The sequence below is a fragment of the Solanum pennellii genome, chromosome 6, assembly GCF_001406875.1.
Source record: "Solanum pennellii chromosome 6, SPENNV200".
Lineage (NCBI taxonomy): Eukaryota > Viridiplantae > Streptophyta > Magnoliopsida > Solanales > Solanaceae > Solanum > Solanum pennellii.
The window spans coordinates 738,669-799,138 of NC_028642.1; the positions used below are offsets into that span (position 1 = coordinate 738,669).

At 32.5% G+C, this 60,470-nt stretch overlaps 3 protein-coding genes and 2 long non-coding RNA genes across 18 annotated transcripts; all 5 read right to left on the reverse strand.

Moving 5' to 3' along the window:
- Positions 1-7,197: 7,197 nt before the first annotated feature.
- On the reverse strand, positions 7,198-9,790 carry LOC107022653 (zinc transporter 2). The gene is made up of 3 exons (XM_015223250.2): positions 9,367-9,790; positions 8,877-9,107; positions 7,198-7,742 (listed from the first exon to the last, which is right to left on the reverse strand). The coding sequence occupies exons 1-3, from the start codon at positions 9,752-9,754 to the stop codon at positions 7,351-7,353; spliced, it is 1,011 nt and encodes a 336-aa protein (XP_015078736.1). The 5' UTR covers positions 9,755-9,790; the 3' UTR covers positions 7,198-7,350.
- Positions 9,791-19,915: 10,125 nt separating this feature from the next.
- On the reverse strand, positions 19,916-26,252 carry LOC107021742 (E3 ubiquitin-protein ligase SDIR1-like). 4 transcript variants are annotated; one of them, XM_027917543.1, is made up of 11 exons: positions 26,039-26,252; positions 25,756-25,861; positions 24,053-24,200; positions 22,998-23,081; positions 22,262-22,316; positions 22,117-22,166; positions 21,785-22,013; positions 21,552-21,633; positions 21,099-21,159; positions 20,560-20,679; positions 19,916-20,253 (listed from the first exon to the last, which is right to left on the reverse strand). In XM_027917543.1, exons 4-11 carry the CDS (start codon positions 23,007-23,009, stop codon positions 20,185-20,187), a joined length of 678 nt encoding a protein of 225 aa, XP_027773344.1. In that variant the 5' UTR covers positions 23,010-23,081; positions 24,053-24,200; positions 25,756-25,861; positions 26,039-26,252; the 3' UTR covers positions 19,916-20,184. The 4 variants fall into 4 exon arrangements, with proteins under 4 accessions (XP_027773344.1, XP_015077934.1, XP_015077935.1 ...); XM_015222448.2 differs by having other exon boundaries at positions 24,053-24,237; XM_015222449.2 differs by having other exon boundaries at positions 24,053-24,237; positions 25,756-25,870.
- Positions 26,253-30,792: 4,540 nt separating this feature from the next.
- LOC107023855 lies at positions 30,793-48,836 on the reverse strand. Of its 10 annotated transcripts, none has more exons than XR_003578943.1 (8): positions 48,610-48,836; positions 46,912-47,051; positions 46,704-46,801; positions 46,317-46,486; positions 44,752-44,936; positions 43,694-43,777; positions 42,960-43,014; positions 41,978-42,864 (listed from the first exon to the last, which is right to left on the reverse strand). It is a non-coding gene; the product is annotated as an uncharacterized LOC107023855 (long non-coding RNA). The 10 variants fall into 10 exon arrangements; XR_003578944.1 differs by having other exon boundaries at positions 46,317-46,489; XR_003578937.1 differs by lacking the exons at positions 46,704-46,801; positions 46,912-47,051 and adding an exon at positions 30,793-32,549 and having other exon boundaries at positions 42,082-42,864.
- On the reverse strand, positions 34,351-39,850 carry LOC107023853. Of its 2 annotated transcripts, none has more exons than XR_001457253.2 (6): positions 39,627-39,850; positions 38,811-39,160; positions 37,326-37,495; positions 36,424-36,608; positions 35,366-35,449; positions 34,351-34,580 (listed from the first exon to the last, which is right to left on the reverse strand). It is a non-coding gene; the product is annotated as an uncharacterized LOC107023853 (long non-coding RNA). The 2 variants fall into 2 exon arrangements; XR_001457252.2 differs by having other exon boundaries at positions 37,326-37,498.
- Positions 48,837-56,654: 7,818 nt separating the features above from the next.
- Positions 56,655-58,537, reverse strand: LOC107023813 (E3 ubiquitin-protein ligase RDUF2). The gene has a single exon (XM_015224623.2). The coding sequence runs from the start codon at positions 58,250-58,252 to the stop codon at positions 57,095-57,097; it is 1,158 nt and encodes a 385-aa protein (XP_015080109.1). The 5' UTR covers positions 58,253-58,537; the 3' UTR covers positions 56,655-57,094.
- Positions 58,538-60,470: the final 1,933 nt, after the last annotated feature.

Here is a 60,470-nt window from a genome sequence, read left to right on the forward strand (position 1 = left end):
CCCCCCCCCCCCCCATTTTGCTTCTTGTTTCATATAAGTTCATTAGAGCATAGGAGTGGATCAAGAATATCTAATAGCAACTCGATAGGAATCAGACGAGAAAGATAGAGTCATTATCATTCTAATCGTTATCAGAAGACCTGAAGTGAAGGTGTGGTTTACTTTCATTGAAGGTCATAACACAAATGGAGTATTACATGGATGAGAAATGGAAACTATCAAAAGAAGATCCTAACAATAATTCTTATAATTCATCCTCTAAGTCATCTCTAAGGAGGAGTTATTCACAACATTGTCCCATAAGTTCAGATCCTCCTCTCCCAAGGAGTTATTCACAAAAGACAAGTTCTTCTTCCAAGTCAAGGCTATCAAAGAGTTCATCCCAAAGGTCTTCAAATTTCAAAAGCAAGTGTAGTACCATGGCTAAGGAACAAAAGGCAAAGTTTTATATAGTAAAGAGGTGCATCGCGATGCTTGTACGATGGAACAAACATGACAAGCATGGAGATTCATGAGAGCAAATGTACTTAATTTTAGCGATTGAACTTCTCTCAACGATCCTTATAAGGTCAATCGTGAATAGCTAGCCCTATTCGCGATACCTTTAGTTGTCACAAAAAAAAGTCTCATTTCTTGTAGTGAGCGATAATAATAGTCATTATATATAGTTTGTACAAGGAAGAGACTTTAGTTTCTCCTAATTTTCCTTCTACTTTGCATTTGGATTAGATTGTCACTTGAACAAGGAGTACCACATTGCAAATTTATTTTTAAAAAATTGTAATATATGATAATAGTATTAAGTTATTTGAATTATTGAACTCTGCTAAAAACCATGTCACATGGTGTAACTGGAAAATAAGTTGTTATTGTCTGGCCCCTCTTCCAAAAAGATTCCTTTTTTGCAATTGGAACTACCAATTATAAGAGACATGACAAAACTATATCTGCCTTGGAATGGTCACCATTTGTCCCCTTAGAATCAAGTAAAAGGTGGCATCATATGTGCATGATAACAAAATCACACCCCATCTCCAAATAATTGAATTGGAAACTGGAAATTACCTTACTCCTCCTATCTTAATTAAATTATCCATATATCTTACAATATAATATTTATTTTATTTATTATGAGTCATCGAGTTGTTAATAACTTTTGATCTGTCTGCATTGACATAAAATACCTAAAAAAAAAAGTTATTATAAATGACACAAGAAATAAATTTACTTTACAAATAATTGTGTAAATTTCAGAAATTAAATTCTGAATTACTTGGACTTAAAGGTTTGCTTGGAATAGCATATAGACCATGTCACAACCCACACCATCGTAAGTGACATTCATACTAAATCACCCAGTGGGAGAACCAACAACCAACTCCAACTAAACCCAACATGCCATTTATCAAAATGAGTTTATCATACAAAGTAGTAAATCTAAACAACTAAATAATTGAGTCGCATAAACTCAACAATCAAAAAACATTTGCAAAAATAACAACCCTTAAGAATTTAAAGTCATAGTACCAAAACTCTAATATCTAAAATAAAGGGGATGCAATCTTGAAGTTTTAAACAATAACTAATAGTCTTTAAGAGTGTCTTAGTTAAAAAAAGATGGACTAAAAGAGAAGAGGAAATCATAGCGTGAAAGAATAGCTTATCTTTGAATTCAATGTTAATTAACATTTTTTAACTGAGGTCACATATCAGTCGTCGAAAAATGCCTTGTACGCAATAAGGAAAGAATACGTGCAGTATCAGTATAGAATTACCATGTACTGATTGACTCATATGACTAGTCCAATATATAATAAGTTACCACAATACACTAACACAGAACATCACATATTACAACACTCACCAATTCATATAGACTCTCAATCATAATATCCTGAAAAAATAATACATGGATGCATATTCCACATTATCACAAAAACAAATGTATGGTCCTCTCATGGAACTATAAACACATAGTTAACCCTCTCATGGAACTATAAACACATAATCGGTCCTCTCATGGAACCGTAAACACATAAATGATCCTCTCATGGACTCTACACTCAAAATATTAGTGCACTGGTATGGTACCTGAGTCAACAACTATGAATGTACCGGCGTGGTACCCGAACCAATCAAAATTGGTAAACATATCAGGCGTGGTTTCTGCCCAACCATTAGTATTGAAGTACTGGCATGATACCCGACTAATCATCAATCACAAACAACATGCACAATCATATATACAACGAACAATACCACTTGAAAGTCATAAGTCACATAAATAGATTCATTGCATGGGATAATAACATGATGGCATTTCATATATATGATTCCCTATATTTTTTCCCTAACATGAATTGCACGGTAATAATATAAAGCAGTAGACATACATATATACATAAACCAAAAACATACAACCATCACCTACCTTGAATTAAGCCCCTTGAAAACTCTAAAGAACTCGAGCCTTTTCATTTTGAAGTGTCTTGGCTTCTTCTTGATCTAAAACAATAAATAATGCAATAATTAATCAAAAATGACCTAAACATTACCCGATTTTTAACCGAAATCTAACCCCCCAAACCGATTCATGATCATCATCCTCAACTTAGAGCTCTTTTCACCATGAAATCATGTGAAAACCCTTCCTCAAGAGTAATATCCTAAATTATAAGGCTTAAGAATCAAATTACAACATTGGAGAGTAACAACTTACCTTTACCGATGAATTTTGTGGAAAAATGAGTAGAATCTCCCTAAATTAATTCTCTCAAATCCCAAGAACAAAGTGTAGAAATTAAGAGGTTTTTAGATTGAATCTGCATAAAATCGCATTTACCCCACTATCACTGAATTAACATCGCTTTAACGCCTGAACACACATGCCATAATAGAATTCTTCCACGATAAAGAACTATGTGAAGTACTGCAACTATGGGAATTCCTAAAAAGTGTCTTTTTTCACAACACACATACTTCCATTGACATCCTAATTACTTATGCCTTTCATGCCAAGGTTATTTCTTAAATTCTACTTACCTGAATTCAATTTCGTAAAGTTCTATGAGTTCCTCAATGACTTAGCTACAATAAATATCAACCATGTCTAGACACTATACCTTACCCATTCACGGATAATCCTAGACCACCGCCTAGATCAGATACTGTCTGAAGTTGGCCTATCCTAAAATTTAAGTCATTATCCGAAAAAATTCTGGCTCAAATTCTTTCACCATTGGCCTACTCATAATGATAAAGGTAGATCATTACAAATCAATGAGAATCAAGACATCACCATTTAAATGAAGTATTTATAGTCTTCGAAAACACTTATTGTTAAGAGTTAAATAAAAAAATATAATTAATTTTATCTAGAATTTCAAATGAAAAATTAATTTTAGATAACCATAATTTTAAAAATCACGATAGTAATGTTGAATAGGAATTATCACTCTTATTACCGAAGGATCCACTATATTTCACTCTTAACTAATGGTACCATGACCTCAAATAAATCTTAGAAAAGACAGACGCACCCTACAAGTTTCAAACAAGTCATCTTTGCGAGGCAAATGATACTTATTCCTCATGGTAACCTTATTCAATTGTCGATAATTTATACGTATCTTCATATTATTATTCTTCTTCTTTACAAATAAGATATGAGCACCCGTAGGAGAAGCACTAGGACGAGTAAATTGCTTATCAAACAATTCTTGAAACTAACTCTTAAGACCTTTCAACTCTATCAGAGCCATGCAATAAGGAAGAATATAGATTGAACGAGTGCTTAGATCTAAGTCAATACAAAAGTTTATCTACCTATCCAGAGGCATACTAGGAAGATCTATAGGAAACACCTATATAACCATGGAGATAGATTCAATGAAAGGAGACTCTGCATTAATCTGTTGAATATGAGCCAAATAGGCCAAACACCCTACCTTACTAGTTTGCTAGCCCGAAGGAGAAATATGATCCTTAATGGCTTAGGTTTGTACACCTGTTCCCGCTCTAATTTTTCCGCCCACAATCTCTAGAGTTACTATTTTAGCATTACAATTTAACAAAAAAAAATAAAATGAAAAACTAAGTCATACCCAAGATCACATCTAAGTCGTTCATATCTACTATGACTAAATCTAATCTATTCGGGTCTGTAGGCCCATAATTACAGCTAACTCTCCAATAGGGTAGCAATATATATTAGGGCATCAAGGGTATCACAAATCAAATCAAATCCTAAAACAAATGTTACAGATATATAAAAATAAGTGTAACCTGGGTCAATAACGCATTAGTCATCCAGTCACAAATTAGAATAATACAAACTGTGTGGCATATTGAGATTGGGCATGAAACTTAGCTGAGTTAGCCAGACACAATCATGTTACGCTGTTCAAGAGCCATACAATTATAATATTCCTATATCTCAAGGTTCGAGGCACATATTTCTCCAAGAACAAGGCATGAAACTGTGCCCCAAGACAAGGAGGCAAGGAAGGTCAATGGACGACATTCCACATAAGCTATTAACCACTATTAACCACATACAATTATAATTATAATCATGTTTACATCATTATATTTTGATTCATTCTATTGTAGTTAGATAATAAGATAAAAACAAATTAGACTATAACTTTGTGGTTTAATATCATTCTCAAAAATGTTTGATATCATTTTGTCAAAGCTAATGAGTATCTTAAAGAACTCTCACAAAATTAAAAAAATTCAACTTTACTATACTATTCAAAATCCAGTCTTCTTTTTAACGTAAGATCCAAAGTTGGACCATAGGAATATTTCTTTCACAATTTATTTTCAAATTTAATACAACATAGAGATTGAGCAACTAATCCTCTTATAAACTTCAATAATTATCCCACTAACAAGCAGAAATGAAATCTAAATCAGGAATACGGAGGAATGCTAAATCAGCTCTTTCTTTTCAATATTTTTACTATTCCATTGTAAAATAAAATCAAAATAATTTAGGAACATGTAAGTTATAATTTACTCCGTGAATCAGAACCATTAGGCAAAATGATACTATACTAGACACAAGATGAGATAAATGAAACACATTCTAAGTAAAGAAAATATGAGATGTTAAAGAAATACCTAATTTATATAATTTTTTGGGACGGATTGTTATGTTGCCGGATTGTGCTACTCCAAAATTTTGATTTATTTAGTGTGGGGCCGCTTCAGTTGTCGGATTGGGACCATCAATGTTAATCTTCAAAGTGTAAAAAAACTTAGAAGCAATGAAAGTGAAAGAGACAAGGAGAAGGTGAAAAGGTAAAGTAATTTTCTATAAAGTGGAAGAAAAAGTTCCACTTTATAGAATGGAAGAAAAAGTTCCACTTTATAAAGTATAAGAAAAAGTTACGTTATACGTTAAAAATACACGTTATGATACTAACGAAAAACGTTTAGAAAATTAGATAAAGTGGAACTTTTTCTTCCACTAAGCTTATTTTAGTTACTAACTAAAATAGTGGCTTATTTTGGTCATTTTTATATTTTTGTGGCTTATTTAGGTTTCCGATTCAAATTTGAATAATGAATGAAGCATGTATAAGATTGAATTTCAATTTTCAACCATTTCAGAGAAACGTTACTCTGAGTCACGTTTTAGCTGTAAAATGTACTTCAGAGTAACGAATTATAAAATGTTACTAACAATAATGTTTTATGTCTGTTTACTTTGTCAGATTTTTGTCTTTTTGTTATTGAATTTTTTTGAATAAAATATTACCTGAAACGTTAATAAGAACCACGTTTATACTAGTTTTGTAAATTTTAAAAAAAAAACATATTATCTTGGTAAATTGATTTCAATCATGGCCTACTTTGGTCAAAAATTCTGTTGAAGATGTTGGCAGCTAATATAGTATGAGTGTCATTTGTTGGCAATTATACATTTCAGTGCATTAAGTTCGTGCTAAAATCAAACATATTGGAAGTAGTGATTATATATCAAATATATATCACCAATTTTGTTCTTTTTTTTTTTATATTAAATTGCTTTAAACTTTTTCATATGTAGCCAAAAGAGAAGTTTTTTTATTATGAAAAATCAAAAAAAAAAGTTACTCCCTTCGTTCTTATTTATATTCACCAAATCAATTCCTACTTTATCATTTATATTCTCTAAATTTAAAGTAATAATAAATTTTATGTTGGTGAGACTAACAATTTTTAAAATGTAATGATATGATTATAAACTTTATTTACATATGAAATAAATGGTTAGTAGATATAAAGATGGGATTGTTTTAACAAAATTTAAACTTTTGGGAAAATCCCAAATCATGATATGAAAATTTCAAATTATGATTTTTGGAGAATATGAGATTCTATCTCATAATATGAAATCAACATGAAATCACATGTCCAAATATTAATTTCATCTCACAATTTCCTACCGTGATATGATATTATTTGGTCAAACACCTACTTATTGATGCACAAAAGGGTCATCTAACACAATAGATCATTAATCTCATCACACATTGTACTTACCTAAATGTAGTTGTTCAACTTCACATGTTTAAAGCTAGGCATAATACATATATTGGACCTTAAATTTGGCTTCAAATTTTAACTTTGACCTCCAACTTTCATAATGCACAAACATGCACTTTAACTATCCAACTCTTAAATAAATAAACACATGAGTCCTACATGACACAATACACGTACGACACCACGTAGGACAAAAAATGACATGTAGGACATGTGTGTTTATTTATTCAACTTTATACAAGTTTAAGTATCTACTTGTGCACATCTAAAATTGAAGGACATAAATATGATTCGAAGGCAAGTTAACGGGCACAATTTTGTATTATGCCTTAAAGCTAATATATCTAAAATTTTGCATTTAGATTTTGTGTTACTCATCCTACACATATATGCTTTAATATAACAAATTTATTTTAAATATTTGTACTTATTGATACATATATTATTTCTTTCAATATATATTTATCCTTACTATTGTCCCATGTAGTCCACATATTCATTTTCTTAACAATTTAGGATGAATATGGTTTATAATTGCACAATAAATTAGAAGATCTGCTTATATAAAATCAATAACCAATGTTGTACTGGAAAAAAAAATGCATGCACGCATAATTCAATCTCAAAAGAAACAAAACAATAAAGATTAGCAAAACCCCATGTAAAATTCAAGAAAATGAATATTTACTTAGTTCATCACGAACTCTCTAATAATGTTGTCACACCGTATCAGGTCTTAAAAAAAAGCACTATTTTTGAAGGACGCAACATACAGTATCGACATTTTGAAGAGTCTGAACAAGATAGTTTAATTTAGTCCCATATCATGACAACAGCAATAACCCCAACACCTAGAAGGACAGCAACAAACTTGAAGAATTGAGTATCAAAATAACATTTATTTTGTGGTTTAAACCCTTTTGCAATTAGGTGATTAATTGCCACATAAATAAAAACCCCACAAGCAATTGCCATTGAAATAGCATAAGTCCAATCAGCTGTACGGCCTTCACTAGTAGCATCAATTGCAATTCCTATACCCACACCTATAGGACTTGAAATTGCAAAGGCAAAAGAGTAAGCACAAGTAAGTAGAAATGGCCTTTTTGGTATCATTCTTAAAAGTGCAATTCCCATTGCAATGGCTGCAAATATTTTGTGCAATGAAATTGTCCATAGGTTTCTCCATGCCTCTCCCTTTGAAGCTGAAAATTACATCAAGGAATGTGAGGATTAGCGACGGACAAATTTTGTAGCTAAACAGTAAAATATGTTGATAATCTTATTTAGCAAGGATTAAGTGACAAAGTTCTTAGCTAAAATTTTAGGGTTTTTGTAGGGCAATTAGGGGATTTTTCTCCACTAAAGTGTTAGGACTAAAGTGTCATGTGTAACCTAACAAAGCAAACCTCGAAAGACCACAAGTCAGAAGACAAAACGAGAAATATACAAAAAGACACAAAGATCTAAGGTGGTTCGGTCAATCGACCTACATCCACAAAAGAGATGAACAATCCACTATAAATACGAGAGTACACAATAACCTCACACAATTCACTCGGAATAAAAAGAGGCTCACGGAGGTAATAACGCATCACTTGTATCACACAAATTCTCTCCCCCAACCAAAATTATCGAAACCCCTAGGACTATATTGTGAATGTTAATTAAGTTAGAACAAATGAGTCTCTATTTAGAGAGTCCTAAGCAATTTCTACAAATATGGAAACTTTATGTTTTCCTTTTAGGAAAAGGAAAACTTATTTATGATGAGAAACTCAGAGTAAATATCCAACACCAAAGCACATTATTGAAGACGATTCTCCTTTTTTTGGGCAATTATCCGAGACCTATGTATTGACCCGACTAGCTATCCATATTCGTGGTATGTAGGCATACTAAGGAGAGCAAAGTATTCCCTATATATATTGAAATATTTTCTTTATTACCATAGCTCAAATGCGAGACATTTGGTTAAGGATATCGGAAGGAAAGCATAGTATCCCACCATATCCCTTTGATGGTATTATTAATTTAGGATGATCACAATGAGTAAATGTTTTTTTACAAAAGCAAATATGAAATGAAACTAAAGAAGTTTAAACTCTTTTCACTAAAAAAAAAAGCATCCTCTAGTCCTCATGTAACACATTCCCTAGATGTTCTAGGTTAACATAGTGTATTGAACTATTGATAGTGTATAGATTTTTAACACTATCAAGTTAGATTAACATAGTGTATTGAACTATTGATAGTGTATAGATTATCTATATATAATCTCCTGGAGATAGTCTCTCTACATAAATAAAAAAGATTATATATACTAATAGTTTATTTACCTGATACTCCAACAGCAATGCCTTCAAAAATAGAGTGGAAACACAATGCAAGAATGAGAAGAATTGTATCCCCAAGTGAAGTTGTCTTTAGAAATGGATTTGTTCCATGTCCCTCATCAATATTAGTTGACCTTCCTTCTTCATCCACTTCAACTTTGGACTCACTTGATTCATTTACACCCTTTGTCACAAACATAATAATGCAATCACTAAACATAGTGAGAAGATAACCTACAAAAAAAAAAAGTTACTCGTTTTATTTGATTTGCGCGTTCCTCATAATGTTGTCAGATGTGTGACAGATCCTCTAGTAGTATTGCATTTGGAGGATTTAACATGAACGCGGTTATGATGCAATAACAATTGATAAGAATTTAAGTTATATGCATCATCAGTAGTCTAAAGATATTTTCAAACTATCAAAGCTCCTAAAAAATTATAAAAAGCGAGATTTAATAAGATAGGTTATCTGCTACGATGAGTAATTAACCTGCAGAAGCCAACATGAAGGCAAAAGGGTACTCTTTTTCTGTAAGTACACTAAAAGTTGTAGCAGAATCACTCAAAAAATGCATCAATGAAGTCCCTAAGAAAACACCACCAGCAAATTGAGTTCCTAGCAAGAGAAACCCCTCATTCCATCGATAGAAATAAGGCGATACGCCACCAACAAATGTAGTTACAAAGAGTATGATCAAGCAATAAATTTTAACAAGAATCAATCCTTTCGCGCGTAAATTTGTATTTGTATCTCCATTTGAATCATGTTTATCATCATCATCAGCTCCACCATGACCATTGATAGTTAAAAATTTCAAGAACAAAAACAGGAATAGTGTTAACAAAGTAGTTGACTTTTTTATGGAAGTCATGATCATTTCTTATTATTGTTTTGTGCTATGAAAATTAGTTTAAATTAGTTGATGTATAAAAAGAAGTATAATTATTAGACTAAAAATTTTGATGATTGTGTAGTATTTTTGTAGTACAAATTTGACTTTTTGGATTGGATTGTACTACAAAAAAAGGGTTGTACAAAGTTGCTGATTGGCCGGCTTCTTATAGGAAGTTGACAATTTCATTGAAAAATTCGAAGTCGTTATCCTTCGAATATATATTGATAAACCCGCTCGTATGTAATATTTCCTCTGTCTTATTTTATATGAGTTAGTTTGACTTCACATGAAATTTAACAAAGAAAGAAAGACTTTTGAAACTTGTGGTCTAAAATAAGTGATCAATATTTGTGTGGCTATAAATCATCTCATTAAGGATAAAATAGGAATTTTAAAGTTAAATTGTTACTTTTTTTTGTTTCCTACCTAGTGTTCGGAGCCCACATTGAAGCTTCGACTAAATCTGGATCACGCTCTGCATGGCCCATTCGGGGGCGGCGTTCCGGACAGAATTTTCTCCATATACAGGCCTCGAGCCCGAGACCTCTGGTTTAGGGCGAAGTACTCCCACTAGTACACCACAACCCATGTTGATAGTTAAATTGCTACTTAATATAGACACATGCATGTCATTCTTTTTGGGACCGTCTTAAAAGGAAAGGAAGTCATATAAACTGAAATAAATGGAATAGTTCGCAAACAACATAAGAAATGTAAATCGCATCAAATTTACATAGTATTATGACAAGCTCGACTGAGAAGGCGTTTACAGGTTCTCCCTCATGGGATACTATATTTAATCATAAAGTATGACATATAATAGGAAGTTGACAATTTCATGGATATATGAAATTTCATAGTCGTTATCCTTTGAATGTGTAACGATAAATCTGCTTCTATGTAATATTTTCTCCGTCTCATTTTTTATTGAGTTAGTTTGACTTGACATAACATTTAACAAAAAAAGAAAGACTTTTAAAATTTGTGGTTTAAAATAAGTGATCAATATTTGTGTGGCTATAAATCATTTTATTAAGGATAAAATAGGAATTTTAAAGTTAAATTGTTACTTAATATAAAAATATATCATTCTTTTTGTAACGAACAAAAAAGGGAAATAAGTCATATAAACTAATTCGCAAGAGATGAAAATCACACCAAATTTATATAGTATATTATAACAAGCTCGACTGAGAAAACATTTACGGGAGAATGATCTCTGACCTCCCTCATGGGATACTATATTTAATCATAAAGTATAACATATAATATAGCAGTGTGGTGAACATAAATGCCAATGCTTCTAATTAAAAATGGGAAATGTTGTTTAAAAATGGAAACAAGATAATATAATATATTTTCCAACTATAATAGAAGAAATTATTAGATGGTTCTTTTAAAGTATTAAATTTTAGATCAAGATGGCAACTCACTTAGTCGATATTTCCGAGGATAAATCACCAAATGAAACATTTTTTGTTTAAATATAAACTTTAAAAAGAGTCATTATATAAAGAGATTAGTCTAAGAAATATAGTATTCATTCTGTCTTGTTCATAAGTAGAGGAAATAAAACTATACTATACATTAAAAAAAAATTGTAAAAGGAGAAATAATTACTCATATTACTATAAGGGTTTGTTCGGTCATTTAACTATACTCCCTCCGTCTGGTATTGTTTGTCATGGTTTTCTATTTTTAGAGTTAAATTATAAAAACTTTGACTAACATTTTAAGATACATTTTTTCATCATATTAATATGCAAAAAATTGTAATTTATTGTACTTTTCATATAGTTTTAGAATATCTAATTTTTTTTTGTTTAAAATATCGAATTAATGTGATCTAATTTACATTTGAAAACTAATCAAATTGACTTTCGATTAGAGCAACGTGATAAACATTTTCAGACGGGGGGAGTATAATTTATGTATTACCTAATATTCATATTCATGCATATTTCATATTTTTTTCTGATATAAAATAGGGATAATGCACAAGTACCCCCTCAACCTATGCCCGAAATCCCAGAGACACACTTATACTATACTAAGGTCCTATTACCCCCCTGAACTTATTTTATAAGTAATTTTCAACCCCTTTTTAGCCTACGTGGCACTAGTTTGAAAAAAAAATCAACCATCGTTGGGCCCACAGGATAGTGCCACGTAGGTCGAAAAAGGGTAATAAATTATTAATAAAATAAGTTCAGGGGGGTAATAGGACCTTCGTATAGTATAAGTGTGTCTCTGAGATTTCGGGCATAGGTTGAGGGAGTACTTGGGCATTATCCCTATAAAATAATATATAATTTCGTGCATAACTTAGATAGATATTATGTATGAGGAAAAACTAAAATGGAGCAATCAAATCCATATTAGGTAATTGAAATGTTTACAACATCATCAACTATTTTCTGTCTGATAGAGCTTAACTAAATTGCTTTAAACGCAGTTGATGCAACTATTTTCTATGTGATAGAGCATGAAATTGTTAGGGGACCAAAATAATCAAACGTTATGTGGAAGCTAACAAAAGAAAGACCATGAATAAGAAGACAAAAGAAAAACATATCAAATGAGACACAAACATTTAATGTGGTTCGATAAACCAACTTATTTCCATATGAAAAGATGAACAATCCATTATATACAATACCGAAAGAAATGACCTCACATAAGTCACTCAAAATAAAAAGAGGTGCACACAAGTGTTCACGTAACATTTTATATCTCCCAAATTCTCCCTTTACACAAAATTCGCAAAGCCCCTAGATCCACATTGTGAATGCTACCAAATTTGAAGAAATAAATCTTTATTTATAAAGTCGTAAATATTTTTCTACGAAAAAACGAACTAGCCAAATATAGAGACTTTGAGTTTCCTTCAAGGAAAAGGAAAATTTTATTTATAGTAAGAAACCAAAATAAATACCCAACATAAATATTAGGGGGGGGGGGTTGGTATACTACTAGATAACACAAGTTTTAAGTATAAAAAAATGGTGGTTTAATTAAGGAGCCCATCAGGTTTTTTATTGAACTTGGAGAGCACTGGCTCGTTATTCTTCCACTACACAGAACGGGAGCTATTCGTTGCTCTGTGAAACCAGCCTCACACATTCCCTTCTTTGTTTGTTTGATTCGAAGGGGAAGGGCCCGTTGAGTTCTTAAGAATCATAATATTTTTTCGTCTAAATGCTAAAATGGTTTTCTTTTTCTTTTTAAAAACTCCATTTTTCTCATTGGACCACGTGACTCAACTCCGTGCTTGGATAGGGCCCGTTGAGTTCTTAAGAATCATAATATTTTTTCGTCTAAATGCTAAAATGGATTTCGAAAAACTCCATTTTTCTCATTGGACCACGTGACTCAACTCCGTGCTTGGATAGGGCAAGCCAAGACTAAATGGCAACCGAAGTCCAGCCATTTGGAACAGCCTAACATCCCACCACATTGTTGCCCCAATTTAGGTTACAAGCCCACGTTACAAGGCTCGGCATTTAGATGTGTTATGTCATCATTATATGTATTCACAAAAGTAATTGTTTACAAACGATGTGGGAACAAAATATGTTATGAGTACTCTACCTTTATTTATTAATGTACATTTAGAAGTTAATTAAAAATATAATTTAGTCATTATTTCATGAACATTTAGATATCTTTCATGCATAGACAGTGCTACAAGGAATTCCCTTCGTTTATACCTTCTTCTATTTACAAAATCCAGTAACTATAAATGAGTAAAAGTGTGGCTATTTACTACTACTTTTCCCGGTGACAATAATCTCAAACAACCTAGAGTACGATTAAAAATGTATCTCCTCTTTTAATTGATGCAACTATTTTCTGTATGATATTAGCAAACAACATTTCCTCTAATTTACTACAACAAACACAAGTTTTAACATGATTTAATGGTTATAGAAGCTTCAAATTTTTTTAAAAAAAAAACTTCAAAATTCTTAATGTGAATTCATTTAATCACATAACGAGTTTTAAGCTTTGCAAAAAAATTTAAAAAAAAGTGGTGGTTTAATTAGGCAGTCTATCAGGTTTTTGTTGAACTTGGAGAGCACTGGCTCGTTATCCTTCCACTGCACAAAGCGGGAGCTATTCGTTGCTCTGTGAAACCAGCCTCGCGCAGTCCACTCCACTCTATGAGCCAAGCAGCTCTGGCTCGTTATCCTTCCACTGCACAGAGCGGGAGCTATTCGTTGCTCTGTGAAACCAGCCTCGCGCAGTCCACTCCACTCTATGAGCCAAGCAGCCCTGGCTCATTATCCTTCCACTGCACAGAGCGGGAGCTATTCGTTGCTCTGTGAAACCAGCCTCGCGCAGTCCACTCCACTCTATGAGCCAAGCAGCCCATACTTTTGTTTGGACCCCGTGACTCAACTCCGTGCTTGGCTGGGGCAGGCCAAACTAATGCCAACCAAAGTCCAGCCATCTGGAACAGCATAACATCCCACCACATTGTTGCCCCTACATAGGTTACAAGCCCACGTTACATGGCTCGACATTTAGAAGTCATGTTGTATCGTTATATGTATTCACAAAAGTCATCCTTCACAAACGATGTGGGAGAAAAAAATATGTTGAGTAAGTTTACCTTTATTTATTGATGCATCTTTAGAAGTTAATTAAAATAGAATCTAGTCAACACTATGATATTATTTCTTTAGTATAAACTATACTTTTCTATAAGAAATTTATTTTTTTAAAGAAAATGTTTTCTCAAATTGTGTACGACCAAACATTGAAAAAATGAAAAAGTAACAAACATTCAATGACAGAGAGTGATGCGTCAATATGAATATACAACTCCTTGTTCCCATTGGAAAATTGGAGGATTGGGGCCGAGAACTAATATCGAAACACTTATCTATATGCTTAAAGGCTTATTGTGTTTTTGTTCCCGATTAGAATCTCAAACAACCTGGATTACAATTAAAATATATCTCCTCTTAATTAAATTGCTTTAAAAGCAGTCGATACAACTCTTTCCTACGTGATATAGGATGAAATTGTTGGGACAAAAAATAATCAAGCTAAATGTCAACCGACGTACATCCACATGAAGAGATGAACAATCAATTATATAAAAGCTAGAATACACAATATCGGGATAAATAACTTCACACTATTCACTCGGAATAAAAGGAGGTGCACACAAGTGTTCACGTAACATTTGTATCTCCCAAATTCTCCCCCTACACAAAACTCTCAAAAGCCTCTAGAACCACATAGTAACTTACTATCAAGTTAGAAGAAATAAATCTTTGTTTAGGGAGTCGTTAACATTTTTCTACAAGAAAACGGACTAACCAAATATAGAGAATTTGTGTTCCTTTCAAAGAAAAGGAAAACTCAATTATAGTAAGAAACTATGGTAAAGACCCAACATAAATATTAAGGGCGGAATGTGGTATACTAATACTAGATAACACAAGTTTTAACATGAATTCAAAGAATTTCACAAAAGGAAAGTATAGAAGAGTTAGATGCAAAATAAAAGTGGTGGTTTAATTAAGGAGTCCATCAGGTTTTTATTGAACTTGGAGAAGCACTGATTCGTTATCCTTTCACTGCACAGAGCGGGAGCTATTCGTTGCTCTGTGAAACCAGCCTTACGCAGTCCACCCCACTCTAAGAACCAAGCAGTCCATACTTTCATTTGGACCACGTGACTCAACTCTAAGAACCAAGCAGTCCATACTTTCATTTGGACCACGTGACTCAACTCCGTGCTTGGATAGGGCAAGCCAGACTAATGCCAACCAAAGTCCAGCCATCTGAAACAGCCTAACATCCCACCACATTGTTGCCCCTACTTAGGTTACAAGCCCATGTTACAAGGCTCGGCATTTAAATGTGTTATGTCATCATTATATGTTTTAACAAAAGTCATTGTTCACTAACGATGTGGGAACAAAATATGTAATAAGCAACTCTACCTTTATTTATTTACGTAAGTACCTTTGAAAGTTGATTAAAATTGAACCTAGTCAGATTTTATGATATATTTTATTAAACATTTAGATATATTTACTCGTAGAAAGTGCTGTAAAAATTTCAATTGAATTTGTCATAAGTTGCTATATAATCCAAGCTCTATCTAGACCTTTCTTTATTTACAAATAATTGGACAAAAGTACTCCAAATTAAAATACGAAATAATATTAAATTTGAAGAATTAACAAGTGAAACTCAACAATTATCCACGTGAATGGGGAATGACTATATTATGAATGTATACATGAAAAATATGTGTGATAATAAGGATTAATCGTATTTGATATAGTATATTTTTACTTTAAATTTCTTCGTAGTGAACATGCATCAGTTACACTTGGTTAGTTAGCAGCTTTGACATCCTTCAACCGTCAAACTTTGATGTATACCTAGATAACATATGTCACACAATTAACATTTAACTGTTCTTGATTCTCATATTTTTGTGTTCGTTTCAGTCATGAACAACACATGATTTCATGCGTGCGTAGAATTGGCCTTCACTCAAGTAGAAAGTCGATAGGTATTTTGAGAATAGTATTGAGAACTGATATGAGGGAGAATTCAGACAATTCACAATTTTCATAAACCATTTAGCTGTCATGGGTAGAAAAGGGTCAATGATCACTCAAGTAGAAAGTCGTTAGGTGAGTACATTTGGTTGCAAGAAAAATGTTTTCAGCAAAAAATATATTTTGGAAAAAAGTTTCTCGAAAAATAATTAGTTTTTATGTTATTTTGTTATGTTTGATAAGTAAGCAGAAATATTGTTCTAGAAAAGTTTGGGTATAATCTAAGATAAATATTATTAGACTTGAAGGTGAGGGTAGGATTTGGGGTTGGTGGGAATGGACGCTATGGGGGGTCGGGAGGAGACAAATGATGTAAGATGTCATTTATGAAACTTGTTTTTTCTACTTTTTACTTGAAAAGTCATTTTCTTTATTAATTTTTATGAAACTTATTTTTCAAAAGAAAATGCTTTCCCAAATTTTAACCAACCAAATATTGAAAAATTGAAGAACATTTGCCGGAGACTATTTTCCTCCATACCAAACACATCATCCTTATGGAGTGATCAAAAGGCCCTTATTTAGCCAATACATTCAGTGACACATAGTGTGATATACGTTAGTGTGAATATGTAACTCTTTATTATTTCCTTCGGAATCGAAGGATTGGGACTAACAACTAACACCAAAACACTCATCCACATGCTTAAGGGCTAAATTAAATCTTATTCCTTTTATGATTTTATATGGTTACAATCTCAAACAACATAGAGTACAATTAAAATGTATTTTTTCTTAATTAAATTGCTTGAAAAGCAATTGATGCAACTCAGAACATGAAATATTAGCAAATAAACATGGTTTTACTACTATTAACACAAGTTTTAACATGAATCCATAGTGAGAGAAGCCTCTCATATTGAAAGAACTTCAACAGGAGACTATTTCATACACTTTATCTCACATTTAGGTAAACTTGGACCAAGCACCAATTATAGAAGAAAAAAAGTGGTGGTTTAATTAGGCAGTCCATCAGGTTTTAGTTGAACTTGGAGAGCACTGGCTCGTTATCCTTCCACTGCACAGAGTGGGAGCTATTCGTTGCTCTGTGAAACCAGCCTCACGCAGTCCACCCCACTCTAAGAGCCAAGCAGCCCATACTTTCGTTTGGACCCCGTGACTCAACTCCGTGCTTGGATAGGGCAGGCCAGACTAATGCCAACCAAAGTCCAGCCATCTGGAACAGCCTAACATCCCACCACATTGTTGCCCCAACTTAGGTTACAAGCCCACGTTACAAGGCTCAGCATTTCGATGTGTTATGTCATCATTATATGTATTAACAAAAATCATTGTTCATTAACGATGTGGGAACAAAATATGTAATGAGTAACTCTACCTTTATTTATTTATGTAAGCACCTTTGGAAGTTAATTAAAGTTGAATCTAGTCTGATGTATGATATATTTTATTTAATATTTAGATATATTTTACTCGTGGAGAGTGCTGCAAAAATTTCAGCTGAATTGGTTATAAGTTGCTACATAATCCAAGCTCTATTTAGACCTTTCTTTATTTACAAATAATTGGACAAAAGTACTCCAAATTAAAATACGGAACTACTTCAACAAACGATAATAAATTCGAAGGATTAAACAAGTAAAACTCGAGGAAACTCAAAAGTTCTCTACGTGAATGGGGAATGACTATATTAGGAAAGTATGTATGAAAAATATGCGTGATAGTAAGAACTAATGCTCATTTGGTTTAGTATATATATGTTTTTTTAAATTTTTTCATAGTGAATATGCATCGAGTATACTTGGTCAATCGATAAATTGATATTCTTCAACCGTCGAGCTTTGATGTATACATAAATAACACATGTCAAACAATTTACATTTATCCGTTCTTGATTCTCATTATTGTGTTCATTTTAGTCATGAACAACATGTGATCATTTCATATGTGTGTAGAATTGACCTTTCACTAATCCTCCTTTAAGTGGCTTACACTTCACAGTCACATAGCTAATTTCGAAATATGTGACCCGTAGATTCATTGTTTGGTAATTGATCATGTCATGTCAAATCTATAAATCATTAAAAAAATTGTTTCCTTATTTCCTAAACATTGTCGTATAATGAGAATGGATTAATTTAATGACAATGTTGAACTCTCATGATGTTGTTTGATCTCTTTGAATCTAGATTTTGAAATCTCCAACTAGGTAAACTTATCATTATGATGACTTGTTCTCAGTCATAACCCTATTCTCTTTAATGATTTATTAACCGTCTCTCGAGTTAGGCCTTTGATAAGTGAATCTTACACGTTATCTTTTGACTTTACTTAGTTGATTGTGATAATTTCACTAAAGAATTATTATCTAACGGTATTATGTCTTCAACTCTTCATCACATGTGATGAGACTCTCTTTTATTCATAACATTTTCAACTCTTCTTATTGCATCTTGACTATCATAATGTATACATAAGTCAAAATATAGGTACAAACAAGCATGTTCACAAAAAAAATAATATATCTTTCTTTCCATATATATATATCGCGTAAATTATATATATATATATATATATATATATATATATGGTTCGGTTGTCAATTCAAGTCGTACACGACTCCCTTAGGCCTAGCTGTTTTTTTTGGTTCTTTCTTCACTTCTTTTAATCCTTTTTATATTTGTTTTGTTTTTTTTCCTTTTTGTCTTTTTTTTCTCTTAATTTTTTTTTTCCTGTTTTCGTGGTTAGTTTATCTTCTTTTTTATATTTTTGTCCTTTTCTTTTCTTCTATTTTTTTCTTTATTTTATTTTAAGATAAATATTAGTTAACTATATTAGATTAATATAAATATATAAAAATAAATAATTAGACTACTCTAAATGTCACTAATTAGGCATAGATTTTGTAATTAGTTTAGTGAATAGAGATGTAAATGGGTAGGCGGAGCTAATTAGTTTGTTCTTATATTGATAAGTTAACCATGTATGAGTATTTTTATTTTACAATTTGGAGAACTAAATCTAATAAAGTTGAATAATGAGAACTTAATAAAAGGAAAAATGATTTTCTTAATCTCTTAAATTATGAGAAGAAAAAAAAGTATGTTTTGGATAGAATCATTTATCATGGAAGGCTAATTTGGTATCTAACTTGGACGAGTAAAATAATCTATGGAATACTAATTTCATAGTTTGACACTAAAAAATTGTATACTTTAAAAGTAGATGAATTAATTAAGCAGTTGTTCAATTGGACGAGACTAGCCTCATTACTTCCCACCTGTGAACGTACACCTAACTCCACCTATTCACTCATCATCAATCGCGATATCCAACTAAGACTAGCACTAGTAGACACCTATTGTATTAAAATCAGATGTCCGCGTCTTTTTACTATTGTTAATGAATCTCTTCCACAATCAATCCTACTCTATGTTAGATCATTTCTATGAATACTATTCCGATCAAAGTAGTCTTATTTTTTCATCCCGTGCTAGGAAGCATTACTCCTCTTTATTCCAATTCGAAAATCAGAGGATTGAGGCTCACACACATAAAACTTCAAAAAAAGGAAAATAGTAGAGGTTTTTGCACATTTAAGTTACATATTGCTTCAACACACTTGAACTTTTATTACATAGAACTTCAAAAGGGAAATAGTACATTCTGCTTCAAACAAACCAAACTTGAAACACACACAACTTCAAAAGGGAAATAGTATAGGCTTCTGCCTACTAATTTTACATACTGCTTCAATAAGTCTGCAAACTAGAGTAGAGAATTCTTATAAGAATTCATTTATTCTTCAAACATAGAGTTTTAAGCTTCGTTACTCGTCACACCATTTCATACTTCCTGACTTCAGCATAAGTTACAGACTGGACAGGTAGGACTCAACTCGAGCCATTTATCAAGGCATACAGCATGGAACTGCAAAAAAAAAAAAGATAAGTGAACACTGACAAGAGTGCGAAATCCAAGACTACGATTAAGTTTGTGGATTAGAATTAAAAGAAGTGCAAAGATCAGTTAATTTCTGAGTTACTGGCGTTTATTCAAGCCTCAAAGATAAGGAAATGGTAGTTATAGTCGATAACATTGAGTGATTTTATCCATAATCGTTGAAATTGAGCTTCAACTCAGATCTATGTCCACGATACTGTGATTTAGGGAAATGGTTGAACATGATCTATTATAGAGGAAAGGAAGAAAATATTAGATAGAATAGGAAGAAACCTGATGGATACAGGGAAAGCAACAAACAAGGTCTCCCTCAATAACTGGCTCCAAACAAATATTACATATCAATTCATCAGATGAACCATCTTCGTCGGGCACACCTATTGTCATAGATTCCTGCTTCATTTGAAAGGAGCACATTACAAATACTGAAAAACCAAACCTAATGTTTTAAGCGAGTTGAATGGAGAATTTCATAAAAAGAAGCACAGAAGAACACAAAAGGACTAGAAAATATATGATAGGATAAGTATATCGTGGAGCTAGAAAAATATATATCATTAACGGGCTGCATATACAGATATCATGAGAGTTTTAGGTATTTTCCCCTCTCCCCTCTCTTGAAAATCCAAGGCAAATAGCTGTGAGAAAATTGATTTTTCACATTACTACTCCTGGATTTGCAAATATTATCCAAAAAAGGGAAGATGACAAGCAACTAAGGGAAAACAAGGGGTAGCTAAAATAGACGTGGAGAGGTCACCAAGCTATATATAGTATTTTGGCATAAACCTTGAGAATATGAAAGAAAATACCTGGTCTGAGGCTAAGGCTGAGGTTGAAGAAGATGAGGCCTGTTCCGGTGGAGCATCCTCACTGCAGGAAAGAACAATACTGAATCGTCCATTAAAATTTCAATGCAAAACTGTCGTTAAAAATTTCAATACAGATAAACTCATCGAAAAGTACACATTTTTCAACTTAACATTTGGTTCTTCAAACAAACTATGCACAAGTCATTAATCTCTTTGTTGCAGTTTCATATTTCAAACTTTTTTATTTTCCCCATCCTTTCAAAAATATATTCAAAAGTTCTTTTTATTGTTAAAAAATATATGCAGAAGTTTTTGGTAGTTAGCTGAAGGGAATGTGATCAACTAGCATTACTCTAGATTTAAACCACCAATCGTCCTACTCTATGTGCACAAGAATTTAAGTGAATTCTAGGCTTGAGAGAAAAAAGCACGACTTAACATGCTTGTGCTTACCTCTCTAGACAAGCATCTATCTCTTCGTCATTCACAGAAGGAATTCTGAAGATAGAAGATAACTCTCCGTAGGTATGGTGTTCTGCATATGGAAACAACCATATAGTAAGAAAAAGATTGTTTTTATTTTCCTGACAGAATCTTGAAAGGTGAGTATGATAATGATTCCAAGAACATATCCACATCAAAACTTTTGCTAGATAAAGTTTTAGCAGATTGCATAGCAAACATACCAAACTCATCAACTTCACGGTTTAGATTAGCAATTTGGAGCCTCAGGTCTTGCAATCGTCTTCTGGTGGGAAATGATTCTAATGGAGGCACATCGTAATGAAGTTCATCAGAATCAATCAAGTGGTTAACCGGTGCAATCCTTTCTCTGTCTCTAGCTTGACGTATAGAACAAATTTCATATATCATTACAACTACTATCACCGGGACAACATGTATAGCAATGACACCCTGCACGTGAAAATTTGACACCATCATGTCAAAATATTATGCCACCAAATGAGTCAAGAAAAATGCTCACTAATATTCAGCTTAAGACTAGGACGGAAGTTACCACAAGAACCCATGAGTCATCAGGGGGGCTTATAGCGTAGATGACAACAGCTGCCAAACAGTTTAACAAATGGATAATTAATAGACAGGTTCCACATAAAGAATTTGCAAGAAAAGAATCATAAAAAATGAGGCAGAAACTTTACCTAGGATAGTCAGAATGACTGATGATAATACCGTTGCGCTTGAAAAAAATTTACGCTGGTAGTAAAGAAATTGCAGTGTCAAGACAAGACTAGACTAAATACTGGTAAATATTTCTTGACCTCTACACAAGTATATATAACAAAGACTCTGGTTTACAGGGAAAAAATCACCATTTCAGAAAACATGCAAGATAAAGAGTAATACAAGCAAGTAGCACAGCCATTAAGGACATAGGAATACATCTTATGCTCTTGGCTGCATCTTTCACAGCTTGATTCAAGGGAAAAAAAGGCAAATGCACGGAAATATGCAAGTGCTTAGGGGGCTTTTAACCATGATTTTTTTTACTTTTTCCAGAGTCGAACTCTGGGAAACAATTTGGCCATAAAATTCTGGAATTTTGAAAAACATCAAAAAGTTGTTTTCACTTTTTTCACTCCAAATTAATCACAGAAAGTCAGAAAACCACTTCAAATTCTATTCATGGCCACACATAACTTGGCCAATTTTCAAATATCATTTTTCACTTCTAATACAAAAACTACTTTATTCAAATATCACAATTTTTATAGTCAAACTTAATTTAAAATCCAAAACTCCTGAGGAGCTAAAACGGAGCACTTGATAAGGACGACCACAAGTCAAAACAAAAATTACTAAATATTCACCATCATAACTTCTAGAAGAGATGAATGATTAGTGAGTAATTTTACTAATTTTTAAAACTATGATTACCACGATCGACATAATGGCGAAGATCTGTTGAGGCTTCAGAAAGCTGTACTGTGAGACCCTCACGTTCACTTACAGTGAAAATATCTGCATAATTCAAATTGTCAGACTGTTAGCCCGTATAAAGTTCCTTACCCTTATACCCTTTTATCAAAAGCACGCATGATCAGTCCCGGACTTCGTTGGAATTTCACAAAGAAGTAGATAAGATCTTTAAAAGTAGAGATAACTAGTTGCACATGAGCAATGATAAAATAAAACAGAAGTGAAGAGCACCCATGTGTAAAAACAGCTAATTAGTTCAATTTGGGGCCTTGTTATAAGGTTGCCTTATCTACCTTGTTATAATAATAATGTTTGCAGATTATACCAGAATGGTTTCATATTCAAGCACAAAGTTAAGAGTAATGCTGTGAACGCTCATTCTCCTAAAATTATTTTTAAGTCAATCTCAACATAAAACTATCTTCTTATAGTTCAAGATGATATATCATCTCTTTTAGAACTTAGGCATATGCATTGCAATCTGAACCGATGAGAATAAAGATGACTCAAGACATATCTATTTCAATCTTTAATATGGAAGTTTGGACAAAAAGAGAATTTCACTTGATGGCTAGAGTATACTAGGAATTGCACTTTCAAGCATTGTGCAATAAATTCATTACCTTAACAAATTGAGATCCCAATAGCACAAACATAACTCAACGGAAGAGTCAAATTGAGTATTCTGGATCTCTGATTTCTTCTTGCTCTACCACAATTACCATCTTAGCCTAGTACATGGTGACACTAAACTAATCTGAAACAGGTCAACATCGTGCTTATACAGGATGTTTTCTTGAAAAATTCCTTGCATGAGGGTCGAGCAACTAATAATTTTTCAAGTATACTCATGATTTGCTAATGAAGTACAAACATAATCAAATAGAAGAAGAATAAATCACAAGACCATTCAAGCGTAACATAGGATGATTTACCAAAATGCAAGGCAAATTTAAAGAGGAAAAATTTGAGAAATAGAAATAGCAATAAAAGGAAATAGAGATCTAATGAACCTTAAAAGAGAAAGAGAATATCTCCAATGCCAGAAGCCACAATGAAGAACAGCATCAAGGAATCCGAACTTTATATATCAATGTTGTCGGTGTTGGTACAGTGTTCTGTTTGTCTGATTCGCTGCCTAAAGGTGTCTTTTGCATGAACCTTATCATCATTAGATCAGCACATGTCGACATTGCATCTTTACAAAAAAAAACTACCATGAAAATTTCTACACGCAACAAGAATATTGAATATAGGATTTAGAAAGATACACTAGCTACTCCACACTACTCTTTTGAACACGACAAAACTAAGAATTATCTTTTTTTTCATTAGTAAAAAAATAATAATATTCTTTTAGGCGAGGAATCCGATTGGCAAAAACCTTTGGGTAATTCAGAAATGCCTTTATTAGCAAAAACTTGTTTTTCCTTATATACAAATATTTTATCAAGGCATCAACTAGTAAATCAACACGCTTCAGTCCCAAATTAGTTGGGGTTGGCAATACGCACACTACATACCGCATTCTATTCAGATCCATTTCATCCAAATACTAAATAATCACAAATTAACTATCAATATGAGTTGATATATCTTAATAGGAATTCAAGAACATAAGGAAATACTCGCATGTATAGGAAAAGTTATTTTAGCCCCTTTTTCTTTTATTTATCGGCAGGATAAGCTTATTGATAACCAGCATCAAGTGAGTGTTGGAGAAAATGTACAATTAGCATCATTACAAATTGAGTAAAGAGCTAAAAAAATTCAATCTTGGCTTTGACATCATTAACAACTACAACAATAACATACCCACTTATATCCTACAAGTGAGGTCTGGGGAAAGTAGAATGCACATAGACCTTACCACTATCTTCATGGATATAGAGATGTTGTTTTCGAAAGACCTTCAACTCAATTAGAACCTTCGACATTACTAAATAATGCCATAATGCACCATAAAGAAATTGTAGAAAAACATTTGTATTGATTATACTAACATACTCTTGTTTTCTCTCTAAACGTCTTGTTTTCCTATCCTTACGGGTGGACAACCAAATGGCCCTAGGATGGCATTCCAAACCTTAACCTCAAGTTGTTGAAGAGAGGTTAAAAGTTATTGAAGTAAGTGATTATCTCATCTAAAAGCTTAAGTTGTTAGAGGGAGCACACTCTTATTATTTAACTGTATTCTCAACTCACCCCCTCATGTGCAGGCCTAATTCTTTTTCCATAGGTTAAGCATGTGTAAGTATTTATGATAATGGATAGTGGTGACATTTAATCCTAGGACCTCTCTTACTATAATACCATGTAAACAAATGAATCTTGAGCATAATTCAAGCAAAAAAGTTAGCTCTCAAGGGGAGGATTGTCTAATATCATATAAAGCAACCACACATCCCTTTTTCATCCTATGTGGGACTTTTCAACACTCCACCATGTTGAACCTCATGCCTAGGTCTAGACATCTAAAGTGTGGGCAATTAATATGGGCATCCAACATCGGTAAACAATAATTGGGATGGGCCGCTCTGATGAAGTGTTGAAGTGTGTGACCATCTCATCTAAAAGTTTAAGTTGTTTGATAAAGAACATTCTTATCATTGAATTGCATTCTCAATAAATGAATGAAAAGATGGTTGGAGTGCTCTTCTTAGCATTCACAAAGTACTCATATATTGCATAGTTTAAGCCAAGTGAAGCAAGCTACCTTTTCTGGTGCAGCACTCTTCCAGATTGTTTTCTACAACCAGACTGAATTAGGAGAAATGTTTCTGGACAGAAATTGATAGCTGGACTTGACCATAAGCCACCATCTGCAATTCCTTTCCATGACAACATATCAGGCTAGTGAAGTGACAATTTTTAACTATAAGTAAACACAGACAATGAAATTGGACAACAATAACATATAATGGTGATATTTGCATTCATTCACCCATCCATCAACGCAAATATGAAGTATTTAGTACTCAAAATGGAAATCAAATTACCTGTTGCGATTCGGAAGTTGGTGTTCCATAATATATTGATTTGAGCTTTATCAACAACTAATTTCACATTTGGTTACTGAAATTTCAACTTTAGGGTTCGATTTCCACCTTGTAATACTCTTACCCAATTCCCCGGAGATCAAATATGTGAACGCCGGCAGAACTGTAACTCAACATTTTTGCCACCCCTCTTGTCAATCTTGTGGGATAGGTTAACTAAGGTTTAAAATATTATGCGGTTAAATAAATTTATACTATTTAATTTATAGTTTGTTATAATTATTACTAGCTTGGTTGCGTTGATATAATTTTGCATATTTACATAATTCGCAACTAATAGTTGTTAGTTTGATTTGTATTTGGTTGTATTTGTATTTGACGATGATTTTCTTTGGTTTTTCAGTTTTATTATCATGTATGTTCAATCTTTTTGTGTATAATTTTTTAATATTTTTGAATAAACTATAGTTTTCAAATTTTGTATGGTAAAAATTTTTAAATATAATTTGTATAACGATTTAAAATTAGTATGTAATTCCAGAATTTATATTATTCAATTATACAAAAACACACGAATTATATTTAAAAAAATTGTACCCGTAAATTATTGTCCTCTCTCGCTCGCCTCTCTCCTCACTCTCCCAATCTAGCTCGTTACTCTTTGCCCTATAACATGTAGCTACGAATTATAATTAGCAAACTATAGTAATTGAGAGTAATTAAGTTATTTTTGAGTGACTATATGCGAAAGTTCTCCTATTTACAAACAAGATATACACGTGTAATGCACATGCAACGAGACTAGTTTTTAGATAAATATAAGATTGTATGTTATCTATACAATCCTATTGTTATACAAATGATATTACGCAAACAATTTTTTTGCAACTCAATAGTCGATGCACTTTCCAGTCAAACGAGTTAATCAGGGCTTTTTATTTGCTTAGAATGCTAATTGTTCGCTTTTACAATGCAAACATGAAGACTCAAACAAAAACATAAAGGGAAATATGATGAAATGTGAAGACTGTCAAACGAGTTAATCAAGGATTTTTATTTGCTTAGAATGCTAATTGTTCGCCTTTACAATACAAACATGAAGACTCAAACAAAAACATAAAGGAAAATATGATGAAACGTGAAGACTTTCAAAAATATTGTTTGATCATCAATGAAGTCCGAATATAATAAAATAATATTTGTTACAATATTATACAATATATTTTATAGTGTTTTTATCGTAATACATTCATAATTATATATGTTTTTAAAAATAAAAAAAAATGTCATTTTTAATAAAAGTAGCAAAAGCCCACAAATTACATTTCACATTACTTGTATCATATTTACCCCTCCAACACACCTCATTTTCATTCTCACTACTGTATACCCCGCCCCCGTTACCCCCACCCCATCTCTCATTAGATATAATTATATTATTTACAAATATTTTACTTTATTAACCATATATAAGAAAACAAAAAAAGAAAGATACATTTATTTTCCTAAAATAGAAGATACGTATGTTTTAAGAAAACATTTTTCTTAATATAAAACAAATTCTTGGTGTGAGTTTTGTGTTGAAGAATTGAGTGAGTAGAGAACAAAAGTAGAGTCAAATTTGAAGGGATCCAAAATTCAATTTTGTGATGCGTAATGAAAACTACTACCTAAATATAATTATTATATAGACTATAGTAAATAACACTTCTTTTAAAACTCTTCTATTACACACTATACTCATCTCATTTTTCTTTAAAAAATAGCAAAATTATGGGGAACTTCTTCTATACACGTTACCTCCTCTATTCTAATATATATATATGATATGTATTTTGAACGTATGATAAATAAAAATAATTAAAATGATAATTGATGTTGAAATAAATATTCATATTATACATGTTTAAATGAAAACGATTTCAGATAAGAAGTTTAAAAGAGTTAAAAGTTAAAAAACATGGTGCAACATTTTCTTTTAATGTAAGTAGTTAATTATTGAGATTTATTACTTTTAATGTTATTTGTAAATATATAAATTATTTAAAATGCCGTTTGAATTATTAGAAATGTATTTCTTCTCTTTATTTAAATTTACGTGGCACAAACAAAATTTAGAAAATGTATTTTTATATGATTTTTAAATATATTACGTTTTTAATTATATAATTTATAATACTTTTTGTGTAATCTTTAAATATATAATAATGTTGTGTTTTTAGCCCATTTTACTATTGTATAATAATGACAATTAAATGTATATTGGTGGAGTATGCCACGTGCAGATGTGAATATGTTAATTTTCATCTGAATTTTATAGATTATTTTATCAATTTTTTTAAACCACTAATTTGAAGAGTATTCTTTGAAAAAATTATTTTTTTTGAAAATATCAATATATATTCGATTAATCAATTTTGAAAGAACATTCTCTCACATTAAAGTACTTGTGTGGTTAATTTTATTTTCGATTTTCTAAAATAAAAATCTACTAATATTATATATATTTATTTATTCAATATAAATTTGACCAAATATCTTAACTTTAAAACAGGCAATTTTAAAAGAACAAAAGAAACTTTTGACTTCCCTAAACTTAATCCACAGTTAATAGGTTCTATTTTCACACCATGTCCCCATCACATTAAATTAACTCACAATATTAGATAATTTTTATAATTATACCTAAAGATAAAACTAAATTAATCAAATTTAGTAAACCTTACTAAATTAATTCTCGATTATATTTTAATAACAAGGCCCACCACATGTTTATGTTGAGGCTTGATCTACATGAAAAAATAAATATATTGTACGTGTATATCATGTCAATATTATCTCATGTAGTTAGAATTTTATATATACTATGTTATATAAAAGCAATCGATCAATAATATAGATTGTTAGTTCATATAATTTATATTTAGAGTCGTATGTAACTTGCTGCCAATTGTCTTAATTAGTATAATAGTGCAAATTCACGTCTTAATTGAGACGCCTAAAATTCTCTTAATTTTTTAAAAAATATATTTTTTCTTTTACCATATATTTTCGAATTCCTTAATTATTAATTTTACCTTATATCTCTTGATATGTATTTTTCTTGTACCATATATTTTAAGATTTTTTTAATTTCAAATATTATAAAGAAAACTAAATAACAATTTGATAGGGAAAAATAGTAAATGACAATTTTATCTCTTGTATCAGGTGTTTTGCATTATGTATCACTTTAATTAATAATATATATATTTTTAAATAGTTTGTGTAAAATAATTAATAACATTAGAATGTGATTGTCATTATACACTTTCTTTCGATAAATCTTTCACTTAATGTACTGCAAGTTGACTCTTGAAATATGATAAGTGCCGTAAAAATTGAAACATAAATAGTAATATACGTAAAAAAATATATATTAAAAATTGCAATAATTAACAATATGAAATATTTGTTATATTTGAAAGACATAAAAATCAAGCTGGATTTTGAAGTTTTATATGTGCCACGTAAATTGAGAAATTCTATAGTAAAAATTTTAAAATGGGAAAAAAGATTTGAAATATATTCAAATTTTGATCGAAATTGTTGTAACAATATCGAACTTTGGAAAGGACCTTTTAATTCCCTAATCTATTTAATAACATATTTTAAAGACAGATATGATATATGTGCTTACATGAACATCATAAATATTGCATCACTATAATTAGTAATATGTCCACGTGGGCACATATACACCTTTAAAATACGTTATTAAATAGTGCAGGTGAAAATGTCCTCCATAAAGTTTGGTATCGCAACAGCAATTTCCACCAAATTTGATACTAGATGAGGGTGTTTAGACGTAGTTTTCACTGTTGTCGTTGTTTTTGAATTCTCTGTTGATAAGTTTATCCTAACTTATCATCAATCAACTTAAGAAAAGCATGTTCAACTTAGATATAGAAAAGGGAAAAGGGTCTGATATACCCCTCAACTTTATCATTTGGAGCTGATATACCCCTCGTTATAAAAGTGGCTCATATATGCCCTTACCGTTATACAAACGGCTCACATATACCCCTGCCGCTACAAAATGACTCACATATACCCTTCATTTAACGAAAGTTAAAAAATTAGTTTTAAATTTATATTTATTACTTCTAATTTTAAAAAAAAAAAATATTTAGGGGTATATATGATTATTCTATCAAAGTTCAAGGTATATTTTGATTTTTTTCATACATAAATTATTTTTTGACTTCTTTCATTATAATTATTTGAGTTTCTTATTCTTATTTTATTTTTTTCTTACATTCCTTAGTTTAAAGAAAAAAAAGTAAACTATTTTTTTTGTGTGTATTGTAATTTAATTACGCATTCGGAAAAAAAAATTGGTCATCTACAATAAGTTTTACAAGAATATTAGTGAAACATAAATAAATTTGATTATCAAAATAATAATTATAAATTAGTCATTGAAATTAAAAAAAGTCAAAAAAAATATGTTTGACGAGGATTAAATTTACTCATATAGGATTATAGTTTTTAGAAAAAAAATAAGAAAAATTTAGATTAAAATTATTATTTTTTTCATTTCCGTTAGAGGAAAAGGGTATATGTGAGCCATTTATTTACAAGTAGGGGTATATATGAGCCACTTTCATAACAAGGGACATATCAGCTCTAAATGACAAAGTTGAGGGGTATATCAGACCCTTTTCCTTATAGAAAATTTACTGCAACAAAGATGAAAAGAAAAGACTCGCAAGTTTGGAAATTTTCTCTTTATTGATCCCTTCAGAATACGTCGTTACAATAGCCCTTAAATAGAAAACTTAGTAAATAAAAAAAACATGTTAACTCTTCTAATAAATCTGAATCTAAAAACTGACTCCACTACTCCTATAGCTAAAGACTAGGAAACAACTTAATGAATCCTAAACAAAAGCAACAAAATCTGATCATGTTGCTAACATTCCCTCCCTTAAACTGAAACATTTTTCAGTTTAATTTGCAAACACCAAGTTGATCGCGTAGCTTTAGAAAGGACACCGATTTCAGGGGCTTTGCAAACATTTCTGCAACCTGATCTTCACTTCTTACAATAAATAAGACTAATCTTTGCATCCTTAGTCAGATCACGCAAGAAGTGATACTTCACATCTATATGCTTACTTCATCCATGTTCAACTAGATCCTTTGAAAGATTAATCGCCGAAGTATTGTCACAATAGATTGGTGTTGGTCTATTCTGCTTAAAATGAAGTTCTTCAAGAATAATCCTCAGCCAAACTGCCTGACAAACACATGGATGTTGCAGCTACATGCTCTGCTTCGGTAGTCGACAAAGTAACAATAGGTTGCTTCTTTGAAGACCAAGAAATAACTCCAGAGCTCAATATAAAAACATATCCCAATGTACTTTTCCTGCATTCAAGGTTCCCAACATAGTCACTATCAGTGTAACCAACCAAATCTCCAGTTACTCTCATGTGATAAAGTATGCCAATGTCACTGGTACCATTAAAGTACCGCAGGATCCTCTTGACAGCTTATAGATGCATTTTTTTTGGACACTCCATGAATCTGCTAATGAGACTTACGGCGTGCATAACATTAGGCCTTGTTGCTGTCAAGTACATCAATCTTCCAATGATTTGCTTGTATAAAATGTTGTCCACTTTTCTCCCTTCAGGTTCTTTGACGAGCTTCAGACCCTTCTCCATTGGTGTGCTCACAGTGTTGCTATTTTTATCTGGAATCTGTCCAGACTATCTTGCACATATTTCTTTTGAGAAACAAAAATACCATCAGCAGATTGATTCACTTCTAAACCAAGGAAATAATGCATCATACCCAAATCTGACATGTCAAACACAACCATCATGGACTTCTTAAAATTTTCAATCATAGACACATTACTTCCGGTATAAATTAAGTCATCTACATATAAACACACCATTAAGACCCCTGCACCTTCTCTTTTTATGTAAAGAGTATGTTCATTTGTACACTTCCGAAATCCCTCCTTTGAAAAATAAGTATCTATGCGACTATAACAAGCTCTTGGAGCTTGTTTTAGTCCATATAAAGCCTTTTTTTTGAATCTAAGCACTTTATTCACACCACCAAATTTCACATAGCCATCAGTAGGTTGTTCGATAAATACCTTTTCTTGAAGTTCATATTTCATGTCCAACTGATAGATTTTCCAAGCATTTTGAGCAGCCAAAGCAATCACCAATCTAATGGTATCTAACCGAGCACGGGAGCAAACACTTCTACATAGTCAACACCATATTCTTGCTTGTATCCTTTTGCTACTAAGCGAGCTTTGAACTTGTTGACCTCTCCATTTTCCTTCAACTTTATTTTGTAAACCCATTTGACACCAATAATTTTCTGATTTTCTAAAGATTTGTCAACTCTCAAGTATCATTTTTTTCAATTGATCTAATCTCTTCGTCCATGGCTTGCTGCCAGTTCAGGTCTTTAACGGCATCAACAAAAGATATAGGATCACAATCTGAAAATAAAGAAAGATGACATACTTTATTTCCAGATTTTCTAGTCCCATATGCCTCATAATTTTCCAACCACCTTGGTGCCCCTCTATTACGTCTTGGACGTTCATTGTTCAATTGAGAATCACCTGATTCATGTTCAACACTTTCAGCATCCTGTACAACTGGACTTGCTTGTGAGCTGATCTCTAAAGGTCGTTCTAGTTCCTCTTCTTCATGAGGTGTCATATTTTGGATAGAGCTGGTAGGACATATATTCAATATATGAACGCTCCAACGAACTGCTTCTACCCAAAAGTCTCTTGGTAAGTGACTTTTCTTCAAAAGACTACGCACCATATTTAGAATTGTGCATTTTTTTCTTTCACATAGACCCCTCGGTATGTAACATTGTTTTATGTTTTTGAAATTCTTTTTCCTAGTTTTCAAGTAGACCAATCTTAAGGATTTGTCATAGAATATTGTGAAGATAAAGAATATGAGAGCGTATCAAAGTTGGAGTTTGAATAAGGAGGGAATAGAAAAGTTGATTCAACAACAACTTATTACGTGTGCGGCTCATCATGTTACAATTTTAGGGAACATAGAGGCAAAGTAAATGAATTTAACTTTTTTGATCATACATTAATCTTTATGTTAATTATTTATGTTTTAATTATGTGGTTCTATGTAAAACAAAATCATCCAAGAAATACATGTATCTCTTTGTTTGCATGCACTTGCTCTATTCCAATGTAATTGATGAAACTTGAAATGTTAGAGTCAAATTTTTATCTAAACAAATTGATAAAAATCATATTGTGGTTTTACTAGTGCTTTTTCTTGGATATATTGTTGGTAGTTTATGAACCAACAAGTTCTTATTTTCATTTTAATTATTCAGTCATTTTTTAGAGTAAAAAGTTGTCCTCATTTTGATGAAGCTTTGTCCGGCAAAGCAACTTCACGACCCACTTTGACGGGTTGTGGTGCTCATGACATCCCCTGAAGCCTCTCTTTGAAGTCATTTCGTCAGATTTTAAGTGAGGTTTCACCCCCAAAGTCATTGGTTAAGCACCACATACGTCTAAATAAAGCTCCACAAAAAGTGTAAAATTGTCCGTTAATGAGACTTGTCAGATTTAGAGTTTAGGGTCAACTTCAAAAGGCCATATCTTTCAACACAAAATGAATTGGGTAACTCATGACCTACCAAATTATATCTGAGTCTTCTTTCCAATGCCACCAAGTTTGTCTGATTCCAAGCTTGGAGTAAAAATTTATGCCCATCTTAGTGAAACCTTGTCCGGCAGAGGGCATCTTCACGAGCTGCTAGATGGGCATTGATTATCATTACTTAAGCTGAATATTAGTGAGCATTTTTCTTGACTCATTTGGTGGCATAATATTTTGACATGATGGTGTCAAATTTTCACGTGCAGGGTGTCATTGCTTTACATGTTGTCCCGGTGATAGTAGTCGTTATGATATATGAAATTTGTTCTATACGTCAAGCTAGAGATAGAGCAAGGATTGTATCCGTTAACCACTTGATTGATTATGATGAACTTCATCACTATGCCTCCATTAGAAACATTTCCCACTAGAAGACGATTGTCTGTCAAACTAGTGGGATTTCAAACTGCCCATAAATAGTTTGAAATAGAAGACGATTGTATTTCAAACTAGTGGAATTTCAAACTGCCCATAAATAGTTTGAAATAGAATCGTCTTCTGGATGGCAATGCTTGTAATGGAGGCACATAGTGATGAAGTTCATCAGAATCAATCAAGTGGTTAACGGGTACAATCCTTGCTCTATCTCTAGCTTGACGTATAGAACAAATTTCATATATCATAACGACTACTATCACTGGGACAACATGTAAAGCAATGACACCCTGCACGTGAAAATTTGACACCATCATGTCAAAATATTATGCCACCAAATGAGTCAAGAAAAATGCTCACTAATATTCAGCTTAACACTAGGACAGAAGTTACCACAAGAACCCATGAGTCATCAGGGGGGCTTATAGCGTAGATGACAACAGCTGCCAAACAGTTTAACAAATGGATAATTAATAGACAGGAACCACATAAAGAATTTGCAAGAAAAGAATCATAAAAAATGAGGCAGAAATTTTAACTAGGATAGTCAGAACAACAGACGACAATACCGTTGCGCTTGAAAAAAATTTACACTGGTAGTAAAGAAATTGCAGTGTCAAGACAAGACTAGACTAAATACTGGTAAATATTCTTGACCTCTATACAAGTATATAGAACAAAGACTTTGGTTTACAGGAAAAAATCACCATTTCGGAAAACATGCAAAGATAAAGAGTAATACAATTAAGTAGCACAGCCATTAAGGACATATGAAAACATCTTGTGCTTTTGGCTGCATCTTTCACAGCTTGTTTCAAGGGAAACAAAGGCAAATGCACGGAAATATGCAAGTGCTTAGGGGGCTTTTGACCATCATTTTTTTTTTACTTTTTCCCCGGAGTCGAACTCTGGGAAACAGTTTGGCATAAAATTATGGAATTTTGAAAAACATCAAAATATTGTTTCACTTTTTTCACTCCAAAGTTAATCACATAACTTGGCCAATTTTCAAATATCATTTTTCACTTCTAACACAAACTAATTTATTCAAATATCACAATTTTTATAGTCAAACTTAATTTAAAATTCAAAACTCCTGAGGAGGTAAAACAAAGCATTAAGGACCAGCACAAGTCAAAACAAAAATTAATAAATATTCACCATCATAACTTCTAGAAGAGATGAATGATTAGTGAGTAATTTTATTAATTTTTAAAACAATAATTACCACGATCGACATAATGGCGAAGATCTGTCGAGGCTTCAGAAATCTGTACTGTGAGACCCTCACGTTCACTTACAGTGAAAATATCTGCATAATTCAAATTGTCAGACTGTTAGCCCATATAAAGTTCCTTACCCTTATACCCTTTTATTAAAAGCACGCATGATCAGTCCCGGACATCGTTGGAATTTCACAAAGAAGTAGATAAGATCTTTAAAAAGTGGAGATAACTAGTTGCACATGAGTAACGATAAAAATAAAACAGAAGTGAAGAGCACCCGTGTGTAAAAACAGCTAATTAGTTCAATTTGGGGCCTAGTTATAAGGTTGCCTTATCTACCTTGTTATAATAATAATGTTTGCAGATTATACCAGGATGGTTTCATATTCAAGCACAAAGTTAAGAGTAATGCTGTGAACGCTCATTCACCTAAAATTATTTTTAAGTCAATCTCAACATAGGACTATCTTCTTATAGTTCAAGATGATATATCATCTCTTTTAGAACTTAGGCATATGCATTGCAATCTGAACCGATGAGAATAGAGATGACTCAAGACGTATCTATTTCAATCTTCAATATGGAAGTTTGGACAAAAAAAGAATTTCAATTGATGGCTAGAGTATACTGGAAATTGCACTTCCAAGCATTGTGCAATAAATTCATTACCTTAACAAATTGAGATCCCAATAGCACAAAACATAACTCAACGGAAGAGTCAAATTGAGTATTGTGGATCTCTGATATCTTCTTGCTCTACCACAATCACCATCTTAGCCTAGTACATGGTGACACTCAACTAATATGAAACAGGTCAACATCGTGCTTATACAGGATGTTTTCTTGAAAAATTCCTTGCATGAGGGTCGAGCAACTAACAATTTTTCAAGTATACTCATGATTTGCTAATGAAGTACAAACATAATCAAATAGAAGAAGAACAAATCACAAGACCATTCAAGCATAACATAGGATGATTTACCAAAATGCAAGGCAAATTTAAAGAGGAAAAAATTGAGAAATAGAAATAGCAATAAAAGGAAATAGAGATCTAATGAACCTTAAAAGAGAAAGAGAATATCTCCAATGCCAGAAGCCACAATGAAGAACAGCATCAGGGAATCCGAACTTTATATATCAATGTTGTCGGTGTTGGTACAGTGTTCTGTTAGTCTGATTCGCTGCCTTAAGGTATCTTTTGCATGAACCTTATCATCATTAGATCAGCACATGTCGACATTGCATCTTTACAAAAAAAAAAAACTACCATGAAAATTTCCACAAGCAACAAGAATATTGAATATAGGCTTTAGAAAGATACACTAGCTACTCCACACTACTCTTTTGAACACGACTAAACTAAAAATTATCATTTTTCCATTAGTAAAAAAATAATAATATTCTTTTAGGGTGAGGAATCCGATTGGCAAAAACCTTTGGGGTAATTCAGAAATGCCTGTATTAGCAAAAACTTGTGTTTCCTTATCAAATAGTAAATCAACACGCTTCAGTCCCAAATTAGTTGGGTTGGCAATACGCACTCTACATATCCGCATTCTATTCAGATCCATTTCATCCAAATACTAAATAATCACAAATTAACTATCAATATGAGTTGATATATCTTAATAGGGATTTAAGAACATAAGGAAATACTAGCATGTATAGGAAAAGCTATTTTAGCCCCTTCTTCTTTTTTTAATCGGCAGGATAAGCTTATTGATAACCAGCATCAAGTGAGTGTTGGAGAATATGTAACATACCTACTGATATCCCACAAGTGAGGTCTGGGGAGAGTAGAATGTACATAGACCTTACCACTATCCTCATTGATATAGAGATGTTGTTTTCGAAAGACCTTCAACTCAATTACAACTTCGACATTACTAAATAATGCCATATTGCACCATATTCACAAAGTACTCATATATTGCATAGTTTAAGCCAAGTGAAGCAAGCTACCTTTTCTGGTGCAGCACTCTTCCAGATTGTTTTCTACAACCAGACTGAATTAGGAGAAATGTTTCTTGACAGAAATTTATAGCCGGATTTAACCATAAGCCACCATCTGCAGTTCCTTTCCATGACAACATATCAGGCTTGTGAGTGGTGATAACGTATGAATTAGACAGCTGCTGTAACAGAACAAAAAGCCTGAATAATTAACAATCATTGAATGGCCTTCTGAATACAATACTATAGCCCCTTTTACTAAAAGCCACAAAGAATGTGCTCACACAAATAAGAAAAAAAAATCAACAATAAATCGCAACATTTATCTCCAGTGCCTCGATCCCAATTTATTTGAGGAGAAATATATCTGTATTTTATATCCGTTCAACTTTAACTAGGTCTGTTTTCACTCCAACAAGAAAGATCTAGAACTCATTAGCTCTGCATCGATAATTTAGTTCTTTGTCCCAAGTAGATATTCTGTTTAATATTCTGCATTTCCAAGCCCCTCTTTCGGGAATGAGATTTCATAGTAAAGAACACTGGAAGATATATATCATTAGTCAAATCCTTGCAAAGTTGAATAGCTGATAAGCTATTACCAAGAATGTGCCGTTGAGTCTACTTATATTTCCACAAAGCATAACTCCTTGCACCGGTCTTACGCTTAGTCCCTTCACAACGAGCAGAAAGCCCAGCTATCACATCCGTTACTTATCTTTCCCAAAAGCAAATGTTGCGTCTATGTCAGCAGTAAGTGTAATTATAGAAACGAACTCCATAAAAAAAAACGATATGAATCTAGCACATTTTGATTGCTATATGGAAAGACATTAACATCTCATTACTCTACGAGTTGTGTATCTAAAATCTCAAGGTTAAAGATAGATAATCAAGTAACTAATGCGTTCAAAGTTCCAAACTGGAAAAATGCTCCACCATATTTGACATTAACATACAAATGTCTAGATACTCGAACCAACATATTAGCTATGAGTGTGCACCACTTATCTCATGCTCAATCAATATCGATAATTTAAATACCTATTTCATAAAAACATATACTCTCCCCATTCCATACCAATTTATGTTACTCAATTTGACTCAGTGTTTTGGACGGCGAGAGGCGACAAAAGGCGACAAGGGCCTGCCTCGCCACGCTCGCCGCTCGCCTTTTTGGAAAAGGCGCCAGTTAATACCAAAAATTAAATATATTTAATTGCATATATAAATATCCAAAATCTCAATAGCAATAACATATATTAGCAAAATATTTCAATTCAAAACTCATAAGAGAACAGAGGAAAAAACATAGAGCACTCAGCACACTAAACATTTTTCCCTTATTACTTATGCTGATTCAGCAGTGATGAAGGAAAAAATAACAGAGCAACTGAAGAAGAAGAAGAAAACTCAAGAAGAACTGAAGAAGAAGAAGAACAGAATAGATTGCACGAGGAAGAGGAGTCGAGGAGCAGCAAAAGAGAGGTATACCTCAGGTCCTCAGTGCAGCAGCAACTCGAAATCTCGAAGAGACTCGACCGGCGAGGGGAAGAGGAGTCGGGGAGAAGAGATCGCGAGGGTAAGAGGAGTCGCGCAGCAGCAAATTTTGAAAATAGAAAAAAAAACTAATTTTAACTAATATTGTTAAGTCAAATCTTTTAAAAAAAATAAATCAAAAAGGCGCCGCCATTATTGTCGCCATTAGCTCGCCACGGGTCGCCTTTTGTATGTCGCCTCGCCTCAATGTGGAATGGCGAGAAGGCCTCGCCTCGCCTCGCCTCTCGCCTTTGGCGATGAGGCTCGCCATTCACAACACTGATTTGACTCAACATGGAGTTTACCTGTTTAAAAAAAGAAAGATTAGTCTCTTGGTACATGTCGTTCTAAACATGTCATATCATTTGCCTGACTACACAAACTTCTTGTTTTAGCATAAATTGAGAAGTTTAAAGTTATATAAATGGGGAAATAATGTACATTGATTTGTTAGATCTTCTTAGAGCAAGTCAATTTCCCTAAATACTTTTTAAGTTTTATGACCAGCTTTCGCGCCACCCCCCACCTGCTACAGCTAACAAGGCCAGGATAGATAGAAAAAAACTATGCCCAACCCAATTACCCTAAATACTAACGAGAACTCCAACTGTAAAGTAACAATATTCAGTAAGTTGTTCAAAATATGTCTGTAAGTAAACACAGAAGATGAAATCGGACAACAATAACATATAATGGTGATATTTGCATTCATTCACCCATCCATCAACACAAATATGAAGTATTTAGGACTCAAAATGGAAATCTAATTACCTGTTGCGATTCGGAAGTTGCTGTTCCATAATATATTGATTTGAGCTTTATCAACAAATAATTTCACATCTGGCTACTGAAATTTCAAATTTAGGGTTCGATTTCCACCTTGTAATACTCTTACCCAATTCCCCGGAGATCAAATATGTGAACGCCGGCAGAACTGTAACTCCGCATTTTTGCCACCCCTCTTGTCAATCTTGTGGGATAGGTTAACTAAGGCTTAAAATATGAAGGGGGTTAAACAAATTTATACACTTTATTAATAATTATAGTTATACTAGTTTCACGTATAGTCACTTGAAATTAATTAATTTATAGTTTGATAATTACAATATGTAGCTACATGTTATATAAAGGAAAGAAGCGAGTTAATTTGAGAGAGAGGGCGAAAAGAGTGGGAGAAAGGTGAATTGGATATGTATACTGGTTAGATAATTACATATTATACATATATATTTGTATATATAGCAAAAGAAATTGGGAGAAGGAGGAGAGAGGCAGACGAGACTGAGAGGGAGGAGAGCGAGAGAGGGCAGAGAGTGGGAGAGAGGTGAACTGTATTTGTATATAGGTTAAATAATTGTATATTATACATATATATTTGTATATCCTGGCGAATTATACATATACAAACGTGACTAATTATATAAACTCGAAGTCAGCCTACGTAATTAATGTATAATGTTAGTCGTGAGTGATAATTAGCAAATAATAGCTATGATAAGTAATTAAATAATATAAGTTTGTTTAACCGCGTAATTTTCCAAATTTATAAATATCACTCGTTAGTCACTACCAATATTAACCATTAATTATATGGATGAATTTTGAATTTGTTTAATTAGTCATGTTTATATAATTTAGCATATTTATATATTTCGCAACTAATAGTTCTTCGTTTAAATTGTATTTGGTTGTATTTGTTTATGACGATGATTTCCTTTGATTTTTCAGTTTTATTAACCATATACATTCAATCTTTTTGCGTATAACTTTTTTAACTTTTTGAATAAACGTGAAGTTTTGAATTTTGGAAGGTAAAATTTATATGATATAATTTGTTTAACTGTTTAAAATTAGTATGTAATTCCAGACTTTATATTATTCAATTATACAAAAAAGAACTATACAAAAAAATGTACCCGCAAATTATACGAAGTTTCAAATGCTTCAGATTTTTCTTTTAAGAAAAAGACCCAAGTATTTCTTCTATAATCATCAATGAAGCTAATGAAATAACGTTTACCTCCATTAGATGTAGGACTTATCGGACCACAGATATCTGAGTGCACCAACTCCAACACATTATTTGCCCTCCAAGAATTGCGTTTTGGAAATGGTTCACGGTGTTGCTTGCTAACAACACCCTCTTCAAATACTTCATTCGGCGACTCAAGCTCTAGAAGACCCAACACTTAGTAGATTCGTCTTTAACGCATGGACATAAAACTAATCATATGCTATAGAACCACATCATACTCAACCCTTCTCCTCTACCCTAACAACACATCAATCAACATCATTATAAAAAGACAACATGCATGTGTCAAATAAATGAGTATTTTTAATAAATTTATATAGCTCATGAGTACAAATTGTGCTAAATGGAGTAGCTAAAAGACAAATTTGCAAACCCCTCGTTATGTAACATTGTTTTATGTTTTTGAAATTCGTTTTCCTAGTTTTCAAGTAGACCAATCTTAAGGATTTGTTATAGAATATTGTGAAGATAAAGAATATGAGAGCGTATCAAAGTTGGAGTTTGAATAAGGAGGGAATTAGAAAAGTTGATTCAAGAACAACTTATTACGTGTGCGGCTCATTATGTTACAAGTTTAGGGAACATAGAGGCAAAGTAAATGAATTTAACTTTTTTGATCATACATTAATCGTTAAGTTAATTATTTATGTTTTAATTATATGGTTCTATGTAAAACAAAATCATCCGAGAAATATATGTATCTCTTTGTTTGCATGCACTCGCTCTATTCCAATGTAATTGATGAAACTTGAAATGTTAGAGTCAAATTTTTATCTAAACAAATTGATAAAAATCATATTGTGGTTTTACTAGTGCTTTTTCTTGGATATATTGTTGGTAGTTTATGAACCAACAAGTTCTTATTTTCATTTTAATTATTCAGTCATTTTTTAGAGTAAATAGTTGTCCTCATTTTGGTGAAGCTTTGTCCGGCAAAGCATCTTCACGACACACTTGACGGGTTGTGGTGCTCATGACATCCCGTGAAGCCTCTCTTTGAAGTCATTTTGTCAGATTTTAAGTGATGTTTCACCCCCAAAGTCATTGGTTAAGCACCACGTACGTCTAAATAAAGCTCCACACAAACTGTAAAATTGTCCGTTAATGAGACTTGTCAGATTTAGAGTTTAGGGTCAACTTCACAAGGCCATATATTTCAACACAAAATGAATTGGGTGACTCATGATCTACCGAATTATATCTGAGTCTTCTTTCCAATGCCACCAAGTTTGTCTGATTCCAAGCTTGGAGTAAAAATTTATGCCCATTTTAGTGAAACCTTGTCGGGCTGAGGGCATCTTCACGAGCTGCTAGATGGGCATTGATCATCATTACTTAAGCTGAACATATTAGTGAGCATTTTTCTTGACTCATTTGGTGGCATTATTTTGACATGATGGTGTCAAATTTTCACGTGCAGGGTGTCATTGCTTTACATGTTGTTCCGGTGATAGTAGTCGTTATGATATATGAAATTTGTTCTATACGTCAAGCTAGAGATAGAGCAAGGATTGTACCCGTTAACCACTTGATTGATTCTGATGAACTTCATCACTATGTGCCTCCATTAGAAGCATTGCCCACCAGAAGACGATTCTATTTCAAACTATTTATGGGCAGTTTGAAATCCCACTAGTTTGACAGACAATCGTCTTCTAGTGGGAAATGTTTCTAATGGAGGCACATAGTGATGAAGTTCATCAGAATCAATCAAGTGGTTAACGGGTACAATCCTTGCTCTATCTCTAGCTTGACGTATAGAACAAATTTCATATATCATAACGACTACTATCACCGGGACAACATGTAAAGCAATGACACCCTGCACGTGAAAATTTGACACCATCATGTCAAAATATTATGCCACCAAATGAGTCAAGAAAAATGCTCACTAATATTCAGCTTAACACTAGGACAGAAGTTACCACAAGAACCCATGAGTCATAGGGGGGCTTATAGCATAGATGACAACAGCTGCCAAACAGTTTAACAAATGGATAATTAATAGACAGGAACCACATAAAGAATTTGCAAGAAAAGAATCATAAAAAATGAGGCAGAAACTTTACCTAGGATAGTCAGAACAACGGACGACAATACTGTTGCGCTTGAAAAAAATTTACACTGGTAGTAAAGAAATTGCAGTGTCAAGACAACACTAAACTAAATACTGGTAAATATTCTTGACCCTCTACACAAGTATATAGAACAAAGACTTTGGTTTACAGGAAAAAATCACCATTTCGGAAAACATGCAAAGATAAAGAGTAATACAAGCAAGTAGCACAGCCATTAAGGACATACGAAAACATCTTGTGCTTTTGGCTGCATCTTTCACAGCTTGTTTCAAGGGAAACAAAGGCAAACGCACGGAAATATGCAAGTGCTTAGGGGGCTTTTTACCATCATTTTTTTTTTTACTTTTTCCCGGAGTCTAACTCTGGCAAACAGTTTGGCCATAAAATTATGGAATTTTGAAAAACATCAAAAAATTGTTTCACTTTTTTCACTCCAAAGTTAATCACAGAAATTCAGAAAACCACTTCAAACTCTATTCATGGCCACACATAACTTGGCCAATTTTCAAATATCATTTTTCACTTCTAACACAAACTAATTTATTCAAATATCACAATTTTTATAGTCAAACTTAATTTAAAATTCAAAAGTCCTGAGGAGGTAAAACGAAGCACTAAGGACCACCACAAGTCAAAACAAAAATTAATAAATATTCACCATCATAACTTCTAGAAGAGATGAATGATTAGTGAGTAATTTTATTAATTTTTAAAACAATAATTACCACAATCGACATAATGGCGAAGATCTGTCGAGGCTTCAGAAATCTGTACTGTGAGACCCTCACGTTCACTTACAGTGAAAATATCTGCAATAATTCAAATTGTCAGACTGTTAGCCCGTATAAAGTTCCTTACCCTTATACCCTTTTATCAAAAGCACGCATGATCAGTCCCGGACTTCGTTGGAATTTCACAAAGAAGTAGATAAGATCTTTAAAAGTAGAGATAACTAGTTGCACATGAGTAACGATAAAATAAAACAGAAGTGAAGAGCACCCATGTGTAAAAACTGCTAATTAGTTCAATTTGGGGCCTTGTTATAAGGTTGCCTTATCTACCTTGTTATAATAATAATGTTTGCAGATTATACCAGAATGGTTTCATATTCAAGCACAAAGTTAAGAGTAATGCTGTGAACGCTCATTCTCCTAAAATTATTTTTAAGTCAATCTCAACATAGAACTATCTTCTTATAGTTCAAGATGATATATCATCTCTTTTAGAACTTAGGTATATGCATTGCAATCTGAACCGATGAGAATAAAGATGACTCAAGACGTATCTATTTCAATCTTCAATATGGAAGTTTGGACAAAAAGAGAATTTCACTTGATGGCTAGAGTATACTAGGAATTGCACTTCCAAGCATTGTGCAATAAATCATTACCTTCACAAATTGAGATCCCAATAGCACAAAAAAAATTACTCAACGGAAGAGTCAAATTGAGTATTGTGGATCTCTCATTTCTTCTTGCTCTACCACAATCACCATCTTAGCCTAGTACATGGTGACACTCAACTAATCTGAAACAGGTCAACATTGTGCTTATACAGGATGTTTTCTTGGAAAATTCCTTGCATGAGGGTCGAGCAACTAACAATTTTTCAAGTATACTCATGATTTGCTAATGAAGTACAAACATAATCAAATAGAAGAAGAATAAATCACAAGACCATTCAAGCATAACATAGGATGATTTACCAAAATGCAAGGCAAATTTAAAGAGGAAAAATTTGAGAAATAGAAATAGCAATAAAAGGAAATAGAGATCTAATGAACCTTAAAAGAGAAAGAGAATATCTCCAATGCCAGAAGCCACAATGAAGAACAGCATCAAGGAATCCGAACTTTATATATCAATGTTGTCGGTGTTGGTACAGTGTTCTGTTAGTCTGATTCGCTGCCTTAAGGTATCTCTTGCATGAACCTTATCATCATTAGATCAGCACATGTCGATATTGCATCTTTACAAAAAAAAAAACTACCATGAAAATTTCCACAGGCAACAAGAATATTGAATATAGGCTTTAGAAAGATACACTAGCTACTCCACACTATTCTTTTGAACACGACTAAACTACTAATTATCATTTTTCCATTAGTAAAAAAATAATAATATTCTTTTAGGGCGAGGAATACGATTGGCAAAAACCTTTTGGGTAATTCAGAAATGCCTGTATTAGCAAAAACTTGTGTTTCCTTATCAACTAGTAAATCAACACGCTTCAGTCCCAAATTAGTTGGGGTTGGCAATAAGCACTCTACATATCCGCATTCTATTCAGATCCATTTCATCCAAATACTAAATAATCACAAATTAACTGTCAACAGGGATTCAAGAACATAAGGAAATACTCGCATGTATAGGAAAAGCTATTTTAGCCCCTTCTTTTTTTTATCGGCAGGATAAGCTTATTGATAACCAGCATCAAGTGAGTGTTGGAGAATATGTAACATACCCACTGATATCCCACAAGTGAGATATGGGGAGAGTAGAATGTACGTAGACCTTACCACTGCCCTCATGGATATAGAGATGTTGTTTTGGAAAGACCTTCAACTCAATTACAACCTTCGACATTACTAAATAATGCCATATTGCACCATACAGAAAGTGTAGAAAAACATTTGTATTGATTATACTAACATACTCTTGTTTACTCTCTAAACGTCATGTTTTCCTTTCCTTACGGGTGGACAACCAAATGGCCGCTAGGATGGCATTCCAAACCTTAACCTCCAAGTTGTTGAAGAGAGGTTAAAAGTTATTGAAGTAAGTGATTATCTCATCTAAAAGCTTAAGTTGTTAGAGAGAGCATATTCTCAACTCAATCCCTCGTGTGCGGGCCTAATTCTTTTTCCATAGGATAAGCATGTGAAAGTATTTATTGATAATGGATGGTGTTGACATTTAATCCTAGGACCTCTCTTATTATAATGCCACGTAAACAAATGAATCTTGAGCCTAATTCAAGCAAAAAAGTTAGCTCTCAAGGGGAGGATTGTCCAATATCATTTAAAGAGACCACACATCCCTTTTTCATCCTATGTGGGACTTTTCAACACTCCACCGTGTTGAACCTCATGCCTAGGTTTAGACATCTAAAGCGTGGGCAATTAATATGGGCGTCCAACATCGGTAAATAATAATTGGGATGGGCCGCTCTGATGAAGTGTTGAAGTGTGTGACCATCTCATCTAAAAGTTTAAATTGTTTGAGGAAGAACATTCTTATCATTAAATTGCATTCTCAACAAATAAATGTAAAGACAGTTGGAGTCCTCTTCTTAGAATTCACAAAGTACTTATATATTGCATAGATTAAGCCAAGTAAAGCAAGCTACCTTTTCTGGTGCAGCACTCTTCCAGATTGTTTTCTACAACCACACTGAATTAGGAGAAACGTTTCTGGACAGAAATTGATAGCCGGACTTGACCATAAGCCACCATCTGCAGTTCCTTTCCATGACAACATATCAGGCTTGTGAGTGGTGATAACGTATGAATTAGACAGCTGCTGTAACAGAAAACAAAAATCCTGAATAATTAACAATCATTGAATGGCCTTCTGAATACAATACTATAGCCCCTTTTACTAAAAGCCACAAAGAATGTGCTCACACAAATAAGAAAAAAAAATCAACAATAAATCGCAACATTTATCTCGACTGCCTCGATCCCAATTTATTTGAGGAGAAATATATAAGTATTTTATATCCGTTCAACTTTACCTAGGTCTGTTTTCACTCCAACAAGAAAGATCTAGAACTCAAAAGCTCTGCATCGATAATTTAGTTCTTTGTCCCAAGTAGATATTCTGTTTAATATTCTGCATTTCCAAGCCCCTCTTTCGGGAATGAGATTTCATAGTAAAGAACACTCGAAGATATATATCATTAGTAAAATCCTTGCAAAGTTGAATAGCTGATAAGCTATTACCAAGAATGTGATGTTGAGTCTACTTATATTTCCACAAAGCATAACTCCTTGCACCGGTCTTATGCCTAGTCCCTTCACAACGAGCAGAAAGCCCAGCTATCACATCCGTTACTTATCTTCTCCAAAAGCAAATGCTGCGTCTATGTCAGCAGTAAGTGTAATTATCGAAACGAACTCCATAAAAAAGAACGATATGAATCTAGCACATTTTGATTGCTATATGGAAAGACATTAACATCTCATTACTCTACGAGTTGTGTATCTAAAATCTCAAGGTTAAAGATAGATAATCAAGTAACTAATGTGTTCAAAGTTCCAAACTGGAAAAATGCTCCACCATATTTGACATTAACATACAAATGTCTAGATAGTCGAACAAACATATTAGCTATGAGTGTGCACCACTTATCTCATGCTCAATCAATATCGATAATTTAAATACATATTTCATAAAAACATATACTCTCCCCATTCCATACCAATTTATGTGACTCAATTTGACTCAGTGTTTTGGACGGCGAGAGGCGACAAGGGCCTGCCTCGCCACGCGGCGAGCCGCTCGCCTTTTTGGAAAAGGCGCCAGTTAATACCAAATATTAAATATATTTAGTTTCATATATAAATATCCAAAATCGCAATAGCAATAACATATATTAGCAAAATATTTCAATTTAAAACTCATAAGAGAACAGAGTTAAAAACATAGATCACTCAGCACACTAAACATTTTTCCCTTATTACTTATGCTGATTCAGCAGTGATGAAGGAAAAAAAACAGAGCAACTGAAGAAGAAGAAGAAAACTCAAGAAGAACTGAAGAAGAAGAAGAAGAACAGAAAAGATTGCACGAGGAAGAGGAGTCGAGGAGCAGCAAAAAAGAGGTATACCTCAGGTCCTCAGTGCAGCAGAAACTCGAAGTCTCGAAGAGACGCGACCGGCGAGGGGAAGAGGAGTCGGGGAGAAGAGATCGCAAGGGGAAGAGGAGTCGCGCAGCAACAAATTTTGAAAATAAAAAAAAAACAACCTAATTTTGACTAATATTGTTAAGTCAAATCTTTTTTTAAAAAATTAAATCAAAAAGGCGCCGCCATTATTGTCGCCATTAGCTCGCCATGGGTCGCCTTTTGTACGTCGCCTCGCCTCAATGTGGAATGGCGAGAAGGGCTCGCCTCGCCTCTCGCTTTTGGCGATGAGGCGCTCGCCATTACAACACTGATTTGACTCAACATGGAGTTTACCTGTTTAAAAAAAGAAAGAAAACTCTTTTGGTACATGTCGTTCTAAACATGTCATACCATTTGCTCGACTACACAAACTTCTCGTTTTAGGATAAATTGAGAAGTTTAAAGTTATATAAATAGGGAAATGTACATTGATTTGTTAGATCTTCTTAGAGCAAGTCAATTTCCCTAAGTACTTCTTAGTTTTACGACCAGCTTTCGCGCCACCTCCCACCTGCTACAGCTACCAAGGACAGGACAGAGAAAAAAACTATGCTCAACCCAATTACCCTAAATACTTACGAGAACTCCAACTGTAAAGTGACCATTTTCAGTAAGTTGTTCAAAATATGTCTGTAAGTAAACACAGAAAATGAAATTGGACAACAATATCATATCATGGTGATATTTGCATTCATTCACCCATCCATCAACACAAATATGAAGTATTTAGGACTCAAAATGGAAATCAAATTACCTGTTGCGATTCGGAAATTGATGTTCCATAAAATATTGATTTGAGCTTTATCAACAACTAATTTCACATCTGGCTACTGAAATTTCAACTTTAGGGTTCGATTTCCACCTTGTAATTCTCTTACCCAATTCCCCGGAGATCAAATATGTGAACGCCGGCAGAACTGTAACTCAGCATTTTTGCCACCCCTCTTGTCAATCTTGTGGGATAAGTTAACTAAGGCTTAAAATATTAAGGTGTTAAACAAATTTTTAGTACTTTATTAATAATCATAGTTATACTAGTTTCACATATAGACACTTGAAATTAATTAATTTATAGTTTGATAATTACAATATATAGCTATATGTTATATAAAAGAAAGAAGCGAGCGAGACTGAGAGACAGGGCAAAAAGAGTGGGAGAAAGGTGAATTTTATATGTATACTGATTAGATAATTATATATTATACATATGTATTTGTATGTATAGCAAAAGAGATTGGGAGAGGGAGGAGAGAGGCAGACGAGACTGAGAGGGAGGAGAGAGGAGAGCGAGAGAGGGCAGAGAGTGGGAGAGATGTGAACTTTATATGTATATAGGTTAAATAATTGTATATTATACATATGTTTTTGTATATCCTGGCGAATTATACATATACAAACGTGACTAATCATATAAACTCGAAGTCAAACCACGTAATTAATGTATAATGTTAGTCGCAAGTGGTAATTATAGCAAATTATAGTTATGATGAGTAATTAAATAGTATAAGTTTGTTTAACCGCGTAATTTTTCCGAATTTATAAATATCACTCGTCAGTCACTACTAATGTTAGTCGCAAGTGAATGAATTTTGAATTTGTATAATTAGTCATGTTTATATAATTTATCACATTTATATATTTCGTAACTAATAGTTCTTCGTTTAATTTGTATTTGGTTGTATTTGTTTTTGACGGATGATTTCCTTTGATTTTTCATTTTATTACCATGTAATTTCAATCTTTTTGTGTATAACTTTTTTAAGTTTTTGAATAAACGTGTAGTTTTGAATTTTGTATGGTAAAATTTATATGATATAATTTGTTTAATTGTTTAAAATTAGTATGTAATTCCGGACTTTATATTATTCAGTTATACAAAAACACACCAATTATACAAAAAACGTACCCGCAAATTATACGAATTATTGTCCTCTCTCTTTCCTCTCCCAATCTCGATTGTCTCTCTCCTCCCTCTTTTCTAATCTCGCTTGCCTCTCTCAACCTTTCTCAATCTCGCTCGTCGAGTATACAAATACACATGTATATTAGTTACATATATACAATTATCTGATTGATATACATATACAATTCATCTTTGCCCTCTCTCGCTCGCCTCTCTCCTCCCTCTCCCTATCGCTCGTCACTCTTTTTCCTATAACATTTAGCTACAAATTGTAATTAGCAAACTATAGGTTTGAAGAGTAATTAAGCTATTTTTGAGTGACTATATGTGAAAGTTCTCCTATTTTCAAACAAGATATACACGTGCAACAAAATTAGTTTATAGATAAATATAAGATCGTATATTATCTATAGAGCCCTATTATTATACAAACAATATAACGCAAGCAATCTTTTCGCAACTCAATAGTCGATGCACTTTTTCGGTCAAATAAGTTAATTAGGGCTTTCTATTTGCTTGGAATACTAATTATTCGCCTTTACAATACAGATTTGAAGACTCAAACAAAAAAAAAATATGATGAAATATGAATTAAGGCTTTCAAAAATATTGTTTGATCGTCAATGAAGTCAGAATATGATAGATAATATTTGCTATAATATTATATGATACATTCGTTATATTGTTTGTTGCAATACATTCATAACCATATATGTTTTTAAAAATGACAACTTTCACATATAGCAAACATAAAATTCATATTTGTATGCTATAGCAAAGTTTGCATTTTGCACTGCATAGCAAACATATAAATGTATAATTCGCTATACATATAAAATTGGGAGCGAATTGTATAAAACGAAGTTTATAAAACGAGAAAGAGAAAGAGACATGGGCAAAGAATTGTATAAACAAAGTGTATAAAACAAATTGTATAATTAGTGTATAGAACGATTATGTACAATTTGAATTTGTATAAAACGAGAAAGAGAGAAAGGCAAAAGAGACTTGGGCAGGGAATATACAATTGAATCAAATTGTATAAAACGAGAAAGAGAGAAATTATATACAATTTGAATTTGTATAAAACGAGAAAGAGAGAAAGGCAAAAGAAACTGGGCAGGGGAGTATTTATAATGTATAATTATAAGTGTAGGATGAAAATATATGGTATTTGCATGTATATATACAATTTTCTCTCGCTTTATACAAACGAAAACGCAATTTATGCATTTCGTTTCTGTTGTATAAGCGAGAGAGGCGAGGGTGGCGAGCGAGATTAGGGAGAGTGGAGAGCGAGATCTGGGAGAGGGGAGAGAGGGGAACAAAAAAAATATATGTATTTATACAGTTTCCTCTCGCTTTATACAAATAGAAACAAATTTTATATACTTGTGTTTGTATAAAAGTGAGAAGAAGCGAGAGAGATATGGAGCGAGAGAGGAGAGTGGCGAGAGAGAGATGGAGCGAGAGAGGAGAGTGGCGAATGAGAGTTTGAGGGAGAGAGGTGACTGACAAACAGTTTGCTACGGGACACAATTAAATCAAAGGGTGATTATAGCTATTAATTAATTTATTAGTTTGCCATTATATACAAAAAAATTTCCTTTTAAATGAGAAAAAAATGTCTATTTAAATAAAAGTAGCAAAAGCAAAAGTCCACAAATTGTACACATTAATTATATCATAATCACCCTTTAAAAATGAGGGGGAAAATGTCTTTTTTAATAAAAGTAGCAAAAGCAAAAGTCCACAAATTGTATTTCACATTAATTATATCATAATCACCCTCCAACACACCACGTTTTTATTCTCACTAATCACTATTGTAGCCCCCGTCCCTATTACCCCCACCCCATCTCTCATTATATATATTAATATTAGGCCAAATATATAAACAGATCCCTAAATATGTTGGGTTTTTCTTTTTAGGTATCTCAACTATGTTAATTTCCTATTGAATCATCAAACCACCCATAATTTATTTTTTTTAAACACCGTTGGCTAATGTGAAATCAAATTTTTTGAGGAGTATTGATAGAGGATACATATGTTGTTCCATAACTCATTAGTCCAACTAATAGTGAAATTTTTTGAGAATAATTGTGTTTTACTTCAAGTCAGTTAAACATATTAGAAAACAAATGAGACTAACACACAGTTTGTCTTCGTTTCTTTAATCAAAATCATTATCGTACAGACACAATTGAAGGCAATTACAATAGAAAAGACGATCAAAATCAGCCAACAATGTTTAAAACGAACAAATTATGGGTGGTTCAATGATTCAATAAGAAACGTAGTTAAAGTACCTGAAAAGAAAAACCCAACAAGTTTAGGAATTTGTTTATGAGTTCACCCTTAATATTATATACAAATATTTTACTTCCCTTCCATATTCAAGAAAACAAAAAAGAAATTAAGATACACTTATTTTCCTAAAATAAAAGATATGTATGTTGTAAGAAAACATTTTCTTTAATATAAAACAAATTATTGGTGTGAGGTTTGTGTTGAAGAATTGAGTGAGTGGAGAACAGAAGTAGAGTCAAATTTGAAGGGATCCAAAATTCAATTTTGTCATACGTAAAGAAAATTACTACATACATATATTATTATAATATATAGACTATAGTCAATAACACTTCTTTTAAAACTCTTCTATTACATACTATACTCATCTCATTTTTTTAAAATAATAGCAAAATTATGGGGAACTTCTTCTATACACGTTACCTCCTCCATTCCAATATATATATATATATATATATATATATATATATATTATGTATTTTGAATGTATGTCTCATATAAATTAAATAAGAAAAATAAAAATAATTAAATTGATATTTGATGATGAAATAAATATTCATATAATACCTATCTAAATGAAAACGATTTCATATAAGAAGTTTAAAAAAGTTATAAGTTAAAAAACATGGTGTAACCTTTTTTTTTGTTTTTTTTTCTTTAAATTAATTTAAGTAGTTATTGTTGTGATTTATTACTTTTAATGTAATTTGTAAATATATAAATTATTCAAAACATCGTTTTAATTATTAGAAATGTATTTTTCTCTCTATTTAAATTTATGTGGCACAAATGAAATTTAGAGATTCGATAAAAAAATTTATTTGACAATGAATTTTATATGATTTTTAAATATATTAAGTTTTTAATTATATAATTTATAATACTTTTTGTGTAATCTTTAAATATATAATAACGATGTGTGTTTAGCCTCTTTTACATTGTGTAATTATGACAAGTAAAAGTGGATTGATGGAGTACATTACGTGTTGGAGATAGTAATAGTGCTTCTGATGTGCAGATATAAATGTGTTGATTTTCATCTAAATTTAATAGATTATTTGAGCAATTTCTTTTTAAACCACTAATTTTGAAGAGCATCTTTTTCGAAAGTTATATTATATCTCTACTTCCCTTTATCTCATGTACTTTTAGAATTTTATATATACCCATGTATATATTATGTAAAGGCAATCGATCAATAATATAAATAGCGGTTCATATTATTAACTTGAATAATAGTTAAATACACAGTTCTTTAATATTAATTTTACCTTTTTTTTCTATTTATTTTCTTTGTACCATATATTTTGAGACTCTTTAATTTTAAATATTATAAAGAAAATTAAATAATAATTTGAGAGGGGGTAGCAAATAACAATTTTATCTACACTAGATATATTTCAGAATCAATCTTTAACTATGCACAGAAACATTGGATGCATCAATGTATTTTTATGTTAGATACATGAATTTAATATTAGATACATTGGATAAAATTGATATACGCAAAAACACTAGATACATCAATGTATATTTGATACTTGAATACATATATAAAAGAAATTGTGAATACGGAGTAGTAGAGGGACGGGGAGGGAGATCTAGAGGTGAACGAGAGAGGATAAAGACGAGATATATTTCATATATTCAATATATTTAGAGGCAAATACAAAGACGAAATTATTAAAACTATCGATGCATTAATTAGTTCTCATTGATATTGGATAATTTTGCCTAAAGATTAGGCAGTTGAAAAGCGAAATAACAATAATTATAGTTGCTTCTTCTTCTTTTATTACTATGTGCTTATTCCGACTATTCAAATTAGTTCGTATTTGTATCGAGAAGTTCAATTTTGAGATAAAATAAGTGACTTTTACGTATAGCAAATATATAAGTTATATTTGTATTTATGACTATACATTACATAATTGCTCTTTATAGGTAAGTTTATGCTTCCTATGAAGCTTTTTGATTTGTAGAATTCACCAGATGCATCCAATTTTATACAAATTGTTCAGTTTTGTATAAATTCAATTATACATTGTTATTTGTATAATAACATCTGTATTTATATAATTGTAAGTGTATAGGATGAAAATATATGTATTTGTATTTAAATATACACTTTTCTCTCGTTTTATACAAACACAAATGCATTTTATGCATTTATATATCGAATGAGTAATTATATACTGAAAATGATTAATTTTATACCGAATTAGATGACAAAAAATGGGATGTTTGCTGCGAATTGCAAATAAAATAAATTATGCCTATAACATTTAATTTCAATTAATAGTTTGTTGTTTCATACAATTTTTCCTTATTTTATTCGTAATTTGCAGCAAACATCCCATGTTTTTGCCATCTGGGTCGATATACAACTAGTCATTTTCGTTATACAATTACTTGTTCGGTATAGAAATGTGTAAATACGTTTATGTTTATATAAAGTGAGAGAAAAATGTATATATAAATATAAATACACATATTTTCATGTTGAATACATAAAACTAATATTAGATACACTAGATGAAATTGATATACACATGTAATTGGGCACTCTGCACATTCAATACTAGATACGCATATACATAAAATTGAGAAACACATATATAGAGAAGTAGAAGACAATGGAGAGAGATGTGAGCGAGACGAGATACATTCGATAGATATAGTGTATCTAGAGGCCAACACATTGTATCTAGAGGCAATTTCAGTGCATCAAGCGGCAACTCAGAAAAGATACATAATTATTGAAACTAGGCGTGTACAAGTCAAATCGTAAAGTTAAATCGAATCGACGAATCAAATTAAACCAATAAAAACGATTATGATTTGGTTTGGTTGGTTTGGCGTTGAAAAAGAAAAAAGATTTATAACCTACAACCATGAATATTCACTTTGAAACCCAGCCACGAAGAAAACTGTGGAACCCTAGCCGCGAAATGAGGGAGAAGGGGTGAAATCGTTTCTGGAAAATAATGAAATGATTGGGGGAGGGGGGGGGGAGTAATTACGATTTAGGGATTTAATTTATGTGGCAGTGGAACCCTATTGACATGTAATGTGGCATCCACATGGCATTTAACAATTTCTGTTAATAAGAAGGGTACTTTTAACCCAATAGTTTGACGGAAAAGGTAATTTTGAGCTGAAATATAGTTTAAGGATAAATATGAGATATTTCGGATAGTTTAAAGGTATTTTTCACCATTTCCCGTTTATTCTACGTGGCAGTGGAACTCTATTGGCGTGCAATGTCACATCCACATGACATTTTACAACTTCTGTCAATAAGAAGGGCACTTTTGACCTAATAGTTTGACGAAAAATGTAATTTTGAGCCAAAATATAATTTAAGAATAAATATGACCTATTTATGATAGTTTAAGCACATTTTTAATCCTTTTTTCATAATGTCGTTTAGATGATTTCAATTTTGTAGGCCACACCCAAAGCATCATAGTTGGGCATCAACCTCACGTAGAAATTCTTTGTTCCATTAAGCCTAAATCAAGATAACAAACATATTAGTTTAGTCATGGTGAAAATTAAACCATATAATCAAGAACTTCAAATAACTACTCATCCAAGAGCATATGCATATTTTATACAGATTTTAGAAAAAAAAATCGCAAGTGACCTTATCTCGGAGGGAATAAGGAGAAATAATAGAATCATTTTAATTGATATAATAATATATTTCTTATCTAAATCATGATCAGAAATATATTTTAGTTAACTAAATCTTAATCATTAAATCTAATCTATGCTACACGTCATTAATCAAGACTAGAACTTGAGAAAAATAGAGACAGAGAAAAATAAAAATGAGCCGGACCGTATATTTTAAGTCTTTCTTTGTTTCTATTTAAATTTATTTTAGTTTTCAGATTTAATTTTAGTTATACTAACAACAACCTCGAATTTGTCTGTCCAATAAGGTTGTTTCATTGAAACTTGCAATATCAACTTTGCTTTTTTTCTTTTTCCTCATCCCAAAGACTGATTTTATTAAAAACAAAAAGATGAAAATAAAAAAGCAAATGTTCACATTGGAACATCTTTTGAAAAGTTAAACTGCCAGTAATTTCCAGCTAATTAATTTTCAGCAACTCCATTAAGTTCTAGGATTTAATTGGTTAAGACAAGAATAAGAGCATCTAACTACTTAAATTAAGATCACTAAACTATATTTTGACTCAAAAAATATCTTTTTCGATTTACTATTAGATCATTAAAGTGAATCGGAGGAGACTTACATGTAACAACTTTGGTTGTCCAAAGTTGATGTTCATGTTCTAGGGTCCGCAAAGAGCAAGATAACAGTCATAAACAACGTAAAATGACAGAATAGACAATTGTGAGGCTTGATGCTCCGGCTTCTAAGAGTGAATTTCAATTGTAAAATGATAGAATAGACAATTGTGAGGCTTGATGCTCCGGCTTCTAAGAGTGAATTCCAACTACTATTTTAGAGTATCGAACCTCAATGACAATGATCACACTTACGGCTAGAAAAAAAGAAAATACTTTGCGAGAAATTTGATTCTAACAACACCTAAATAAAATGAGTATTCACAGCTTAAGTTTTCTTTCAATTTCTATCAAAAAAACAATGGTCTTTCTATTACTTATAATTACTGCTACAAATTCAACAAAATGACACTAAAAATGTATTGAATTTCATATCAAAGCCTTCTCTATTTACATATTCCCAACAAAATGGCCTCTTTTTTCTATGCCATATTTATCGATATAGGCCGCGTTCTCTCAGGCCATCAATCTTCTACTTCTAGTCGACTGATCTACGATCGAACTTCCACTTTTCTTAGTGCTCCCTTCCCACTCAACAAGTAATAATTTAAAAAACGACATTATTGTCTTCTTCCTCTAGTCGACTGCTCTACCAATCACACATTGGCTTACACTTGGCATCGGGGGTTATCGTCCTCTGCTTCTAGTCGACTGCTCTATGAAAATAATGATTGAAAATTGGCGTTTTTCGACTAAGTAATTACCATCTTGTTACTCCATTACGTTCTTCAGGTACCCAATTTCTTCTGCTTCTTCTCAAATACCTACTGAATATTGAAGTGCTTGAAGATACACTTCGACTCCTGAATACAGCAGATCCAGAACCAGAACCGGATGATTCTGAACTACTGGAATGTATGGATAGAGATCGACGTTGAGAAGATGGTGTTAATCGCCGGAAAAATGATGTGAAGTTGTTGAAAATTCGGCTTATTCCGTTGCCGTTTCGACCTGTGTTGCTTCTTCTTGATCTCCAAGCTATTCTTCTAGGTACCCCATTGTTAAATCCACCGTCCATTTCTGTATACACTACTGGAAGTTCTCTCTCAGCTCCTCTTCTTCCACCGGAAAATCTTCCTACGGCGAACCCACCTCCCGGAAGTCTCCATATTGTCAATCCCATTGCTTCGTCTTCGTTTCTGGGTCTAGAAATGTTGTCGGAGTTTGTAGTTTCAGTTGATTCCGATGGTAATTCGTGTCGGCAAACGGGGCACGAATTTCGAAGAGATAGCCATGGGAGGATACAATCGGAATGGTAGATGTGTTTACAGGGCATTTCTCGAGCTTCAGATCCTAAATCGAAAGCTTCTTTACAAACAGCGCAATGGGTCTCGGAATTTACGTGATTTGAAGCTATTTGAATAATCGGCATCGACTCAATCGCTGATTTCGACGCCGGTGGATTTTCCGGCCGACCAAAACCGTTCACCTCGATCTGTGCTAACTGATCAAGTAACCGATCAAACCCAGATCCCATCAAAAACTCCGACATCGTCGGCGGCAACGGCCTGAGACCTGAACCTTCACCATCATCATAATAAAGCTCATAACTCCGCTCCTCTGCAGCTGCAGCAGCTTCATCCTCCCCAGGTGCTTCAGATGGACTACGAAGAACAATAACCGGATTAAACGGAGATCTATCACCCCGATTACGCCTGCTCCGTCGAGAACCCATGTTCACACTCCGATCTGACTCTGGCCGTTCGTTCCACATGGGAAACCTCCGGTGAGATTCCGGCGACCCAATATTTCCCTCAGCAACTTCTATAAATCCACTATCACAGTGAGGACAAACAACATCGTTTCCAACTGAAATTCTAACAAACCTTGTACACCGATAACACCAGTACGAAGACATCTGCAGTCGCCGGAGATCAGTCAAAACTCAACCCAATAAACCCGGTTAGATCCAATAACTCAGAACCCCCAAATTATGCTCCGATTTGGCTCGCCGGAGAATAAAAAAAAAGGTTTCCTAAGAGAAAAAAAGAAAAAGTACAGAGAGAAGAAAATGGGGGTAGCGTTGAAGAATGTGAAAGGTAAAGAAGAAAGCAGAAAAAAGAGAGTTTATAAACACGAAGACGCGTGGGAGCCTTGTCAGTAAAGCGGTAAATACTATTTCATCGTTAATTAATTATTTTATATTTATATTTTAAATTTGAATATAACAAATGTTCAAAATGTAAAAAAAAAATAGCATAATTATTTTAATTTGGTCATGGTATATAAATAGGGAAAAGAAAATATCGTTTTTCAATTATTACTTGCTGAGATAGAGCGTAAATGAGTGAGAGAGCTAAGAAAAGATGGGAACCCGTTATTGAGCAGTCGAGAGTAGAAGACTTGGCTCGAGAGGAGCAAACATACATTTCATTTATACATGGTTAAAAAGACATGTAAATATAATAAATATCGAACTCTCTTCAATTAGATCATGTGATTGCATTCTTCAGATTTTTGAATCTTCTATTAAGAATTTTATCTCCATCATAATATGTAGATCATTATTTTGTTATTATAGATGAATTTTGTGTATGAAGTCATTTTTTATATAGATCATATAATCTCGGAGAACTATTTTATTTTTAAATAAAAATATAAAATTTTTTATTAATAAGTTAAATATCAAACTTCGAATAAAAAATTTAAAATCGTTGATTGTATTTTTGGTGTTAGTGTGTGGTCCACGCGTTGAAAGAAGCGCGGTTTATTTAACGGAAGTGGTAGCGTATAATTAATAGAGGCGGAGTTGTGTTTATATGGCAACTGGCAAAAGAGGGAGAAACGGCAATATGTTTAACGGCGTTAGTTGACTGGTCACCTTTTTGGGGGTCATTACTTTTTTGTATTATTTTCTTGGAAACACACCTAAATTTGTTTTGCAAATATGACCCCCCAACAAGAAAATTCTATGTAAGAATTTTATTTTTCACTTTTTTGAAGAAAAAAAAAAGCAAAATAATAAATTAGGTATGTTATTAATAAAAGCATAATTTTCTCATTATTTTTATATAATATGGTGGATTTTAAAATTTATTGATTTGATCTATTCAAGCTTGTATCATGCTTGTTAATTAAAATGATTTTTAAATTTTATTTTCAGATGAGAAATATTATCAGTCAAATCATATTCTAATTTGATAAATGAATTGACTTATATCAATGAATGTTTGAAATTTATAAATTTCCCATTAAAAATGAATTTTTTCTCTCAATTTGAACTAATTTTTCGAATAGGTTTCTAGTTTAATATATAGAGTATCAAAATCAAATTGAAAACACACAAAAGACTGGAAAAGCGTAAAGGAGTAGAAATATCTTTAGTTCATGAACATGCATGCAGACAATACAACGAATCTCTAAATAAATCTGTTTAGATACGACGGAGAAAAAATAATCAATGAAATTTTCAACTTTGTATAAAATTTAAATAATTCTCTCTTTTTAATTTTTTTTTTTACATATAAATTATATCCAAAATCTAATTCACAAACATATGTGATATATTAGTAGTAATAGTTAAATTCATGGTTAATTTGATAAACTTGTTCAATTTATTTATTTATTTTAAGAAGAAAAAAAAAGATGAGGGGCAATAAATGTAGAGGAGGAGGAAATGAGGGAGGTATTATGCAAATAAATAAAAACGTTTGAGAAGAACGTTGACCTGACTGAAAATCCATTGAATTCCGACCGCCGAATTTGAAATACTTTTTATTTTATATTTCATAATATAGTCGGCAAGTTTTTTTAAAAAAAATTGTCAAATAGATTTGTATTTTAATTTATATATATATTTACTTGTTTGGTAAAAAAAAATTCGTTAAAAATATTATTTGCTTAGAATAAAAATTATATGAAATTTTGTTTTCATCTTTATAAGATATACATATGTCATTTACTGTAACGACCTGTTTAGTCGTTTTAAGCAGCAGATTTTATTTCTGGAAAAACTGTCTGAGTCGACGGAACCCACGACGGACCGTCATGGGCACGACGGGCCGTCGAGGGGGTCTCGTTCCAAAACACTTAGAATTCTGAAATTTGGGTACTGAAATCGACTCTCTGAACTTCGT

Bases quoted from the DNA above. Each gene is read 5' to 3' on its own strand.
- LOC107022653 (XM_015223250.2), bottom strand. From the start codon at position 9,754: ATGATCATGACTTCCATAAAAAAGTCAACTACTTTGTTAACACTATTC. The intron at 9,108-9,366 runs GTTAATTACTCA...TTTTTTTTGTAG, and splicing joins CTTCATGTTGGCTTCTGCAG to GTTATCTTCTCACTATGTTT. The intron at 7,743-8,876 runs GTAAATAAACTA...TGTAATTTTCAG, and splicing joins CATTGCTGTTGGAGTATCAG to CTTCAAAGGGAGAGGCATGG.
- LOC107023813 (XM_015224623.2), bottom strand. From the start codon at position 58,252: ATGTCTTCGTACTGGTGTTATCGGTGTACAAGGTTTGTTAGAATTTCA.
- LOC107021742 (XM_027917544.1), bottom strand. The intron at 22,014-22,116 runs GTAACTTCCGTC...TTTCACGTGCAG, and splicing joins ATGACTCATGGGTTCTTGTG to GGTGTCATTGCTATACATGT. The intron at 21,160-21,551 runs GTAAGCACAAGC...TCTTTCCTGCAG, and splicing joins ATAGATGCTTGTCTAGAGAG to TGAGGATGCTCCACCGGAAC.